The sequence below is a fragment of the Bidens hawaiensis genome, unplaced genomic scaffold (genome assembly GCF_021521415.1).
Source record: "Bidens hawaiensis isolate Kalapana, Puna unplaced genomic scaffold, B.hawaiensis_p1.1 tig00004007_1, whole genome shotgun sequence".
Classification (NCBI taxonomy): Eukaryota; Viridiplantae; Streptophyta; class Magnoliopsida; order Asterales; family Asteraceae; genus Bidens; species Bidens hawaiensis.
The window spans coordinates 1,601,638-1,673,726 of record NW_027491235.1 but is presented as its reverse complement, the minus strand read 5'-3'; positions in this window follow the sequence as shown (position 1 = coordinate 1,673,726).

The following is a 72,089-nucleotide window of genomic DNA, read 5'->3' as shown; positions in this document are numbered from 1 at the left end:
AATACAAATATAAGGATTCTCCATCCACAGGCTTCATCAGAGCTAGAGCAGAGGAGTAAGCACAGCCTCATGCTTTTCCGTCCACTCAAACTTCTTATTCTTTCTAAGTATGTCATAGAAGTCTTTGCACTTCTCTATGGATCGTGAGACGAACCTATTGAGAGCGGCTATTCTTCCTGTGAGCCTTTGGACATCCGTTGCATTTGCAGGAGACTTCAAATTGAGGATGGCTTCAATCTGCTCGGGGCTTGCTTCAATTCCTCCTTTAGTCTCCTTATATCCTAGAAACTTTCCAGACTTAATACCAAAATGGCATTTTGAAGGTTCTGCTTCATGTTATACTGGTCGAGGATATTGAATGCTTCTTCAAGATATCTGAGGTGATCCTCAGCTCTCATTGACTTCACCACCATAACATCTATGTAGACCTCCATAGTCTTGCCTAAATGATCCTTGAACATCATGTTGACTAGTCTTTGGTATGGTGCACCTGCATTTCTTAGTCCAAATGGCATAGCAATATAGCAGTATATGCCGGTAGGAGTCATGAATGTTGTATCCTCCTGATCAGATGGTTCTATTGGGCCTAGTTTTATGGTTTGAGCTTATTTTATACTTAGTTGGGCTTGGGTTTTATGGGTGCATATGTAAAACGAGAACACTCATGTGTTCTCGGTGGGCTTTTGGTGTTTGGGCCGGCCTATTGGTTGTTTTCCTATATATATAGATATAATGTATAGGGTAAAAGGTTGTTGATTTCAAGTAGTATTGTAAGTGCTTAAGCACCCGACGTATTCAATAATATACGTGTGTTTTGAAGCAATTCTGTGTTATTTCGCTTGTCATTGTTCTTGTTCTTGAATCACCGAGTGTTAGTATTCCGCACCAATACTCGTTTGGTTGATATCATATTGTATTGATCCAGATTCGGGACTTACAATTGGTATCTGAGCCTTTTGACGAATTCAGGCTCGTTATTGTGATATCAACGGATCCAAGATATCAAGTTTGGGTGGTTCCTATTGTTTCCAGTGAGTGTTTGATCGGAGAAGAAGAAAGAAACTATTTTTGTGAACTGATTGACCCAAGTTTGGAAACAAATCAAAACCCCACTTTCTCCGGAATTTGTTACAAGTTAGTTGAGATATTTTCTGGTTTTCGGCCATTGTTAGTTCTCGGCAACATTATTGGTGAATGTTCTCGGCTTATTGTTGTTCTCGGTGACTGTTTGTTTTCTGTGACTTAGTTTTCTCGGCCAGTAGTGGTTCTCGGTTAGCAAACTTGGTCAACAAGTTTGGTTTTCGGTAAACAGATTATCAACATATTGAGTTCTCGGTCAAGGGCAGTTTTCGGTCAAAGAATTGTTCAAAGAGAGTAGTTTTCGGTCAAAGAATTGGTCAACATTGTGTTCCCGGTCAACCTTTGTTATCACCTCAGTTCTCTGCCAAAATTATTTTGTTCTCTGCCCAGTCTGTTGGTTTGGGCTTGTCTTATTGGACTTAAATTTTAATTGGACCTAAAATAAATCAGTAACAGATTTGACATGGCCCAGATAACCAATAACAACAACTCCATCAACTCGTCACTTCACCAAGAACTTGACTCCATTGTGGGCACTGCTACTCGCATACCCTGTTTGTTATCCCACGAGGGTTTCAGTGAGTGGAAATTCCGTTTCGAACATTAAGCCAAAATGAAATATTCAAAGATTTGGAAAAGTATTGTAAGGGGACCTCAAAGGATTACTTATCAAAGGGCTGGTTCAACTGAGGTCCTTGTGAAACCGGTTGCTCAATATGATGATGATGACTTTGAAAAAGTTGAAGAAGATGAGAAAGCTTTATCAACTCTAACTATGGCACTTTCACCCGAGATTGCTCTCCAGTTTAGAGAGCTCCAATCAGCAAAGGAGTTGTGGGCCGCACTGATAGAAGTTTATGAGGGTAATGAGGATATGATGAGAAGTCGCCAGGATTTGTTGCGACAAAAGTTTAATATGTTTAATCATGTTCTGGGAGAGACATTGGAATCTCAACATCAGAGGTTTATATCCCTCATGACTGAAATGAGAACTGCTGGGATTTTTCTGCAAACCTCTGAAATTAACAACAATCTAGTGAACTCTCTGCCGAAAAATTGGGATATGAATATTGCAGTTATCAACCAAAGATCTCAATAGAATGAGCATGATTGAAATGATTGCCACCATTAAAGCATGCGATATGGATGATAAACAACGGGCAATAAATCATGCGAGTTCTTATAGTGCTGCTGGTTATAACGTTGCTTCTAATAGTGCCCTCATGTCTCAAGATAGCTTTTCATTGTTCAAACCTACTCAACAACCACCATAGGGAAACTTTCAGATGTTTTCGTCCATCCTTGGTCAATCATCATCATCAATTTCACCTAATCCAGCTCCAGTATTTTTCACCAAATCTGCTCAGTCTACAAATGATTTTGTCAAGAACACTTCTAGTCCAAACCCCAATCAGATTCCCTCTATAACTAAGGAAACTCAAGAGAATATCGCTATAATGGCGGGCTTTATGAATTGCTACCACGCCTTTCTGGCCGGAGACATGGTTCAACCGGTGGTTACTGCTGAACTAGATCAAATTCATCCCGATGATGTTGAAGAAATGGACATCTCGTGGCAAATGGCCATGGCAGTTTTCCGTGCAAAGAAGTTTACAAAGAGGACGGGTAGAAATAACTGGAACATGCCAAATAATGAAAAGGTGGGTTTTAACAAAGAAACTCTCAGGTGCTACAATTGTCATGAGCCGGGTCATTTTTCTCGTGAATGTACTAATCCAGCTAAGGATGGGAATACGGAAAGGGTTTTGGTTCCAGTTGGGAATACTTGGGGTGAAGGTGGAGGTAGTTCAGGAAATGGTGAAAGAGGTATGGTTGCTCAAACGTTCTCATGGGAAGGTCAGATGGCTGCGCTGAACATTGGAAATCAAGCTGCTAATTTCGCAACAGTTGAGGAATCTGAAGAGGAAAACACTGCTGAGGAGAAGGTTAAGGAGCTCCAATTTTCATACATGGCTTTCACTTATCCGGATTCATCTGAGGTACGTTTTCAACCATGTTCTTTAAATTGTGGTGAGAAAATTGAGATGTATCAACTTCATAATGACAGTCTAATTAGAGATATGGAAAGAATAAAATCAGAGAGTTTTAAACTTAAGAAAAATGAAAAAGAGTTTTTAGACAACATTGAATCTCTCAACAAAGACATTAAGAAACTTAAGTCTGATTTTAGTATTAAAAGTTGTCACTATCTTGATGCTAAACAAGAAATCGCCGAGTTGACTGCTAAACTAGAAACCGCCAAATCTGAAATACAGTCAAGTTCCCCCACCATACAACCACAACTATGTTCCTACTCCTGTTACCAAAAAACATGAAGAAAAGATAAAGCATTTGAAGTACGGTAAATAAGATAAACGTGAGGGGACTGGTTCTACTAATGCTGGTTCATCTACTTCAAGTATGAATGATTCTAACGTGTCTACTTCATGTGCAAAAAAATTAATTGCGAAGGAGTGGACTAATGAGGATGACGACCCTTGTTTTGATTTTGATAATAATTTTATTTCTAATGTTTCTTTAGAACCTCCTGTTTTGAATTCTGTTATTTTGAGTGTTTGTGTGGGCTCTATTTTAAAGAGCAAGGATACTTGTGTGACTGATTCGGTTGAAACCTTAAACTCTAATAATGTGATTTCTAATAAAACCAAAATCTCAAAAAATTCAAAAACATCTGAAAATTATGTTGCACCTAAGTTTGTCAAGGAGGGATGCTCTAATGACAAACAAGGTGTTAAGTTCAAAAAGGAAAATGTGAATTCTCTCAAATCTAAACAGACTGGTCCACACAACCAGTCCAGAAAAGGAGCTGCCCAGAGTGAATTTTTCATAAAACGTCAGAAATGTTTTAACTGTGGCACTCCTGGTCATATTGCTAGAAATTGTCCACATCGTCCGTACATTCCATACTACGGATTTTATCAAAGGAATATGCCATATGTGCCACATAATGCATATAGGCAAGGGTTTAGACATTATTCGGCTAGTTCCTTTGACGATGATTGGAATCAAAAAAAATCTGGCAGGTTTAGTCCTCATCAGACCAAACCCAACATGATCAAAAAATGGGTTAGTAAGGGTGTTTCAAGTTCAAAATCTCATATAAACACTAACACTAGACCTAAACAGGAGAAGAAAACGGTTTCATCTAATCATTCTACGTCTAAAGCACCGGAGATCATGACAACCATTCGTACTTATAATTCCAAATATTCCAGACATCCAATGGTTGCCTAAGACTCCGGCGAAAGCATCAAATTATTCAATTTTTGATGATCAAAAGGATATGTCATGGCATTCAGTGTCGACCATAGATAAGTCAGGGTCACCTAGTGTAAGCACGGACAGGGTACCAAAATCTAATTAATCCCGAGCTTCATGCAGGGACAGCTATGGAGGAATATCATCAGACCTTGGTATGTTGATAGTGGCCGTTCCAGGCACATGACCGGGGATATCACCCAGCTACACAACATTCATACATTTAATGATGGGTATGTGTCCTCTGCGGGAGGAGAGAAAGGAAAGATCACTCAAAAGGGTACTGTAAGTAACGGGGTGTTGTAGTTTGAAAATGTTAATTTTGTTCCAGAATTGAAGCACAGTCTTTTAAGCGTGTCCCAAATTTGTGACAAAGATTTTTCAACTCATTTCACCAAAAAAGGAGTGCTTGATTCTGAAACCTGGTATAATCATACCAGAAGAATGGATTCTTGTTCGATCACAACGAAAAGATAATGCTTATGTGATCGACATGAATAAAAATATTCCTGACGAAATTACCTATTTATTTTCAAAAGTGTCAGAACATAATGCGATGATTTGGCATTGCAGGCTTGGACATGCTAATACGAAAAATCTAAATCGTCTTGCTAAAAACAATTTCGTGCGTGGCTTACAAATCAAGGATTTTGTGATTGTTGAAAAATGTGTTGCTTGTGCTTTGGGTAAACATCATCGAAAATCTCACAAGCCTAAGTTAATTAATACCATCTCATCAGTTTTCTAGCTACTTCATATGGATCTCATTAGTTTGTCTCGCAGCTCTTACTGTCTTGTAATTACTGATGACTACTCACGCTTTACCTAGGTATTTTTCTTGTCAAATAAGAGTGAAACTGAATATCTGATCAAGAAGTTTGTGGTATTAATGGAGAATCAACTAAACTTAAAGCTGAAAGGTATCCGGTGTGATAATGGTACGGAATTCAAGAATGTGGTTCTGAATCATTACAGCTGAGAAAAGGGGGTACTTCGTCAGTATAGCGCTCCAAGGACACCGCAACAAAATGGTGTCGCCGAAAGAAGAAACCTAACTCTAATTGAGGCGGCATGAACGGTGTTATATGACTCCAAACTGCCACTGTTTTTCTTGGCTGAAGCCATCAATACGGCCTGTTATGTTCAGAATCGGCTGATAATCAATAAGTCCAAGATGAAGACTCCGTATGAGATTGTTTATGGTCATCAACCCACTGTCGCACACTTCAGAGCTTTCGGGTGTCCGTGCAAGCTGCTAAATTTAGAAACTACTCCAAAGTTTGGAGCAGCAGCAGATGAGTGTTACTTCATTGGATATGTGGGAAATACAGCTTACAGGGTTTACAACAAATCCACTAAACAGATTTTAGAATCTTATGAAGTTCGTTGGTTAGAAGAAAATGAGACTGACGCCCGTGTTGGTCCCGACTTGTTATTCGACTACAATGAATTCTTGTCATCAACACAGATTCTCAAGGTGGTTCCACAGTGAAGGTTACTGAAGACAACTCTCAATCACTGTCTCATATTTCTCCGTTACTGGATGATGAGATTTTTGAGCCGACTTGTGCCTCGACCACTTCAGATAATCAGCTTATATAAACTTCAGAGACCGATTATTCACCAATCTCGTCTGAGAATACTGCAAATGTTGAGGGGGAGAGTTCCGTTCGTCAGATATTCGGGAGCACATTGTTTCCCGACGCCATTCCAGATGAATACGTTGTCGGCACCTCGTACTCTCACAGTACAGCAACGTCTGGATGGAAAACCCCCTCTCTGATTCTAGGGAGAACGTAACAAATCTTCAACCTAACAGTGATGTTTCTGATAAGCTAATTCAGTCAAGAATACAAAAGAATCATCTGATTGAAATCATCATAGGTCCCATTGAACCAGGTGTGTCCACCAGAAGTCAGACCGGACATATAAACAGTTGTATGTTTTCCTATTTCATATCTCAAATCGAGCCAAAGAATGTTGAAATGGCACTTCAAGAACCTAATTGGGTTGATGCCATGCATGAATAACTAAATCAATTTGATAAGTTGAAAGTATGGAGATTTGTTAAACTGCCAGAAGGGAAGAAAGCTCTTGATACAAGATGGGTATTTAGACACAAGCAAGATGACACCGGGGTTATTATTCGTAATAAGGCTCGACTGGTAGTTCACGAGTTTCAATAGGTAGAAGGGTTAGATTACACAGAAGTCTATGCTCCAGTGGCTAGACTTGAGGCAATTAGAATTTTTCTGGCATATGCGTCATATATGGGTTTCACAGTATATCAGATGGATGTTAAAATCGCATTTTTGTACGGGGAGGTCAAAGAAGAAATTTATGTTGATCAGCCACCGGGTTTCGTTGACTCTATGAAGCCAAATCATGTTTACAAGTTAGACAAGTCTCTGTACGGGTTACATCAGGCTCCACGGGCGTGGTATGCTACACTGACTGCGCACCTACTTGACCACGGCTACAAGCGGGGAATGATTGATCAAACCTTGTTCCGGAACAGTCAGAAAAAATTTGACTCTGGTCCACATTTATGTTGATGACATCATCTTCAGTTCCACCAGTGCTGACTTGTGCAAAGAATTTTAAGGCGTTATGAAGAAAAGATTTGAGATGAGCTCGTTGGGTGAAATGACAACATTTCTGGGGCTACCGGTTCGGCAAAGTCCAACGGGGATTCTGTTACATCAAGGAAAGTATGTTGAAGATATACTGGCTAAGTTTGAACTTCAAGATTCAAGGAGTGCTAATACTACAATGGCAGAAAGACCACTATTGTCGTCTGATCCTGAAGGGAGTCCCGTAGATCAAACATACTATCGATCGATGATCGGGTCTCTGATGTATCTCATAGCCAGCCGTCCTGACATAATGTTCGCAGTCTGCCAATGTGCTCGCTTCCAGGCTAATCCTAAACTCTCTCATTTAATTGTTGTTAAACGTATTTTTAGATATCTGAAGGGACAACGGTAGTTAGGTCTTTGGTATCCCAAACAATAAGAATTTGATCTTTATGCTTTTGCTGATAGCAATTATGGTGGAGATGACATTGACAGGAAATCCACGTCAGCTGGCTGCCAGTTTCTTAGAGATCGGCTCATTTCATGGCAGTGTAAGAAACAACAAAACAAAGTCTACTTCGACAGCCGAAGCAGAATATGTTGTTGCATCCTCTTGCTGCTTTCAGGTTATAGGATGCAAAATCAGTTGCTGGATTACAGTTTGGAATTTTTTGACACTCCCATTTTCTGTGATAATGATGCAGCCATTCCTATTGTGAAAAACCCAATCCAACATTCTAAAACCAAGCACATCGATATTAAAATTCATTTTATTCGTGACTGTTTCGATCGAAAATTAATTCATCTTGAACAGGTACACACAGATAATAACATGGCGGACCTATTTACAAAACCGGTCGGAACATCAAAATTTAATGTGCTTGTGAGTTTTCTAAAAATGCTACGTTTCGAGGATTGAGTCTTTTTGGGAGTAAATGTGTACATATATTGTTTAATTTTGCACAAATTTAGGGGGAGAAAAATCAAAAAGAGAAAAATAGTGTGTGTGCGTTGCCTTTATTAAAAAAAAATAAGATTCATTTTTGCTTAAAATTATGTCGGTTGCTCAAGTTTGAAGGACATATACTTGTATATGGTTGGTCCGGTGTTCTATCTGTAGTTTCACAGGATAGCCATTTACCTAACGACTGAAAGCACTCGGGGTGATTATGATATGTTATTGTGTTTCGTGTTCTTTTACTTAAAATTATGCCAGTAACTCTGAGTCGGAAGGACATGTATTTTCATGCATGTTTGTTCCGGTTAACCACTTGTGGTTACATTGGACAACCATTAACCTGAAGGCTTAAAGTGACCGGGGTGACTTAATGCTTAACACGTGTGTCTTACTTAACTCTCTGAGAAGTGATATTACTATTTAGTTAACAGCTTTTTAGAAGCTTTAAAATATTTTCAAATGGAAATTGACCCAACCTTTGGAAAGTGATAGATAAATTGCCTCTGTAGGCCTAACGGGTAAAGTTATTAAGCTTAAAAGGCTCTAGAACAGTCATTTATGTGTAAGGTACTTTCCACGATGCGTAAAAGTTAAAGTGATATAAACTAAATTTGCTAAACTTAATGTGGAGAGTCATTTTGAAGAAAGGTGCATGTCTCCAGATACATCTCTCCGAATGATAGGCAGAAAAGCAATTACCCAGTCATCCACAAGCCCGTTAGTGTCTTGATCACCAAAAATATTGTATAGTCAAGCTATTGCTACTATTATTATTATAAAAAAATATTGTGATTGAAGTAATTTATGTCTATTAAAGTTATCTCATTATCAAGGCTTAAAGGGTTCAAACTAGAACTACAGAGATTGGGGCACATAAGTAAGTCCTGTCATTTCTCGAATGAAAGGCCTGTTAGTTTACTGGCACTAAGTCCAACGTTCAACCTTAAATCGAAGCCATGCGTTGTATAATATATATATATATATATATATATATATATATATATATATATATATTATTTTTGATCAAGCACTAGGGGGTTGGAGTCAAATTGGGGTGATCTGGGGAAAGCCAAATACGCTTTGAGAAGTGACAGGAGGCATCACAGGTCCATTAGTGATGGCCATCTAAGCTTTATGCCTAACTGAACCTTAAACATATCACTGCTGCGATGAAAGATTATGCTAAGTATGGGATACACGCTATCAATCTGTCTCTTAAAGTCATAATAATGCTGAACATGAATCCTTGTGACAGCCTCTTAAACGATATGATTCCATGTTCGAATCTTTTCATAAAAGGCGGCAGCTTTACGAAGAACTGAAATTTGATCCCGATGTTAAAATAAAGGGAGTTGTCTTACTTGTGTGTGAAATTTTATTTCTGTTTTACTTGATTTTATCTTATTTTATTTTATCCTGTCTTGGCTAATTTTATCTTTCTTCGAAATTACTCTCCATGAAACGTTTGTGTTAATGGTTATTTCTTAAACTTTGTTCATTTTTGAAAGTTGGGCTGACCATTGGTGTTCGGCTGGTTTTGGTGTTCGGCTTACTTTGAGCCCACAAAGGGTTTTCGGCCCGCTGGGTTTGGCATATGTGTATTTTAAGGGTCTCCTTATTCATTTTTATTACTCCACAAATTACAAACCCTCTAATCCTCTTCTTTAACATTCTCTGCCGAGATCAAAATCCTTTCACTAATCAAAGATTCAAGTTTATTTTGTGACTAGTAGGTACCGGATTAGGCTACATGAAATTTACATGTCACTTAGGCTTACAGTTGTGTTGTCATAGACTATTCTTATGGACGGTTTGATGGTCTGACCATTGGTGTTATGAGTAATTGGGTTTTTGATGGACATATTACCTTCGATTTGAGATTTCGATTGAGTTTAATATATATGTTGCAGGTTTTATGAAGGTTTGTTTTGGGGATCTCAGTAGGTTGAGGATGATTACACAAATCCCAAGGTGGAACCCAAGGGGTTCTCTGCCCCAGCTGGCAAGGAGCTATCGGTTTGACTTTCGTTGACCAAGAACTCCCATATATTGTCATAAATTTGTTCTCGTTCATTCTTTGACGGAGAACTCCCATGTTCTCGGTTAAATATGGTGACCGAAAACCTCTGTTCTTGGTTGATTATGCTGACCGAGAACCCTTGTTCTCGGTTATTTTTCGTTGATTTCAGTTGACCGAGAACTCTCTTACTTGACCGAGACCCCCCCCCCCCCTGCCAGGCTCAATTTTCACTGTTTGGGCCCAGATCCTCTTTGTGGTATAATTTTGGGCCACTCCACGTTAGCCTGGACTGACATAATTTCATTTGAGCCCATCCATACTTAATAATCCAAGTGTTAATTAATTTATGGTTCAAATTTCCATTACTACTATCTAACTTGTTAAGTTTGGTGCATATATGGCTGATCAAAATCCATTAAAGTTTGTAGATACTCATAATATAGCTGGTCACCTGTATGATCCACCACTGGCTCACAGGAGTTCAAGTCGATGATTGTTGGACTAAATACTTGCTGAATCTCTCATGCTCTTCGTGAGAATCCTGTCATTTGTAAGAAGATGGTTACTGATTTATGGAAGAATGCAAAGATTAATTTTCAAGGGGCAAATGGAGTGATTTCAATCGACTCCAAAATACAGATGAAGCTTGTTACTGTTACTGAAGCCATTATCAGAGAGGTACTTCTGTTTGGGGATCAGCACGACTACCCAACAGAATATTCTACAGCCGAGGTTACTGAAGTAATTACAAGAATGGGGTATGAAGGCACTTATCCGCCGGCAATCAATAAACAATTTCACCCTTACTGGAGATACCTATTGCACACGTATTTCACATGCATCTCGGGAAGAAAGGGGGGCTTAGATGAGATCATTCACATCCAAATGTCTGTCGTTGTTGCTTTAATCATGGGTTGGAATTAGAACTATTCCAAGTTCGTCTTCAATGAAATTGTTTTGGACAAAAATCTACTAAGGATAATGTATCCAAATCTGTTATGTGAGGTTTACTGCTAAAATGATAACAACGATTATTTGAACGAAATAGAGATGAACACCGTGATTTGATCATGAGGGAAAAAACCCTTAATTACGATAATCTTACTTCGGTCAAAACTTAACAAGGAAATCTTTGATAAAATGACTTCGGTCAAGGATTAACAAGATAATCTTTGGTCGAATCACTTTGGTCAATGATCAACGAGGTAACCTTTGGTCGGATAGTATGTGATTATAGTAATATCCGGCACAAAAAACCCCCGGACGGTGAAAACTATCACCGTCAAGTATATTGATAAAAAGGTATTACAAGGATTGGAGATTATGATCAGAAATACAATATTTGCTATGTGTGTGTGTGTATGCTGTTGGAGAGAATTATGAGAGCTGCTAAAGTATGTGAGTTGATAAGTGTGTAACCCTAGCTAATCACAATCTCGTTATATACAAAAAAATAACAATAGCTAATGTCCTATTTTTAAGGAACTACTCCACTAGCTACTCCCATAACTTTGACCACGCGTATAAAGGAGTCATGTAAGGAAATTTTAGGTAGACTAAGTTTAGGAGTCTTGCAATTATTAAACATCAGTCTTCATGTGACAATCATCCATTAACAGCAATGTTGACTATGGATCCTGGATCCAGATTCAGCTAGAGAATTCTTCAGAACGATAATTGATCCAAGCACGTCTTCAAGAATAACATATCCTTAGTACTCAGTTGTTGGTGACTCAACAAGAAGTCCTATAAATCCGCCGCTTCTCCCACTAAACGTGTTACAGCCATTTGACCACGTGTTTGACAAGTCCAATAGCGAGATATCCGGTGGAATAAGTCTTGGGGCCATTATACTTATTAAATAACAACCTACACACAAGAAACAATTGTTAATAATACCAAGTACTGAGGACCACTGATCCTGACAGGATCTGTCTAAGGATAACTGATCCAAGAACATATGTCAGGATAACGTATCCACAGTGTCAAATTTTCATGCCCTAACAATTGCCCCCAAAATCGCGGTTGTGATAAGATCACATTTGTCATTTTACCTTTGAATTCAAACTTCCTACAAAATTAGATGAGATTTGACAAACTAGATATAATTATCAAATATCTATAGAGTTTCCTTGGGAACTTCCTTTCAAGCTATATATCCAAAACCTCTTATTCTTCCTGCAAATCATGAACAACTAGTAATACTTGTTTAACCCGGGTAGATGATCCGTCTTTCGAATGGTGAAATCCGGGTTAATGATTTTTGGTAATTGCAAGTAAGTTTAATAAATAGTACCTTTTAACTATCTGTTGATTGTCTGTTATTTTGAAAGTTTGTCTGATATAGCTTTAGACTTGTTGAAAGTTTTGAGAAATTTTCTTTTAGTAAAAAGTTTTTAGGATAAAATATCCTTGCAAAATTAAACCAGGATCTTAAATCCTTATAAAATTAGATTCATAATAATGAATCCTTATATCCATGAAGATATAAACTGAAATCAAATAAGTGTAAACCGATAAACAGAAATCATACTGTAAGGTCTGGTTAGACCTATGTTACCATAAGTATTGATCCTTTTGCAATCCTTATAAAACTGAATTAAAGGATTTTGAATCCATAAGTATTGATCCTTCGGTGATCCTAAGAATCTAATTTATGATACCTGATGCAAATAACTTATGATATTCCCTGGGATTAAACCCAATAAACCGGGGACAAGCCCATAAAATAAACTGGGGACAAGCCCAACAAACTGGGGATAAGCCCATAAAATAAACTGGGGACAAGCCCAACAAACTGGGGACAAGCCCATAAAATAAACTGGGGACAAGCCCAACAAACTGGGGACAAACCGATAATATAAACTGGGGACAAGCCCGTGCAACTGGGGACAAGCCCGTGAACTGGTGTTAAACTGGGGACAAGCCCAAATACTGGGGACAAGCCCAAACTGGGGACTGGCCTAAAGATACAGATGTCAACTGGGGACTCGCCCAAACCGGGATTTAGCTCAAACGTGAGATAACGTGAAAACGTTATAAACCGGTGGTATGGTACGTCTACCATAAATCGTAGGATCCTTCATATAGCCGAAGACAACGAAATTGTAAGCAACTAAGCGTGTACGGGTCCCGCTGCCCCGGACTATACGTTGGATAGCGTGCGCAACTGGAGATCGTGAGAAAGGTGAAAACCTTTAAACCGTAGGGGATATGACCATCGGGGGTCATATCCAATCGTGGGCAAGGCCAAGGGAAATAGTAATGTACCTTAAGCGTGAAGGAGAGGTGACCAACCTCTTAGACATTGAACCTTTTATTGAAATCTGTATTGTTACTTAAGACAATTTTTTGGAAAAAATAAAACGTTAAGAATATATTATCTTCGAATTAATAATAAGAATTTGAAGAGATCAAGTGATCATATAGATATTACCAATTTCAGGATCCTTGATGCTATATGGATAATCGATCCTCAGAGGATACTTGATCCTGATCAGAAAAAGTACTTCTTGAGGTGGATAGCATTCCATACTCTTGGTAATCTGTTTCCTTCCATTGTGAGCAAATGATATGCCCCCTTTCCTGCTTCCGACTCAATCTGATAAGGTCCTTCCCATTTGGGCGCTAGCTTCCCATCAGGCGGATTTGTTGTGTTTTGGAAGCTTTCCTCAATACTAGATCTCCTTCATGAAATCTTCTGATTCTATATTTTTGTTATATGCCCCAGCTACCCTATGTTGATAGGCTGCCATCCTGATCTTGGCCAGGTCTCTGAGTTCTTCTACAGTGTCCAAGTCTTCAAGAAGGATTTCTTCGTTGGCTTCAGGATCACGGATGCTCATTCTTGCCGTAGGAACCACCATTTCTATGGGAATTACTGCTTCTGATCCAAACACCAATGAGAAGGATGTTTAGCCTGTTGCATTTTCAAGCGTAGTCCTGTCTGCCCAAAGAACATAAGGAAGTTCTTCAGCCCATTTTCCTTTCTTGGATCCTAGCTTCTTCTTTAGATTGTTGATGATGATCTTGTTGCTAGACTCTGCTTGACCATTGGCTTGAGGATAAACCGGAGTTGAAGTAATCATTTTGATGCCCCAACTGTCACAAAAGTTAGTGGTTCTATTCCTGATAAAATGGGAGCCATTGTCACAAACAACTTCAGCGGGAATACCAAATCTAGTTATAATATTTTAATTAATAAAAGATATTACTTCCCTTTCTCGGACATGTACAAATTCTTCTGTCTCAATCCATTTGGAGAATTAGTCAGTCATAGCAAGCATAAAGACTTTTCTACCTGGTGCTTTTGGTAGCTTGCCTACAATATCTATACCCCATTTCATGAAAGGCCATGAGGAGGATATAGGATATAGAGGCTCCGCTGGCTGATGAAGGATGTTCACGTGTCTTTGGCAAGAATCACATTTCTTTGAATACTCCACTGCATCCTTCTTAATTGTTGGCTAGAAGTATCCAGTTCTGAGTATTCTGGAAAATAACGCTCTTCCACCTGTGTGATTGTCGCAATCTACTTCGTGAAAATCCTTGAGTACTTCTTGGATCTCAGGATCTTCGATGCATCTCAGATATGAACCTGCAAGAGATTTTCTATATACCATATCATCTAATAAAATATATTGGGATACCTTGAGTTTGAAAGACTTGGGATTTTCTATGGCTGGAATTTCTCCAGTATGAATGTAGTTCTTGATAGGGTGGATCCATGATCCTTTGTTATTTGAGGATAAAGGATCCCAGAGCACAATTTGTCATCTATTATCTCTCCAATTTCCTGTTCTCCTATTGCTGGTGAGAGAATGTGGATTATTGGGATTTTCAAATCCTCAGGAATCTTCAAAGATGAGGTTAAGTTTGCCAAGGCGTCTGCCCCAGCGTTTTCTTCCCTCGGTACCTGTGTAATACTAAATATTTCGAAGGATTTCGATAACTACTTCACAACATCTAAATATTTCATTAGTTTCTCACATTTAACAGCATACTAGCCATTAAAGTGGTTAGTTATCAATAAAGAATATACATAAACTTGAAGATACCTGATCCTCATGCTTTTGGCTAATTGCAAACCTGCGATTAAAGCTTCGAACTCTGCTTCATTGTTTGTTTCTTGGAACTCACAAGCTATGGACTAGGGTAATATGTCCCCCTATGGCGATTTCAGTAGGATCCCTAATCATGTTCCTCTCATGTTGGATGCTTCATCTGTGAAGAGTATCCAAGGATCCTTGGTCTTTTCCAGTTGTTGGACATCCAAGTCAGCTTCTTTTTATAGATCACTAGTGAAATCAGCCACAAAGTCCGCTAGTGCTTGAGACTTGATTGCTGTTCTTGGCTCGTATTGGATATCATATGCAATTAACTTTACAGCCCACTTAGCCATTCTACCTGATAACTCTATCTTTCTAAGCACATCCTTAACAGAATATTTAGTTCTCAAAACAATAGTATGATGTTTAAAAATAATGTCTCAACTTGGTTGAGGCAATAATCAAAGCAAGCATTAATTTCTCAATGTGAGAATACATGACCTCTGCGTCAAAGAGGTTTTTACTTACATAATATACCGGATGCTGTGGACCTTCATGATCCTTGGCTAGAACAGCATTGACTGCATTACCTGAAACGTCTAAGTATAGAGACAACGGCTCACCATAAATTGGCTTCATCAAGGCTGATGCTGAGGATAGATAATCCTTAAGAGCCTTCAACGAATCCTCATGCTTTTGAGTCCATTCAAACTTCTATGGTCTTGCCTAACTGGTCTTTGAACATCATATTGACCAGTCTTTGATATGTTGCCCCTGTCATGTCTGATTGCTTAAAGGCAAAGGTAGATTTTCTTCGCCCTAAGAAGGATACCAAATCCTCCTCAATCTTGCTGGGGATACTGGATCTTAGGAACACCTTTATGTCTGGATCCTCGGGATCAAAGGATACTTCTTTAACGTCTTTCTCCCGAGCTTCCAGAACGTCCCTAGGATGTTGCTGTGGTTGCTATGCCACTGTCTGCTTGGCTGTAGGCTTCATTGACGAAGAATAGTAGTTCTTGGTTTCCACCTGATCACCGTCTATCCTTACTACTTCCCAAGGGGTAGGAAGCTTGATGCACTGATTGTATGTAGAAGCCACTGCTTTCATTCCATGTAGCCAAGGCCTGCCTAAAATACATTGCAACAAGAAAGGTTATCAATTACACAAAATCTTTGATAAGGATTTAACCCTTCGATGTATATTGGGAGGTTGATTTCCCCCAATATTTTCTTGGTTTCTCCACTAAAACCAACTAGCACCGATGTTCTCGGGATGGTGTCTGGATCTGGTATGTTCATCTTCTGAAGTACATCATGTTGGATGATATTGACCGAGCTACCACCATCAACTAGGATCCTGCGAACATAATGGTTAGCTATAAATAAGGTAATAATCAAACTGTCGCGGTGAGGATCCTGGATGCTTGATTTGTCTTCTTCATCAAAAAAGATTCTTTTGTCAGTGGTCAGAGTGGTGAATATAACCAGTCGGTCCCCGCCATCCAATTTTATTTCCTTGGCTTGATTTGTCTTCTTCATCGAAAAAAGTGCCGCATATTTCTGACCCTCCGGAAATGAAATTGATCATGCGAGCATCTCGATGAGGATCATGGATCCTTATACTATCTTCTTGTTCAAAGAAGATTCTTTTATCAGCTATTGATGTAGTGTGGATAAGAGGTCTTTCCCCATTATTCAATTCGGTCTTCTCAACGAGGGTCTCTGCTGTCGGAGAGGAACTTCGAAATATATCTGCGCCTGTGGAGACGAAGTTGATCACGTATGTTTTTGGTGGTGGTGCTGCTGCTTTCTAAGGGGCTTCTTCAGGATCCTGGATCCTTGATTTCTTACCGGGTGACTCCTATTTTGTTGAAGTACCCAATCTTTCCTAGATCCTTTTATCATCCTCTAGTCTTATGAATCTGAGTGCCTTGTTTCTGACTTCATCTAGAGACCTGCAAGGAGTCATCATAAGATCATCATAAAAGGGGAAGCCCCTATTTAGTCCCATCTTGAAGGCTTCTACAGCCGTGGCCATATCAAGATTAGGGATTTCTAGGGCCTCCCTGCCAAACCTCGAGATAAAATCCCTAAGGGATTCATCATTGTGTTGGACAACTCTATATAAGTCACTAGTTAACTTCTCAAATTTCCTACTAAAAGAAAATTGGCTGTTGAACAAGTTAACTAAATGTGAGAAAGAAATAAGATAAAAGGGAGGAAGACTTAGCAGCCATTTTAATGAAGATCCTGTTAGTGTGGATCCGAAACCCTTGCACAGACAAGCCTCCTTGAGTCTCTCGGGAACTGGATTGATCTCCATTCTTTCCCAGTATTGGGCTACATGCTCTTCAGGATCCGTGGTACCATCGTACACTTTCATGTTGGGAGTTCGAAAGCATTTTGGGATCTCCGCGTCACAGGTTGGTGGAGCAAATCTGGACAGTTTGTGGCTTCCTTCTGGTATCTCAGGAATTGGACGGATCACCCCTTGTACGCTGGTTATCATATACTTGAGTTTCTGTAGTTCCTTAGCCAGAGCTTGGTTGATACTTGCATCCTGCATGGAACCACGGTTAGCATCTAAGGATATAGGATCATACCAGTTACCTCTTTGTTGCGTGAACGTCGGCATTCCAAAAGAGTGGCTGATGTAAGAAGCGTCTGCTACAGGCGTTGGTCCAGCAGAAGCTGTGGTCTGCATGGGGATTATATCTCCTTCATGGATTTCAGAAGATCGTTGGTGTTGAACTCCTAAGGATCCTAGGCCCTGGTAGAAGGATCCATGAGGATGAGAGTTGCAGGATCCTTGGTGATACACTCTAGAGGACCCTTGTTGAAGGATTGATGACCCTCTCTGGAACATGGAGGATCCTTGAACCAACTAACGCATCGATCCTGGAATAAGGACTGAAGGTCCTTGCTGAAAGATCGAGGATCCTTAAATCTGCTGACCCATGGACCTCGGATCTAGGATACATGATACTGGGTGGAAGATCGAGTGTTCTTGAGTCTTTTGACCCATGGATCCATGCTAAAGGATAGAGGATCCTTGCAGGAAGAATGAGGATCCCTGAGCTTGCTAACCCTGAACCCTTGTTAGAGGATAGATGATCCTGGCTGAACCAACGAGAATCCTTGAGTCTGTTGACCCATGGACCTTTGTTGAAGGATAGATGATCCTTGCTGAAAAGTTGAGGGTCCTTGAGCTGGTTGACCCACGGACCCCTGGTGAAGGATGGATGATCCTTGCTGGAAGGTTGAGGATCCTTGAGTCTGAGGACCCATGGATCCCTGTTGAAGGATGGATGATCCTTTTGAGAACTGAGCCATGGATCCCGAACTAGTGAAATCCAACATCCTGGGCATCAGAGGAGTGTGATCCTCTGCTAGCGTCTTAGTCTTCTTGATATCTTTAATCTCATGAAGGATCCTCTTGTTAGTCTTGTTATGCTGCTCCATGTATGCTTTAACCTGCAAAAACATAGATGAAACATCACTGTCAGTATTAACCACCGGCGTAGCAACAGCGATTTTTAAGTTCTGAAAGACTGGTAGTTGCGTCTTGCTTCCAGCAGCAGCAGGCCGTTGTGCTCTCGTGATTGGCGGAGGTATCGGTGACAAATTCCTTGATGAGAGAGAAACCGATGACAGAATGGTTGATGAAGCAGACGTTGATTGAGAGGCCATTGATAGTGATATGGGTATGAAAGGTTGAAAATTGATATAAAATAATCTGGATTATAGCACCAATTGCCCCACGGTGGGCGCCAAATTGTTTTGGACAAAAATCTGCTAAGGATAATGTATCCAAATCTGTTATGTGAGGTTTAGTGCTAAAATTATAACATCGATTATATGAACGAAATAGAGATGAACACCGTGATTTTATCACGAGGGAAAAAGCCCTTAATTACGATAATCTTACTTCGGTCAAAACTTAACAAGGCAATCTTTGATAAAATGACTTTGGTCAAGGATTATCAAGATAATCTTTGGTCGAATCACTTTGGTCAAGGTTCAACGAGGTAACCTTTGGTCGGATAGTATGTGATTATTGTAATCTCCGACACAAAAAACCCCGGACGCTGAAAACTATCACCGTCAAGTATATTGATAAAAAGGTATTAAAAGGATTGGAGATTATGATCAGAAATACAATAGTTACTATGTGTGTGTGTGTGTGTATGCTGCTGGAGAATATTATGAGAGCTGCTAAAGTATGTGTGGTGATAAGTGTGTAACCCTAGCTGATCACAATCTCGTTATATACAAAAAAATAACAATAACTAATGTCATATTTTTAAGGAACTACTCCACTAGCTACTCCCATAACTTTGACCACGTGCATAAAGGAGTCATGTAACGAAATTTTAGGTAGACTAAGTCTAGGATTCGTTGCAGTTATTAAACATCAGTCTTCATGTTACAATCATCCATCAACAACAATGTTGATTTAGGATCCTGGATCCAGATTCAGCTAGAGAATTCTTCAGAAGGATAATTGATCTAAGCACGTCTTCAAGTATAGCATATCCTTAGTACTCAGTTATTGGTGACACAACAAGAAGTCCTATAAATCCGCCACTTCTCCCACTAAGCGTGTTACAGCCATTTGACAACGTGTTTGACAAGTCCAATAGCGAGATATCCGGTGGAATAAGTCTTGGGGCCGTTATACTTATTAAATAACAACCTGCACACGAGAAACAATTGTTAATAATACCAAGTACTAAGGACCACTGATCCTAACGGGATCTGTCTAAGGGTAACTGATCCAAGAACATATGTCCGGATAACGTATCCACAGTGTCAAATTTCCGTGCCCTGACAGAAATGATGAGCAATCTCAGGGCAAAGAAGAAGGAGATATTTTTGATGTACCCAAGGTTTTTGCATATGATCTTTGATTCTCATTACATCGACTTGGTTAAAACTGTTGAGACCTTGTATATATGAAGTCCATGGGACCCAATTCCTTTTGGTTGATGAAGCAGTCAAGAAAGGGAGCCAAAGTGGTCTACCAGGGATTGAAACCACTTGAAAAATTCGGTCATTTCGCTGAGACCGAAGCTGAGCCTGTCATAGCTCAGGTTGCTGACGAACATGTGGTACCGGCTCAACCACGTGTTGCTACATTTGAGATCTCCGACGATGAAGAAGATGAAGAAGAGCACCGTCAGCCAAGTACTCTTACAAATGATGAAAGATTAAAAGCCCTCGAAGATGCTAAAGTCCTATTTCAGTCAACTCCTCAGAAACCTCCTCCGACAGTTACTGAAGATGCTGAGGAAGACTATGTTGAAGAGCCAACTACTGATCTCATTCATCGTAAACGAAATAGGGATTATTTGAAATCAAGCGAGTTGGCTAGTGAAGTCGAAACAACAAAAGTTACACCAACACCAACAATCACACGAGCACCAGAATTAACCTCCATCCCTCAACAAATCACCGATCAACCAGAATCACATGTCCCAGAATCACAAACTGAACCAGTTGCATCAACTACTTAGCCAACATTTATGGAGCTGTTGTCCAGTGATTTCGGTGATGATATTGATTTTGAAGCAGAGATTCCGCACACTGATACTGATGATATTCCCTCTGGTTCAGTCTGCCAATTTGATCAAGGCCAGTCAAGTTCTGTTGTTTCTGAAAAGGTTGCTCAAATTCTGGCTATGCAGGCAACCTATCTTCAGAACAAGGGAAAAGGAGTGGTTATCGAGAATGCTCCTGTGGATGTCCAGGCGCTACAACGTCGAGTCTTTGAACTCGAACAGGATTCAGTGATTAAAGACGTTCATATCCAGGAACTTGAGGCTAGCAACTCGGATAAAGAGTCCAAGATTAAAGAGTTGCAGTCTGGCATGGGAGGTTTGACAGCTATGTATCTCTATTTCCAACAAAAGCTATTTCAGAAGTTTGGAGATGAGTTCAAAAGTAATGAAGATATGGTATATCAAACTCCCACAACTGATCAAGACAAAGATTCTAATGCTCATCTAGATGATAACATTGGTGTCAGTCGACAAGAAGAATCATATTCTCTTAAACGTTACTTGGATGCACCATTTGTTACAAAAGAAAAGTGTGACAGAATTAAGAAGAAACTGCTTGAGAAGGGAAATAAGAAGCTGCTGGTAATGAGGAACTCAGATCAGAATGTTGTGTCTTCATATCACCCAGAGAGATATGTTGTTACACTTCAAAAGGGGTTCTCTGACAAATACGGTGATCGATTTGGAATTTTATCCAGGGTTTCGATGCAGGTAAGAATATGCGGTGGGTTAAGAGAATTTCAGGAACAATGGAGTACTATTAAAGGATGAAAGACTTTGGCTTTTGGACTAAAGTTGATTTGAGTGACTTAATAAATGCTCCATTTTCAAATCCATCACACGACAAACGGGGCACAGATTTCTGGAACTTTCTCAAGCGTCAAGTTGACAAAGGCTTTCCAAATATGCCAACTGCTGAATCTTTCCTGAAGAAAGCCAAAGGAGTCTTGGATCTATAAACTGGGAAAACTATGGTAAATGTGATGTGGCCTCCCACAAAGAAAGCTACTTACATTCCAGTACTAGGTGTCATTCCCTATGGTACGTTGGACAACATGAGATTCTGGTTCTTTGATCCCTTTACTGCCACAGCTGTTGTCAAGCTACAAAAAGGGAAAGGTCAATATCGCTTTGTTGACCCTAAGGATCTGTTGAAATTTCATGAGAATGATATCAAGACACTAAGTACGAATCAGATTGTTGCTGATGGTATTTTTAAAACAGCCGCCAAAGAATACACAAGCATGGTGGCATCTATCATCAATAACAAGTTTTGGCATGGAGGATTGAAGAATGCGGATCTTGATTACATGGAGGAAGAGTAAAGATAAAGCTACAAACCAAGGGGGAGATTGTCGGGCCTAGTTTTATGGTTTGAGCTTATTTTATACTTAGTTGGGCTTGGGTTTTATGGGTGCTTATGTAAACCGAGAACACTCATGTGTTCTCGGTGGGCTTTTGGTGTTTGGGCCGGCCTATTGGATGTTTTCCTATATATATATAGATATAATGTATAGGGTTAAAGGTTGTTGATTTCAAGTATTATTGTAAGTGCTTAAGCACCCGACATATTCAATAATATACGTGTGTTTTGAAGCAATTCTGTGTTATTTCACTTGTTATTATTCTTATTCTCGAATCACCGAGTGTTGGTATTCCGCACCAATACTCGTTGGTTGATATCATATTGTAGTGATCCAGATTCGGGACTTACAGGTTCCCTTTGAATTTGTTGGAATCCAAAGGAAGCATCCATAAAGGTAAGCATTTCATGTCCTGCCGTTGCATCCACCATTGAATCTATATGTGGTAATGGGAAAGGATCCTTGGGGCATGCCTTGTTTAAATCGGTAAAATCGACACACACCCTCCACTTTCCATTATTTTTTGAAACAAGAACCACATTAGCTAGCCATCGAGGATACTGAACCTCTCTGATCATACCGGCCTTAAAAAGTTTTTCAACTTCTTCTTGAATGATCTTGTTCCTTTCAAGAGCAAATTTTCTTCGCTTCTGATGGAAGGGTTTAACTGATAAATTAAGTCCTAATTTATGAGTAATTACCTCTCTTGAAATACCTGTCATGTCTGAGTGCTTGAAGGAAAATGTAGATCTTCTTTGCCTCAAGAAGGATATTAAATCCTCCTCAATTTTACTGGGGATACTGGATCCTAGGAACACTTTTACCTCTGGATCCTCGGGGTCCAATGATGCTTTTTTAAGGTCTTTCTCCCGAACTTCCAGCACGTCCCTAGGATGTTGTTGTGGTTGCTATGCTATAGTTTGCTTGGCTGTTGGCTTCATTGATGAAGAATAATAGTTCTTGGCTTCTGCTTGGTCACCCAAGGAGTAGGTAGCTTGATGCATTGGTGACAAGTTTAGGCTACTGCCTTCATTCCAGGGAGCCTGGGCCTACCTAAAATAACATTGCAACTAGAAAGGTTATCAATAACACAAAATTTCTGGTATGAATTTAACCCTTCAATATAAATTGGGAGGTTGATGTCCCCCAATGTCTTCTTGGTTTCGCCACTGAAACCGACTACCCCTGATGTTCTAGGAATGATCTCTGAATCCAGTATGTTCATCTTTTTGAGGACATCATGCTGGATAAAGTTAACCGAGCTCCCACCGTCTACTAGGATCATGATGAGGATCCTGGATGCTTAGTTTATCTTCTTCATCAAAGAAGATCCTTTTGTTCATTGTTAGAGTGGTGGATACTATTGGTCGGTCTCCGTTATCCATATTGATTTCTTTGGCAAGTCTTCTTGCTACATAGAAAGAAGTTCCATAAGTGTCTGAACCTCCAGAGATGAAATTGACCATTCGGACATCCAGCTTATCCTGATAAGGATCCTGGATCCATGAGTCGAAGAAGATTCTCTGATTAGTCACTCGAGTAGTGGGGATGAGCGGTCTTTTTTCATCGTCCAACTCGAATTCTTCTGCGGGACAAGAAGTTTGAATAACACCGTATTCTCTGGAGATGAAGTTGATCACGTGAGCGTCTGGTGGTGGTGTTGCTTTTTACGGAAGATCTTCAGGATACTGGATCTTGGGTTTCTTCCTTCCCAAGAGTTCTTTAAAGTGACTTTTGCTCAGGAGGTATCCAATTTCCCTCCTTAAGCCAATGCATTCATCTGTCATATGGCCAAAATCTTCGTGGAAGGCACAACATTTAGATTTGTCTTTGAAGGTGGTCGTCTTATCATTCTTTCAGGGCCACCTTGCTTTTTTTCTCTAGATACTTCATGGCACAAATCAAGACATGGGTATCTACGGAGAAACAATACTCGGAGATGAAAGGATAGTCTTCATCATCATTTACTTCTTCGATTGCTGGCACGTATTGACTGTTGAACTTGTTGTACGGCTTTGTGTTGTTGTTCCTGTACGAGGATCCTTTATTCTTGTCAGGGGAATCTTGCTTTGTTTGATCCCCCAATCTTTCTTGGATCCTTTTATCATCTTCCAGCCATATAAACCTTAATGCTCTGTTCCTTACTTCATCTAGAGAACTGCAAAGGGGTCATCACAAGATCATCATTAAAAGGGGGAGCCCCTCTGAAGTCCCATCTTGAAGGCCTCAACAGTAGTAGCCATGTCAAGATTAGGAGTTTCCAGGGCTTCCCTGCCGAACCTCGTAACAAAATTCCTAAGGGATTCGTTACTTGGTTGGACAACTCGGTAAAGATCACTAGTTAACTTCTCAAATTTCCTGCTACAGGAAAATTGATTGCTGAAGAAGTTAACTAAGTGCGAAAAGAAGTAATTGAAAAGGGAGGAAGACTTTGCAGCCATATCAATGTTGATCCTGCCAGTGTGGATCCAAAGCCTTTGCACAGGCATGCTTCTTTGAGAGTCTCAGGAATGGGGTTGATCTCCATCCTTTCTCTGTATTGTGCCACGTGCTCTTCGGGATCAGTGGTTCCATCGTAAGTCTTCATGTTGGGGGTTTGGAATCGCTTCGGGATTTCAGCATCACAGATAGGTGGAGCAAATCTGGATAACCTGTGGCTTCCCTTAGGTATATCGGGGATTGGTCGTATGACCCCAGGAACACTGGACATCATATCCTTGAGCTTCTATAGCTCCTTGGCCATTGCTTGGTTAATACATGCATCCTGTATGGAACCACGGTTAGCGTCTAAGGATAAAGGATCATACAAACTACCTCTTTGCTGGGTGAAAGTTGGCATCTCGGATGAGTATCTGGGATAAGAAGAGTTAGCAATAGGGGTAGGACCACCCAACGCGATAGTCTGCATGGGCATGAAGTCTCCATCATGGACTTCGGAGGATCGTTGATGTTGGACTCCCAAGGATCCTTGATTCTGGAGGAAAGATCCTGGAGGTTGGGAATTATAGGATCCTTGGCAACATAACCCGGAGGATCCTGGTGGAAGGATGGATGATCCCTGGTGGAACAACAAGGATCTTTGAACCTGTTGACCCATGGACCCCTGTTGAAGGATTGACGATCCTGGCTGAAACAGTGAGGATCCTTGAGCCTGTTGATCCATGGACCCCTGTTGAAGGATAAATGATCCTTGCGAGAACTGAGGCACGGATCCTGGACTGGTGAAATCCAGCATCTTGGGCATCAGAGGAGTGTAATCCTCCGCTGGCCTCTTAGTCTTCTTGAGATCTTCTATCTCACGAAGGATCCTCTGGTTGGTCTTGTTCTGCTGCTCCATATATGCTTTAACCTGTGAAAACATAGATGAAACACCATTGTTAGTATTAACCACCGGCGCAGCAGCAGCGGTTTTAGAGCTCTGGAAGACTGGTAGTTGCGTCTTGCTTCCAGCAGCAGCAGTCCGTTGTGCTCCCGTGATTGGTGGAGGCGTCGGTGGCAAAGTCCTTGATGAGAGAGGAACCGAAGATGGCATAGTTATTGAAGCAGAGGATGATTGAAAGGCCATTGATAGTGATATGGGTATGAATAAATCGAAATTTGATAGGAGTAATATGGATTATACCAATTGCCCCACGGTGGGCGCCAAATTGTTTTGGATAAAAATCAGCTAAGGATAACGTATCCAAATATGTCAAGTGAGGTATAGTGCTAACACGTTAAAAGAGAATGTATAATCGAAATCTTGGTAAACACATTGATTTAATCACGAGGGAAAAAACCCTTGATTATGATAATCTTACTTCGGTCAAAAACTAGCAAGGTAATCTTTGGTCGAAATGCTTCGGTCAAAGATTAACAAGTTAATATTTGGTCGGATGGTACGTGATTATAATAATCTCCGGCACAAAAAACCCTCAGACGGTGAAAACTATCACCGTCAAGTTTATTAATGGTAAAAGGTGGTTACAAGTGTTGTGGAGTTTATGATCAATGTTACAAAGTAATCTAGTGTGTAGAGAGAGTATATGGTTCTTCTCTAGTGTGTGAATGAATAAAAAAGTTAAGTCCTAATCGATCATAACTTGATACTTATAAAGAAAATACGTATAATAATAACTCCTAATAATCCGCAAGTCCTCCACTAGCCACTCCCATCACTTTGACCACGTGCCATAAAAGTCCAGTAGCTAAATAAGTGGAAGAATAAGTTTAAGAGCCGTTGTTGATATTTAAACATCAATCTTCACACGAAATCGTCCATTAATAGCTATATTGAATAAGGATCCTGGATCCATACTCCAGCTAGAGAATACTCCATGAGGATAATTGATGCAAGCATGTCTTCAAGAATAACATATCTTGTATTTAGCTTAGTCTTCAATCTTGACCATGTGTTGTAGGCGTCTTGTTGTGGATATACAGTAGACTGGATCTTAAAGTTGCTATACCTGTCTAACACATCACCATACTAAACGCAATCATTAGTAAACAAATAACACCGAGGATCGTTGATCCTTTATTACCTGATAAATATCTCAAGGATAATCTATCCATAAGACAGTTAAGGATTAAAGATCCTCAGCATAAAATTCATTCCCTAACACAAACACCAATGAGAAAGGTGTTTGGTCTGTTGCATTTTTGGCTGTTGTCCTATCGGCCAAAGAACACATGGTAGTTCTTCAGCCCATTTACCCTTCTTGTCTCCTAACTTCTTCATCAGATTGTTGATGATGATTTTATTACTTGACCATGCCTGGCCATTAGCTTGAAGATGCACAGGAGTTGAGGTAATTATCTTGATGCCCCAGCTGTCACAAAAGTTAGTGGTTCTTTTCCCAATAAACTGGGAACCATTTTCACAAATAATTTCTGAAGGAATACCAAATCTAGTAATAATATTTCTTTTAATGAAAGATATCACCTCTTTTTTGCATACTTGAACAAAATCTTCTGCTTCTATCCACTTTGAAAAGTAATCAGTCATTGCAAGCATGAATACTTTTCTTCCTGGTGGCTTAGGTAGTTTACCCACAATATCCATGCCCCACTTCATGAAAGTCCATGACGAGGATATAGGATACATCGGTTCTGCTGGCTGATATAGGATGTTTGCATGCCTTTGACAAGCATCACATTTCTTTGAGTATTCCATGGCATCTCTCTTCATTGTTGGCCAGAAGGATTCTGTTCTTAGAATCCCAGAAAACAGGGCTCTACCTCTGGTGTGATTACCACAATTACCTTCGTGAAAGTCTTTGAGCACCTCTCGGATTTCCGGATCCTCGATGCACCTCAAGTATGGACCTGCAAGAGATTTCCTGTATATCATATCATCTAATAAAATATATTGTGATACCTTGAGTTTGAAGAATTTGGGATTCTCGGTGGTTGGAATCTCACCAGTTTGAATGTATTTCTTGATTGGGTGGATCCATGATTTTCGATTATTCAAGGATAATGGATCCCAAAGTACAATTTCTTTGTCATTTGTTATTTCTCCAACTTCTTGTTCTCCTATTGCTGGCGAGAGAACATGAATGATTGGAATTTTCGTGTCTTCAGGGATTTTCAAAGATGAGGCTAAATTTTCCAAAGCATCTACCCCCGCATTCTCTTCCCTTGGTATATGTACATTGCTAAACAATTCGAAGGATTTTGTTAATTCCTTCAAAACATATAGATATTTGATTAGTTTTTCTCCTTTAATAGCATTTGAGCCATTAAAGTGGTTAGCAATCAATAATGAATCTATATATACTTGAAGATACCTGAATCTCATGCACTTAGCCAACTACAAACCTGCGATTAGAGCTTCATACTCTGCTTCATTGTTCGTTGCTTGAAACTCACATGCTATAGACTGGGTAATATGTCCCCTCATGGTGATTTTAGTAGGATACCTAATCTTGTTCCTCTTACATTGGAAGCTCCATCTGTGAAGAGTATCCATGGATCCTTGGTCTCTTTTAGTTGTTGGACCTCCAAGTCGTCTTCTTCCTGCATGTCGCTACTGAAATCAGCCACAAAGTCTACGAGTGCTTGTGAGTTGATGGCTGTTTTTGGCTTGTACTGAATATCATATGCACTCAGTTTTACGGCCCACTTGGCCATTCTTTCTGATAACTCTAGATTTCTATGAGCATTCTTAACAAGATAATTAGTTCTCAAAATAATATTATGAGTCTCAAAGTAATATCTTAATTTAGTAGAAGCCATAATAAGTGCAAAATTTACTTTTCTAAATGAGAATACCTGGCTTCTGCATGTAGAAGACTTTTACTGACGTAATAAACGGGATGTTGTTCACCTTCATGATCCTTTACAAGGACAACACTTACAACATTTCCAGAAACAGCTAGGTACAGATATAAGGATTCTCCATCAACAGGCTTCATCAGAGCTGGAGCTGAGGATAAGTAAACCTTCAAGGCTTTGAGCGCAACCTCATGCCTTTCCGTCCACTTAAACTTCTTATTCTTTCTAAGAATGTAATAGAAATCTTTGCACTTTTCGGATGATCTTGAGATTAATCTGTTGTGAGCGGCTATTCTTCCCGTGAGCCTTTGGACATCCTTGGCATTTGAAGGCGACTTCAGGTTGATAATGGCTTCAATCTACTCTAGGCTTGCTTCAATTCCTCTTTTAGTCACTATATATCCTAGAAACTTTCCAGCCTTAACACCAAAATGGCATTTTGACGGATTCAGTTTCATGTTATACTGGTCAAGGATATTGAATGCTTCTTAAAGATCCCTGAGGTGATCCTTAGCCTTCTTTGACTTCACCACCATGTCGTCTATATAGACTTCCATGGTTTTTCCTATCTGATCCTTGAACATCATGTTGACCAGTCTTTGATATGTTGCCCTGCATTTCTTAGTCCAAATGACATAGCGATATAACAGTATATGCCGGTAGGAGTCATGAATGCCGTATCCTCTTAATCAGATGGTTCCATCTGAATTTGTTGAAATCCAGAGGAAGCATCCATAAAGGTAAGCATCTCACCCCTGCCATTGCATCCACCATGGAGTCTATATGTGGTAACGGGAAAGGATCCTTGGGGCATGCCTTGTTTAGATCTGTTAAATGGACACACACCCTCAAATTTCCATTCTTTTTTGAAACAACAAGCACATTAGCCAACCATCGAGGATATTTAACCTCTCTGATCATACCGGCCTTAAGAAGTTTTTCAACTTCTTCTTGTATGATCTTGTTCCTCTCAGGAGCGAATTTTCTTCGCTTAAGATGGACGGCATTAAAGATAAATCAAGGCCTAATTTATGAGTGATTACCTCCTTTGAAATACCTGTCATGTCTGAATGTTTAAAGGCAAAGGTAGATTTTCTTCACCCTAAGAAGGATACTAAAACCTCCTCGATCTTGCTGGGGATACTGGATCCTAGGAACACCTTTACATATGGATCTTCGGGGTCCAAGGATACTTCTTTAATGTCTTTCTCCCGAGCTTCCAGAACGTCCCTAGGATATTGATGTGTAGTGAAACACACTTACTTTCCTTATGATTTTATTATGGTTTTTATGTTTATTTGTTTATTTTATGAAAGTATTGGGGGCTAAGTGCAATAATTTACAAAGTTTAAATGTTATTTGATAGTTTATGAAAGATGGTGAAAAAAGAGTCAATTTGGAAGATTCTAGAGGACTTGTTGGTCAAGTTTTGAAGATATAACTCAAGGCCCAACACAAGCCCACAAGTTAGAAGCCTTAAGTGATATTATATGAAGATAATTAAAAGAGTTATCAGCCATTATTCCAGCCCTAATCCCGAAATTAAAACAAATCCTAACTCCATTCCAAGTTCTGATCGGAACTTCAGCAGCCAAAAGAAGAAGAAAAAAGAGAAGAAGGCGGCGGATGAGGTGTTTGTGATGGCTGGAGAGGAAGAGGAACATAAAGGAGGAACTTGTGCAGCTACTAGGAGTCTTATACATCCATTAATTTAGCCATAAACCCTAAGTAATCATCTCTAATCTTTGGTTATTGTTCAAGAACCCTAACTTTGTTGAATTGGTCTTTTATTTTGGATTGTTTTGCAAGTGATTGATAGTTTGACTTGTGATTGATTGTGTTTGAATCTTGAATGAGTTTGATTATGTTTATTATGATGTTTGTGATGTTTTTCTTAAGTATGCATGGCTGTCCAAAATCAATGTTAGGCTAAACTTGCTTGTTCTACCTAGGATAGATGATTGTTGAGTAGTTTAGACTTGTATTATGGGTTGTTAATGTTCAAGACTTAAATTATTGATGTATAGTTTAAATAAACAATAAATTAGATTGTGTGTTATGGCTGTGTTTTATTTGTTATTACTAATAATCCTCTTACATTAATTAATTGAATTAGTTTTGATTAATTGATTGCTTGTTAGACTCTTGACTTGGTGTTTAGGGTTTATTTGCGGGGTGTACAACCGTAGGGATAAGTGGGTAATATACATCATATAAAATCAGTTAAAATACACCATCTTTGAGACCGAGAGGTGATAAGAAGTAATATTGTCTCATTGCTTTTACTTGTTAGAATTAAGACCGCGCGAGAGCGGGTTTTTGTCTTGCCAAGTTTGAGTGTTTATGTGCAATTAGTTGGTTTAATTTGGGTTAAGTTAAATTGTTCATCTATCCTTGGTGACATAGTATTTGTCTCCATTAGGATAGTGTGTCGATGAGACCGAGAGGTGAGTCGACAATTGAACACGTTAATAATTGTTTTTCCGGTTTATTCTTTAAAATCAACTAAAACAAGTTAGAGTTTGTTAGAGAGACTGTGAGGTAATTTGACTTTCTTAAACAAGTTTTAGTTGTGTCATCTTTTATAATCGGTGTCGTGAATATTTTCAATCCGTTGTCTTGTTATTTCAATCAACATGATTCATTCCTAGGTAGACGTCTTTATATTATGAATTTAAACCAAAGTTTTCAAAGTTTTGTCAAAAGTTTTCATTCAGTTATGTTAAGTAGTTAAATAAATTCTAAAATAAATTAATTAAATATTTTGGTGAGTCTTGGTTAGAGTTTAGTGATTATAAACATTTTCACGTGTCTTCGAGTTCGATATCCAGACTTTCTTCATCTGTGCTATACGCGATCGGTACACTTGCCGTTTGTGTGAACTAGGATAGATTTGGTTTTTAAAGCTTAGTTGCGACTTGTGTTTTATTTATATGTATATTTTCGCACATTAAGTTTTTGGCGCCGTTGCCGGGGACACGGTTTGAGGCGTATTAAGAACGGCTCGAGTTAGGACTTGCCTTGTTTACTACTTGTCTTTCTTATTTGTTTTGTTTATTAGTTTAAAATAGTTTAGCTAATTATAATTTCTTTTATTTATTTTAATAGTTATATGCGACATACTGGATCTCTAGGACCACCAGAAGTTGAAGGATTTCCCGAACCAGAGAGAGAGCTTCTTGAGAGACGTCGTACAAAACCGTCTTCCAGTTCATCTACATCCGTCGGTAATACGTTCTCTTCTCCTACTTTTTTTGAACCCGTCATTAGGGATAGGACTATGGGCGACGCGAATCCACCACCGAGGAGGACAGTTGCAGACCGGGCCCGTCCGGTCGATGCTGGCGCGAGATCCAGCATTGCTCCACCAGCTATAGGAGTTCAAACGACTTGGCAGATTCCATCTAATGTTCTGAACACGATTGCTCATTCTGCTCAATTTCACGGGTTGCTCCACAAGAACCCGCATTCTCATCTCACTCGTATTACACGAATCTGCTACACGTTTCATCTTGCCGGCGTATCCGAAGACGCCATAAAACTCCGAATTTTTCCGTTCTCACTCGTTGATCATGCGAGTATGTGGCTTGAGTCCCTCCCACAGGGATCCATTGCTACTTGGGCTGCCATGCAGACCCAATTTCTTGAAAAATACGATCCTCCGGCTAAGGCCGCTCGTTTGCGTAACCAAATTCATTCTTTCCAGATGGAGGACACCGAGAGCTTCTACGAGGCGTGGGAAAGGTTCAAAAATCTACTTGATTTATGTCCGAACCACGGCCTACAAGACTGGGCGGTTGTTGAGAACTTCTACAACGGAGTGACATACGCAACTCAGAGTATGCTCGACACAGCTGCAGGAGTTAACCTACTGACAACAAAAGTTACGGATGAGTGCATTGCCTTGTTTAACGGTTTAGCCATGAGTGGATAACAGCGACCACCAGTTAAGATTACCAAAACCGTTGATTCCCTATCACGCGGCATGCATTCAGTCGACACGAGCACCGCACTTGCGGCACAAGTTGAAGCGTTAGCAAAGATCGTGAAGGACTTGCAAGTGAAAAGTAAGTTATGCGAGATCTGTAGAGGGGGACACGATACCGTTCAATGCCCCGTAGGTTTCCAGGAGGAGGCAGTCAACTTCGTTAATAATCCAAACCGAAATAAACATTCTTTCAATTCTTATAATTCGGGGTGGAGAGGTAACCAAAATTCCGACTGGAGGAACGGAAATCAGTCCGGCTTCCAGCAACGTCAGAGCCTATTCCAGGATTCCGGTGAGGGACCGAGTAGTGGGAAGAAGAAGCCCACATTAGAGGAGATGATGGCACAACAGACACAGATGTTGTCGCAACTCATGACTTGAGAGGACTCCCGTCACAAAGAAACTCAAGAGAAATTCCGGGAGCACGAGTCATTCAGGAGAAATCAAGGAGCGTCAATTCAAAATCTTGAGCGTCAGATGGGAGAGATAGCAAGTTGTCTAAATGAGAGGTCGCCAGGTACACTTTCAAGTAACACTGAACAAAATCCGAAGGCGTTTGCGAAGGCTGTGACGACAAGGAGCGGTGCGGGGGCACGTAGCAAGCCCGTGATTCAAGAGGCGACGAGAGGAGTCGTTAACGAGCCTGCGGTAGATGTAGAGGAGCAGGTAGACGAGGAGATTCAGTTGGAGTCTCCACCGGCCAAGGTGAATCAGAGGCACATTCCCGGAAGTTCAGCACAGGCCGAGAACCAACCATTACCCAGCACACCACCGAGAGTCTACAAACCTAGACTCCCATTTCCCGGGAGAGTCCGTAGGGATAGAGACGAGGAGCATAACTCCAAATTTCTTGATCTTCTGAAGCAACTTCATATTAATATTCCTTTCCTTATGGCACTTACGCAAATGCCCAAATACACAAAGTTTCTTAAGGATATACTTTCAAACAAAGAGAAGTTAGCCGAAGTCTCTTCCATTCCTCTGAGTGCTGGTTACTCTGCAGTCTTGCAGAGAATGTTACCAGAAAAGATGTCCGATCCTGGGAGTTTCACAGTTCCCTGCATCTTGACTGATAATACGGTCGTCCATGCGCTGGCAGATCTTGGTGCCAGTATTAATATCATGCCGTATTCCGTGTATCGCAAGTTGGGTCTAGGCGAACCGAGGCCTACCCGTATAAGTATCCAGCTTGATGATCGTTCTATGAAATACCCCCGAGGGGTGGTCGAGAACATGCTTGTTGGTGTCGACAAGTTCATCTTCCCGGTGGACTTTGTCATCCTGGACATGAACGATGACGATAGTTTCCCACTCATCTTGGGCCGACCATTCCTTTCCACTGCACAGGCATTGATCGATGTTTGCGAGGGTAAATTAATCTTAAGATTTGGGGATGAGAACGTCACCTTTGACGTTCGACAGTCACTGAAACACCCCAAGTCTGCTGATGACTCCTTAAGTGATATTATATGAAGATAATTAAAAGAGTTATCAGCCATTATTCCAGCCCTAATCCGAAATTAAAACAAACCCTAACTCCATTCCAAGTTCCGATCGGAACTTCAGCAGCCAAAAGAAGAAGAAAAAGAGAAGAAGGCGACGGCTGAGTTGTTTGTGACGGCTGGAGAGGAAGAGGAACATCAAGGAGGGTCTTTTGCAACTACTAGGAGTCTTATACATCCATTAATTCAGCCATAAACCCTAAGTAATCATCTCTAATCTTTGGTTATTGTTCAAGAACCCTAACTTTGTTGAATTGGTCTTTTATTTTGGATTGTTTTGCAAGTGATTGATAGTTTGACTTGTGATTGATTGTGTTTGAATCTTGAATGAGTTTGATTATGTTTATGATGATGTTTGTGATGTTTTTCTTAAGTATGCATGGCTGTCCAAAATCAATGTTAGGCTAAACTTGCTTGTTCTACCTAGGATAGATGATTGTTGAGTAGTTTAGACTTGTATAATAGTGTGTCGATGAGACCGAGAGGTGAGTCGACAATTGAACACGTTAATAATTGTTTTTCTGGTTTATTCTTTAAAATCAACTAAAACAAGTTAGAGTTTGTTAGAGAGACTGAGAGGTATTTTGACTTTCTTAAACAAGTTTTAGTTGTGTCATCTTTTATAATCGGTCTCGTGAATATTTTCAATCCGTTGTCTTGTTATTTCTATCAACATGATTCATTCCTAGGTAGACGTCTTTATATATTGAATTTAAACCAAAGTTTTCAAAGTTTTGTCAAAAGTTTTCATTCAGTTAAGTTAAGTAGTTAAATAAGTTCTAAAATAAATTAATTAAATATCTTGGTGAGTCTTGGTTAGAGTTTAGTGATTATAAACGTTTTCACGTGTCTTCGAGTTCGATATCCGGACTTTCTTCATCTGTGCTATACGCGATCGGTACACTTGCCGTTTATGTGAACTAGGATAGATTTGGTTTGATTTCCTTTTATCAGTGGTCAAGGTGGTGGATATAACCGGTCGGTCCCTGCCATCCAATTTGATTTCCTTGGCGAGCCTCTAAGCTGTAGAGAAAGAAGTGCCGCATATGTCTGACCCTCCGGAGATGAAATTGACCATGCGCAAGTCTCGATAAGGATCATGGATCCTTGTACTACCCTCTTCTTCAAAGAAGATCCTCTTGTCAGTTATTGAAGTAGTGGGGATAAGGGGTCTTCTTTCATCATCAAAGTCGGCCTCTTTGGTGAGCTTCCTTCGGTGAGACGAAGTTGATCACGTGCACATCTGGTGGTGGTGGTGTTGCTTTTTGTGTAAGATCTTTAGGATCCTGGATCTTGGATTTTTTCCTTCCCAAGAGCTCTTTAAAGTGGCCCTTGCTCAGGAGTTATCCAATTTCCCTCCTTAAGCCAATGCAATCGTCCGGCATATGGCCAAAATCTTCATGGAAGGCACACCACATAGATTTGTCTCTGAAGCCAGTCGTCTTCTCGTTCTTTCGGGGCCATCATGCTTTCTCCCCTAGATCCTTCATGGCACAAATCAAGCCATGGGTATCTACGGAGAAGCAATACTCAGAGATGCAGGGATAATCTTCTTCATCATCTCCTTCTTCAACTGCTCGAACGTTCTGCTTGTTGAACTTGGAGTACGGCTTCGAGTTGTTGTTCCTGTATGAGGATCTTTTATTTTTGTCAGGGGATTCTTGCTTTATCTGAGCCCCCAATCGTTCTTGGATCCTTTTGTCTTCTTCCAGCCGTATAAACCTTAGCGCTCTGTTCATTACCTCATCTAGAGACATGCAAGGAGTAATCACAAGATCATTATAAAAGGGGGAGCCCCTTTGAAGTCGCATCTTGAAGGCTTCAACAGCAGTAGCCATGTCAAGATTATGGATTTCTAGAGCTTCCCTGCCAACCTCATCACTTGGTTGGATAACTTGGTATAAATCACTAGTTAACTAAGTGTGAAAAAGAAGTAACTAAAAAGGGAGGAAGACTTAGCAGCTATTTTAATGCTAATCCTGTCAGTGTGGATCCGAAGCCTTTGCATAGGCAGGCTTCCATTAGTCTCTCAGGAATAGGACTGATCTCCATCCTTTCTCTGTATTATGCCACATGCTCCTCAGGATCAGTGGTCCTAGCGTAAGTTTTCAGGATTTCAGCATCACAGGTGGGTGGAGCAAATCTGGATAACCTGTGGCTTCCCTCAGGTATCTCGGGGATCGGTCGTATCACCACGGGAACACTGGATATCATATCCTTGAGCTTCTGTAGCTCCTTGGCCATAGCCTGCTTGATGTCTACATCCTGAACGAAACCACGGTTAGCATCTAAGGATAAAGGGTAATACAAGTTAACTCTTTGTTGAGCGAAGTTCGGCATCCCGGATAGGTAGCTGAGATAAGAAGAGTCTGCTACAGACTTGGTCCTCCAGAAGCTATGGTCTGCATGGGGATTATATCTCCTTCATGGTCTTCGGAGGATCGTTGATGTTGAACTCTTGTGGATCCTAGATCCTGAAAGAAGGATCCTTGAGATTAGGGATTATAGGATCCTTGGTGATATAACCCAGAGGATCCTGGTTGAAGGATGTGTGATCCTGGCTGAGACAACAAGAATTCTTGAGTTTGTTGACCCATGGACCCCTGTTGAAGGAAAGATGATCCTGGTTGAGACAACGAGAATCCTTAAGCCTGTTGACCCATGGACCCCTGTTGAAGGATAGATGATCCTTGTGTGAACTGAGCCATGGACCCTAGACTGGTGAAATCCAGCATCCTGGGCATCAGGGGAGTGTGATCCTTAGCTAGCCTCTTAGTCTTCTTGAGATCTTCTATCTCACTAAGGATCCTCTAGTTGGTCTTGTTCTGCTGCTCAATGTATGCTTTAACCTGCAAAAACATAGATGAAACATCACTGTTAGTATTAACCACCGGCGCAACAGTAGCGGTTTTCGAGCTCTGGAAGACTGGTAGTTGCGTCTTGCTTCCAGCAACAGCAGGTCGTTCTACTCCCGTGATTGGCGGATGTATTGGTGGCAAAGTCCTTGATGAGAGGGGAACCGATGATGGCATGGTTGATGAAGCAGAGGTTGATTGAGAGGCCATTGATAGTGATATGGGTATGAAAAATCGAAAGTTCATAGGAATGATATGGATAGCACCAATTTCCCCATGGTGGGCACCAACAATGATTTTATAGTGCTATGCTCATAACAATGATTGTATGAACGAAAATGGAATGAACATCGTGATTTGTTGCGAGGAAAAACCCTTTTGATCTTGTTCAGATCAAATGAAAAAAAAACCCCGGGTCATGACAACTCGTCGATCACCAATTTATTAATCACAAAAAAAGGGTTACAAGTGTTTGGAGATTGTGATAGATATTAGAAAAGTAAGTTAGTGTGTAGAGAGAGTTATTGATTCTGCTCTAGTGTGTGTGGTAATACAAGTGAGTTCCTAATCGATTATATCTCGATGTTTATAAAAAAAATTTCAAATAACAAGTCCTAATTATCTGCCACTCTTCCACAACTTCTCCAGCGTTCCTTGACCACGTGCTAGAAGCTTCCAGTAGCGATTTTTAAGGTAGACTTAGCATAGAGTCGTTACTTCTGTTGAATAATAACCTACACACGTGAAACAATTGTTAATAATACCAACCTCTAAGGATCCTTGATCTTCGACATGATTCTGGAACCCTTTAGGAGGATAACTGATCTAGGCATATCTTCAAGGAACATATCCTTGGTAGAGAAAATATCAGTCCTAACAGTTTTGCCGTGGAGAATGAGGTTCCAAAGATGTCCGAACCCCCAGGTATAAAATTGATAATCTGTGTATCATGTGGTGGTGGAGCCGCTTTCTATGGGATTTCATCTGGATCCTGGACCCTTGATTTCTTTCTTCCCATCAGCTCCTTGAAGTGACCCTTACTTAGAAGATACCCAATTTATCTTCTTAGACCAATACAATCATCGGTCATGTGGTCGAAGTCTTCGTGGAATGCACACCATTTGGACTTATCCTTGAATGATGTTGACTGGTCATTCTTCTGAGGCCATGTGACATTCATGATAAAACGAGGTATACTATATTCTTTACGTAACAAGTAAATGATAAATCGGTTAATTCGTAGTGCTTAAACGAGTAACCGACCGATACTAATTATGACCCGTATACATACTGAGGGGTCATATACGAGTTATATATATGTTATAGAGGCTAACATATTGATATTTAGGCTCCAGTACGTTTAAAACCCTTTAAACGAAAAAGGTTTCGTTTATCGATACGCTATAAGCTTAAACGCGATCGTTAATGTCAAAACAAGCATTGTAGCATCCGTTAAGCCGAAAAAGATTTATAAAACACTTATATGACATGTTCTAAGCAATCCGTGAAAATATTTTGGAATTTTACAACGAATCAGTACGTTTTTCTTATTTTACAAAAATAAGCTGAAAAACACTCGTTTTTACGCTATTTCTTACACCCGAATTAATTTTCTTGCGAAAAACCGGACCCGAACTAAATTTGAAATGGGCTTTTCATGTTTGGGCTTGTGTGTATAGTTTAATGGGCCAAAACAGCCCATTAAGGGCCTCCCAAGAGTCCGATCGGCAGCCCCCCTTTCCTAAACATCACACCTTTTAATACAAAGCTTACATCCTAAGTTTGTTTCATTCAATACAACATACAACACATTTTCAAGTCCAGCAGCTCTAAACCTCTGTGCTCTCAACTTCCTTTCAAACCCTAAGGTGAGATCAAATTCTATAAAGTTTTAACAAAGTTTGATGTATATGATTAATATATAAACATGTTTTAATTAGTTTTAAACATGTTTAACCATCCAAAAACCCTAAAAATCAAGTAAAATTATGTTTTGATGTTAAACATGTTTACAAACCAGGAACATATATTTTTTTGATCAAAAACGCGGATTAGAACATGAATACAACATTTTTACGGTTAGAAAGTTCGGTTTGAACCCAAAACCGAAACCCTAATTATCAAGGCTGTTACATGGATGATTTATGCTTGGTTTGATGTTATATGATATGTAGATATACTGAGTTTGCAACCCGAGACCCGGAGAGTCGTTTAAGCTAGCAAAATTCATCGAAAACCGACAAGGTAAACCCGTAATACTCGTTTAGGGGCTGTTTAGTATTAGGTTGTGACGTGCTTGTTGTTAGCTTGTGAAAATTTGCAGGGACATTAGGGATCAAATAAATGAGTCCCTTTTCAAATTTGGTAATTTTTCGATAAATGGAGAATATTTGGTGAATTTATTCCCGTTTATGAGCGTTTATTTGGGAAAAATAGCTAAACATATTGAAAAATTATGAAACTTGGTTTTGAAGTTTAATATGTGATGGTAAGATCACTGGTAAAGTTTGGGAATCATTGGAAATGTCTAATTATGGTTTGTGCGATCATGGCTTAACCGAATTTTAACAGCCGAAAAACGCATAAAAAGGCATTTTGTCAAAAGAGTTAGGTTCTGGAAATTTTTCAGGGGCTATGTAATGACATTGAGGCCATTGGTAAAAATTATGGGATTTTTCGGAGGTCGTTTGATATAAACGGGCCATTTATTACATGATTATAACCTATTAAATGAATTTCTATAAATAAATAAATAATCATAAAATTTCTGGAAATATTTTTATTAAATTCTCCATGTCTTAATGTATTTTTACAAAAATTTACATAATTTATATATAATTACATATTTAGTTATGATTTATCAAAGATTTAAATTATAATTGTTTTAACGAAACCGGCAGTTTTGTGTTTAACGGACTGACTGGTATGTCAAAATGTCAAAAGTGGTCAAATATCACATTTTTGAATGATATTGATAAAAACGAACTTTTTACGAGAATTCCGGACAAATCGGGTGGATTGTGCGCGTTTTGTATAATCAAACCCGTGTAAAGACGGAAACGAACCCTGCAATCAAACCAGACACCGAAACTTTAAAATTCTTTCATAAATCAAATTATTTTATCAATCAATATATTTACTTAAGTTTTATGTGACCTTACCTAATCCCGAAACGTATAAACGATCAACTGAGCTAGGCTCGGAAAACGGTGAAACTGAGCCAAATCCAGTTTTAAACATTTCATAGCATACAACGTCACAATCTAAGACTATGGTCATGTTCTGGGCCTAACAGCTATACCCAGATTATCTATACAGCCCGACTTAGCTTGAACACTCTACTAGTATTAACGATACGATACCGTTTATAGGAATCAGGCTATAAACGAGACATCTGACTATTTGATACGTGATTTCTGTGCGAACTACGATAAGGTGAGTTTCACGACCCCCACTTTCTAAACTGTGTTACGAACTTTTGGGGTGAAAAGCATGTTTACATAAACTGTTATACTTGAAAACGTGTGATGATGTGGATTATCTAAGTACTAACACTTGACAAGTCCCCGCAAACACAAGTGATTAACTTCGTGCCGGTGGCGTGTGGATAGTACTATCGGTTTGACAAACCCAACTGTGACAGAGCCGGTGGGGTAAGCCGGAACATATGTAAAAACCAGTTGCACATTGTCATTATATATTTACATACTGCTATGTGGTGTTAGACATAGTACATACATGGGGCAAATTGGCTGTTAAATGCCAACAGGAGTGCATGGGCAGGAGAGGCCATGCAGTATAGCTCGTTTCGGTTTCACTTGTGGCTTAGTATAATGCATCATACACAGACATATATACATACACACTGTAAACTTTACGAACTCGTGAACTGATTTCATTGATACTCGTGAAACTTGAAACTCACCAACTAGACGTAGTTGACCCGTTTTAACATGCTTTTCAGGTAAAGCAAAAGTGGAATGATTTGCTTACATGCTTGGTGTTAGAAAGAAAGTTGAATAGCTGTGAATAGACGCTGATATAATACTGTATAAGAAGCTCGTAAACCGGTTATGTGTTTTTCTCATCTAGTTTGTAAACTTAGTACCAACCCATGTATTATGATGTAAATTAGTTTATGAATTTTCTTTATAAACAATGTTGTTGATACCAGTATTATCTGTTACATTCCCGTATTACGCTTCCGCAACTTCCTAGTCGGGGTGTGACAGGCCACCTTGCTTTTTCTCCTAGATATCTCATGTCACATATTAAGCCATGAGTATCAACAGAAAAGCAATATTCGGAAATTCTTGGATAATCCTCATATTCGTCTTCTTTAACCGCACGGATATTTTGGTTGTTGAACTTTGAATATAGCTTGGGATTGTTGTTCCTCCATTTTGGTTGTTGAACTTTGAATACAGCTTGGGATTGTTGTTCCTATAGCAGGATCCTTGATTCTTTTCGGGTGACTTCTGTTTTGTTGGAGTACCCAACCTTTCGTGGATCCTTTCATCATTCTCCAGTCCTATGAACCTGATTGCCCTGTTCCTAACTTCATCTAATGGCCTGCATGGGGTCATAACAAGATTATCATAAAATAGGGAGTCCTTTTGTAACCCCATCTTGAATGCCTCAACAGCCATAACCATGTCAATATTTGGGATTTCTAAGTCCTCTCTTCCAAACTTGGTGACGAAATCCTTTAAAGATTCATCTCGAGGTTGGACAACATGATATTAATCGCTAGTTAATTTCTCAAATTTTCTACTACAAGAAAATTGGCTATTGAACAAGTTAACTAAGTGTGAAAATGAAGTAACATAATAGGGAAGAAGACTTAGCAGCCATTTGAGAGCAGATCAAGTTAACGTGGATCCAAAACCTTTGCACAGGCAGTCCTCTTTAAGTATTTCCATAATGGTATTGATTTCCATTCTTTCCTTGTATCGAGTCACATGTTCCTCTGGATTTACTGAGCCATCATACACATTCATGTTAGGGGTTTGAAAGCGCTTCGGGATCTTAACATCACATATCGGTGGAATAAACCTTATAGCTTATGACTTCCTTCTGGAATCTCAAGAACAGCTCGAACCACTCTTGGGACACTAGATATCATGTCCTTAAGTTTTTGTAGTTCCTTGGCCATAGCTAGATTGATACATGTATCCTGCGTAGAACCAAGGTTAGTGTCTAAAGATGTATGATTATAAAGGTTACCTCTTTGTTGATTAAATGTTGGTATCCCAGAAGAGGTATCCAGGATAAGAAGGGTCAACTATAATAGTTGGTCCACCAGAGGCAATAGTCTGCATAGGGATAAAATCTCCCTCATGGACTTCCGACGACCTTTGATGTTCAAGTCCCGAGGATCCTTGACTTTGCATATAGGATCCTTGAGGCTGAAAGTTGAAGGATCCTTGATGAAACAATCTAGAGGATCCTGGTTGAAGGATAGAGGATCCTGGATGAAGAATGAATGATCCTTGAGTGTGCTGACACATGGATACTGTTGAAAGATGGATGATACTTGTTGGAGGATCGAGGATCCTTGAGTGTACTGACCCATGGATCCTGGTTGAAGGATGGATGATCCTTGCTGGAGGATCGAGGATCCTTGAGTGTACTGACCCATGGATCCTGGTTGAAGGATAGAGAATCCTGGTTAGAAGATTGATGATCCTTGTTGAAGAATGGAGGATCCTTGAGCATCTTGAGCCACAAATCCTGGAGTGGTAAAATCCAGTATCCTAGCATCAAGGGAGTCTGATCCTCCACTGTCCTCTTTGTCTTCTTAAGATCTTCAATTTCGCGTACGATCTTCTGGTTGGCTCTGTTTAGCTGTTCCATGTATGCCTTAACCTGTGAAAACATAGCAGAAACATCATTGTTAGAATTTATCATAGAAGTGGCAGCAGTGGTCTTTGAGCCTTGGAAGACTGGAGTTTGCATCTTGCTCCCAGTAGTGTTGGTTCTCTGTACTCCCGCGGGTGGAGGAGGCATTGGCAATGAAGCTTCTAATGAGGGAGCAACTGATGAAGACATGGTGGTTGAAGTAGAAATTTTTTAAGAGGCCATTGGTACCAGTATAGGTTGAAAAGGTTGAAAATTGATGAGAAATCTTCTGGATTAAAGCACCACTTCCCCCACGGTGGGCGCCAAATTGTTTTGCTAAAACATCGGTTAAAGATAATGTAACGAAATTTGTTTTATGAGGTAGAGTGCTAGTATATCAATGATAATTATATAGACAAATTAAGGATGAAAACATAGATTTTTTACGAGGAAAAACCCTTGCTCGTAATAGCATCGCCGCCACAAAAACCCCGGGTGATGACAATTGTCGATCACCACTATACTAATCATGAAAAAAGTGTTACAATGGTGGAGCTTATGACCAGTTATTACAATAAAGCTAAGTGTGAGTAAGTGTAGCTAGAATAATCTCTGCGAGTATGTTGTGAAAGTTGTGTGTGTATCCAAAAACTGATATAGCTCAATATAAATACAAAAAATAAGCTAACTAACATCCCTACAAATCCGCCACTGCTCCATAGAAACATCGCATCCACTTTGACCACGTGCTATTTCCATTGAGCTGCGAATTAGTGGGTAGACTTGGTCTCTTAGCCGTTATACCCGCTAAATACAACACCATTAAAAGAGTACAACCGTTAGCGAACAATAAGTATTGAGGATCCTTGATCCTGCGTAACCTGGAACTCATATCTTAAGGATATCTAATCCATAAGTCACATAAAGATAATATATCCTGAGCACAAAAATATGTGACGTAACAAGCAACATCTTCAAATACGTCTACAACATTAGCTAGTTGAACATAGTTGTTCCAGTTGAATCCCTCATCCACATGAGCAGCATGGTATGCTTTAGAATTTGATCCTTCAGCTTCAGTCGGTTTATTTCCATCATCAGAAGACTTGTTAGTTGAATTTGATGGTAAATAGCTTGCCGATTGTAATCTCATCCAAGAGGATTGGCACTACAATCACCAACTTCTTTGTTTGCACACTCCCTTCTTGAAATGCCACTTTTCTTTGCATCGGACGCATCTCACTTTGGATTTAGCAAAGCCCAACTTTGAAGATGTTCCATCAAGACAGTTTTTCTCGGTTATTTCTTTGAACCTTTGAGCTCTTCTAATAACACTTACCATACACCATTTATTGTCAAGCATCTCCATTTCCTCAAGTTAAATTTGTTGGGTTTTAGAAAGATTATCAAAGTCCAAAATAACCATTTATTAATAAAAACACAGAGGGAATTAAGTTTAAAATCTTGTTAACCATTACACATAAAACCGGATTTATGTTAAACCCAATCAAGGATCTATATACGATGATCAAACTATTAAAACACAACCATAGGTTCTTAACATACATACCTTATCTGTTACATTCCCGTATTACGCTTCCGCAACTTCCTAGTCAGGGTGTGACAGAAGTTGGTATCAGAGCCATTGGTTATAAAGAATTAGGATGTCCCTTAGGATACCCTAAGATAACCGTAGGCTCGATTAACTCTGGGAATAAAATAATATTAAATAATATACACGAATGATTCTCGTGATGAACGCGAATGGACAAGTGGGTTATTATGGTCCGGAACGTAATAACGGACTTGTTTGTACGAGGAAATTCGAGAAGAAGTCGATAAACAATCGAATAGGTAAAAACAGCAACATATGTGTATAAAATATAATAATAGATAAATATTTGTGTATATAAACGATTATTTGTGCTTATGTGTATAAATACCTGCACGTATCTTACTATGATTAGTATAGAAGGATATTATTCTTAACACTAACCATTGTGCAGGAACATGTCAAGATCTACTGATCGTTTACCTAATACCCTACCAACAAGGCCTGAGGAGGAGGAGGAGGATCCGGAAGAAGAAACTGAGGAGGAGCCAGAGGAAATAGAAGAAGGTGCAGATGCGGTAATTCCACGCGAGGTACCCGCAGATCAACCCGACTTATCGGGTTATCGTTGTGACACCTATCCCCCTAGGGAATCCCCTAGGAATGTAGTAGAACAGGGAGCTACTAGTGCTTATCGTTCACCTGTTAGAGCACCCAGATCCCCTACTCCACCTGTACAGCATACACCAGTACCCCCACCCATTATTAGAAACCGTCAGACCGCTCGTATTTCAGTGCGTCCACCTGAGCACACCTCTTTCCCACCTCGATCTACGTACCATAGGGGAGAAACATCGCGTGTCCGGGTAACAGAGATACCTATTCCTACTTGGGGTTTACCCGCCCCGGTACCCGAGCCACCTCGTCATTCTGATTCAGCATGGTTTGGTTTAGCAACTGATCAGCTCTTAGAACACTCACATACGATAAATAGCCTAAACCAGCATAGACATGATATGTATGATCACATGAGGTATATGCAACAGGAAATCAGAATTGTACAAAGATCCAGTGCTCACAGCCACGGGCGTCAGGATCGAGCGATGATACTACTGGGGGCGTGTTTAGCGGTTAATGCGGCCCTAGTGGCTGCTGTTGTTTGGTTGTGGTTTCATGTTGCAAAGAATGGATAGGACATCGTAGTCTGATCTTATGTATATAGTCTTTTGATATCCCAAGCAGCATTTTGTTACAGCATGTTGGGCTGACTTGAGAGTTGTTTGTGGTTTAGTACTATTTCAAGCACTGGCCCTTATCGGGTTAAGTCTACATGTCACTTGGTGACAACTTTTGATACGCATATACAAGCGCTGGCCTATACCAGGTTAAGCTTATGCGCTAATTTTGGATGCATATGTACAGTAATGATTATAATTAATACAAACGTGTTTTCTTTGGCATAGTTATGTGTTGTGAAATTGAAATATTGTAAAGTTGTGTTGATCATAGTGAAACGATATTGATTATTATAATTGATTATTCTATAGAATGGCCCCGAAGAAAACAAACACTTTGTCTGAGGCGGAAGTGGCCGCAATGATTGCTCGTCAACTACAAGCAGTGATACCAACAATTGTAGCCCAAGTCACTGCAGGCATACGTGCTAACAATACTGTTAATCAACCTACGAGCACCACCACGGCCACTGTTAATACACCTCCGCCGGACACTAATGTAGCCCCGGGTGTTACTATCCCGGTGAATACTGATAATGTCATAAATAATAATAACACTCTCCCAACTATGAATGTCACTGGGAACCCAGAACCTGTTGTGCACCCTGATAATATCCCGAACCCTGTACCGGTTGTTAACACAACTAATAATGATAATACTCGGACCAATACCGATAATAACAATAATAATAACCGAGAACCCCCGCGTCAGAAGTACTCATACAAACAATTTACATCATGTAAATCGATTGAGTTTAAGGGTATTGAAGGACCTGGCGGACTGGTCGAATGGATAGAAAAGACCAAATTAGTAATTAATATCAGTAAGTGTCCACCGAACCGCGTGGTCAGATTTGCTACCAGTATGTTTCTAGACCAAGCGCTGATGTGGTGGAACACGGTAGTCCAAATAAGGGGATAAGATGCCATTAATCGTATGTCATGGACTGAATTAAAAACCCTCATGTTAGAACAATTTAGCCCAAGAGATGAGATCCTGAAATTAGAACACGAACTTTGGAATTTGGAAATGAGAGGCACTGATCATCGAAGTTACACAAATCGTTTCATTGAATTGACTCGTTTGGTACCATGGTCAATTATTCCGGAATTCAAGCGCATTGAGCGTTATATTTGGGGACTGACCCCAGCTGTGAGAAGTATAGTCTATTCCGCAGCCCACCCAACTTTAGAGAGTGCCGTGTTACAAGCCAGCGTCGTTACTTTTGACCTTACAAGAAATGGTGTATTAAGAGTTCCAGGAGAACCATCCAGTTTGAAACGAACTAGTTATACCCCTAGAACACAAGTGAAATCTCAGAATAAACGAATATGCCCTACAACTCAGGACTATGCTATGACCAGTTTCGACATGAAACATGATACATACAAGGGGTCATTTCCGAAGTGTGGAAAGTGTAATTTTCATCATACTGGAAATTGTCGAACGATCATATGTCAGAGAAGCGGAAATATTGGGCATAATGCCCCAAGTGGTAGAACAATAATGAATACTTCAAACCGACAGTTTCAAACAACCCAACCTCGTCGTTCACAAACACCTAGTCACCAACCAATCCGATAACAATCTAATCAGCAAACTCCATCTACAATGAACCCTCATACATGTTATAAATGTGGCAGTACGGAACATTTTCGGAGATACTGCCCTAATTTGAACCCGAGTGCAGTGAGAAGGCAGAACCAAGCACAAACATCAACCTCCAATGCAGCTAAGGGACGCGCGTTTGTATTAGGACCTGGTGAAGCGCGTCATGATCCAAATGTGGTGACAGGTACATTCTTAGTTTCGTGTCAGTATGCTTCAGTTTTGTTTGATACGGGTGCCGATAGAAGTTTCATATCTGTTAATTTCTTACCTTTAGAAAATATGCCGGTTAGTGAACTAACAAAACCATATACTATAGAACTCGCTAACGGTAAGTCTATACTTGTTAACCGAATAGTCCGAGACTGTTCCCTTATCCTAAACGACCACCCATTCCTTATTGATTTACTCCCAGTGGAATTGGGAAGTTTCGATGTTATAATCGGTATGGACTGGCTATCTAAGTATAAAGCTGAAATTGTCTGTAAGGATAAGACCGTTAGAATACCTCTTTCGAATGATGAAGCTATAATTGTTCAAGGTGAGAAATCTGGAACGGTACTGCCTCTCATATCTCAACTTAAGGCATTGAGATATTTACGCCAAGGTTGTACATTATACTTGGCGAGTGTAACAGTTAAGGAACCCGAGGAAAAACGATTGGAAGACATCCCAGTGGTACACGAGTATTCAGACGTATTCCCCGATGAGTTGCCTGGTTTACCACCGACCCGACAAGTTGAATTCCGTATTGACTTGATACCGGGAGCAGCACCTATTGCTAAGGCACCTTATCGACTTGCACCTTCTGAAATGCAAGAACTGTCCAACCAGTTACAAGAGTTACTGGACAGGGGTTTTATTCGCCCTAGTTACTCACCGTGGGGAGCACCAGTGTTGTTTGTAAAGAAGAAGGATGGGAGTTTTCGAATGTGAATTGATTACCGGGAATTGAATAAAGTGACTGTAAAGAATAGATACCCCTTACCTCGAATTGATGACTTGTTTGATCAGCTCCAAGGTGCGAAGTATTTTTCAAAAATTGATCTTAAATCTGGTTATCATCAAGTGAGAATTCAGGAAGAAGACGTACCAAAAACAGCCTTCCGAACTCGGTATGGTCACTATGAATTTTTGGTTATGCCGTTTGGGTTGACAAATGCACCTGCAGTGTTTATGGACCTCATGAACCGTGTTTGCAAACCTTACCTTGACAAGTTTGTGATAGTGTTTATCGATGATATTTTGATATATTCGAGAAGTAAGGAGGAACATGAACAACATTTACGGGAAATCTTAAAATTATTGAGGCAAGAGAAGTTATACGCAAAGTTGTCCAAATGTGAGTTTTGGCTACAAGAAGTACAGTTTTTGGGACACATTGTGAACCATCAAGGGATCCAAGTAGACCCAAGTAAAATTGAGGCCATTAAGAATTGGCAAGTGCCTAAGTCACCAAGAGAAATTCGTCAATTCTTAGGACTAGCTGGGTATTATAGAAGATTCATTGAAAACTTTTCAAGTATTGCACAACCTTTAACCCTCCTAACTCAAAAAGATCGAGCATATGAATGGGGAGAAGAACAAGAAATGGTCTTCCAAGTGTTAAAAAAGAAGTTATGTGAGGCTCCAATATTAAGCCTTCCAGATGGAACTGATGAATTGGTGGTATATTGTGACGCATCTCGTAAAGGTTTAGGATGCGTACTGATGCAAAGAAAGAAAGTAATAGCATATGCTTCCCGACAATTAAAAGTGCATGAAAAGAATTATACGACCCATGATTTGGAATTAGGAGCAGTTATCTTTGCATTGAAGATTTGGAGACATTACTTGTATGGCACTAAATGTACCATCTATACTGATCACAAAAGCCTACAACACATATTCGATCAGAAAGAGCTAAACATGAGACAAAGGAGATGGGTAGAACTGTTAAATGATTATGATTGTGAGATTAAATACCATCCTGGTAAAGCCAACGTAGTAGCTGATGCTTTAAGCCGAAAAGACAGAATCAGACCATTAAGGGTACGAGCACTCGGAATGATTGTTCAAAGTAGCCTAACCGAACAGGTTCGCGTTGCACAAGATGAGGCCTTGAAGGCAGATCAGCTAGAAAAAGAAGAACTACATGGAAATGAAAAGAATTTTGAGAAGAGAACCGATGAAGTATATTATTACAAAAACCGGGTCTGGATTCCAACACTTCATAAACTCCGAAAGTTGATTCTTGATGAAGCACACAAATCCAAATATTCTATTCATCCAGGTACTGATAAGATGTATAAGGATGTTAAAGAATTTTACTGGTGGGCTGGTATGAAAAAGGATATAGCCGTGTATGTAAGTAAATGTGCAACATGTGCAAGGGTAAAGGCGGAATACCAAAAACCTTCGGGAATGTTACAACAACCCGAAATCCCACAATGGAAATGGGAACAAATTACCATGGACTTTGTGACACACCTTCCTAAAACCTCTAGAGGACACAACGCAATTTGGGTAATTGTAGACCGGTTAACCAAATCCGCACACTTTATTCCCATCCGTAACAACTACACCACCGAAAAACTCGCTCAAATTTACATCGATGAAATAGTATCTCGACACGGAGTACCTCTTTCGATTATTTCCGATCGAGACAGTCACTTTACTTCACATTTCTGGCAAGCAGTACAAGAAGCCTTAGGAACCCGAATCGACTTAAGTACGGCTTACCACCCCCAAACCGATGGTCAATCTGAACGAACTATCCAAACCTTAGAAGATTTACTTCGTGCTTGTGTACTGGACTTCAAAGGGAATTGGGATCAACACCTCCCACTCATTGAATTCTCTTACAATAACAGTTATCACAGTAGTATACAAGCAGCACCTTATGAAGCTCTATACGGGCGAAAATGTAGATCACCACTATGTTGGACAGAAGTGGGTGACACTCAAATTTCAAGATCCGATTTAATTCAGGAAACCACCGATAAGATCCACCAGGTTAAACAAAAATTGAAAGCTGCCCGTGACCGACAAAAGAGTTATGCCGATATTCGCAGAAAACCGTTATCTTTTGAAATAGGTGATAAGGTATTCTTAAAAGTATCGCCATGGAAGGGTGTTATAAGATTTGGAAAGACTGGGAAACTAGCCCCGAGATACATCGGACCTTTTGAGATTGTCGCAAAAATTGGTCCCGTAGCTTACCGATTAAAACTACCCTTAGAACTGAGTACTATTCACGACGTGTTTCATGTATCGAATCTGAAAAAGTGTTTGACTGATGAAACGACAATAGTACCACTGGAAGATGTTCAGATCAACGAAAAACTCAACTTCGTAGAGGAACCGGTAGAAATTGTAGACGGGAAAACCAAACAGTTACGACACAACAAAATTTCATTGGTAAAAGTTCGGTGGAATTCAAAACAAGGACCCGAATATACTTGGGAACGAAAGGACGAATTCCGAAAGAAATACCCACACCTGTTCCCTAGAAAACCGATGACACATTAAATTTCGGGGACGAAATTTCTTAACGGGGGGAGAATGTGACATTCATGATAAAACGAGGTATACTATATTCTTTACGTAACAAGTAAACGATAAATCGGTTAATTCGTAGTGCTTAAACGAGTAACCGACCGATACTAATTATGACCCGTATACATACTGAGGGGTCATATACGAGTTATATATATGTTATAGAGGCTAACATATTGATATTTAGGCTCCAGTACGTTTAAAACCCTTTAAACGAAAAAGGTTTCGTTTATCGATACGCTATAAGCTTAAACGCAATCGTTAATGTCAAAACAAGCATTGTAGCATCCGTTAAGCCGAAAAAGATTTATAAAACACTTATATGACATGTTCTAAGCAATCCATGAAAATATTTTGGAATTTTACAACGAATCAGTACGTTTTTCTTATTTTACAAAAATAAGCTGAAAAACACTCGTTGTTACGCTATTTCTTACACCCGAATTAATTTTCTTGCGAAAAACCGGACCCGAACTAAATTTGAAATGGGCTTTTCATGTTTGGGCTTGTGTGTATAGTTTAATGGGCCAAAACAGCCCATTAAGGGCCTCCCAAGAGTCCGATCGGCAGCCCCCCTTTCCTAAACATCACACCTTTTAATACAAAGCTTACATCCTAAGTTTGTTTCATTCAATACAACATACAACACATTTTCAAGTCCAGCAGCTCTAAACCTCTGTGCTCTCAACTTCCTTTCAAACCCTAAGGTGAGATCAAATTCTATAAAGTTTTAACAAAGTTTGATGTATATGATTAATATATAAACATGTTTTAATTAGTTTTAAACATGTTTAACCATCCAAAAACCCTAAAAATCAAGTAAAATTATGTTTTGATGTTAAACATGTTTACAAACCAGAAACATATATTTTTTTGATCAAAAACGCGGATTAGAACATGAATACAACATTTTTACGGTTAGAAAGTTCGGTTTGAACCCAAAACCGAAACCCTAATTATCAAGGCTGTTACATGGATGATTTATGCTTGGTTTGATGTTATATGATATGTAGATATACTGAGTTTGCAACCCGAGACCCGGAGAGTCGTTTAAGCTAGCAAAATTCATCGAAAACCGACAAGGTAAACCCGTAATACTCGTTTAGGGGCTGTTTAGTATTAGGTTGTGACGTGCTTGTTGTTAGCTTGTGAAAATTTTCAGGGACATTAGGGATCAAATAAATGAGTCCCTTTTCAAATTTGGTAATTTTTCGATAAACGGAGAATATTTGGTGAATTTATTCCCGTTTATGAGCGTTTATTTGGGAAAAATAGCTAAACATATTGAAAAATTATGAAACTTGGTTTTGAAGTTTAATATGTGATGGTAAGATCACTGGTAAAGTTTGGGAATCATTGGAAATGTCTAATTATGGTTTGTGCGATCATGGCTTAACCGAATTTTAACAGCCGAAAAATGCACAAAAAGGCATTTTGTCAAAAGAGTTAGGTTCTGGAAATTTTTCAGGGGCTATGTAATGACATTGAGGCCATTGGTAAAAATTATGGGATTTTTCGGAGGTCGTTTGATATAAACGGGCCATTTATTACATGATTATAACCTATTAAATGAATTTCTATAAATAAATAAATAATCATAAAATTTCTGGAAATATTTTTATTAAATTCTCCATGTCTTAATGTATTTTTACAAAAATTTACATAATTTATATATAATTACATATTTAGTTATGATTTATCAAAGATTTAAATTATAATTGTTTTAACGAAACCGGCAGTTTTGTGTTTAACGGACTGACTGGTATGTCAAAATGTCAAAAGTGGTCAAATATCACATTTTTGAATGATATTGATAAAAACGAACTTTTTACGAGAATTCCGGACAAATCGGGTGGATTGTGCGCGTTTTGTATAATCAAACCCGTGTAAAGACGGAAACGAACCCTGCAATCAAACCAGACACCGAAACTTTAAAATTCTTTCATAAATCAAATTATTTTATCAATCAATATATTTACTTAAGTTTTATGTGACCTTACCTAATCCCGAAACGTATAAACGATCAACTGAGCTAGGCTCGGAAAACGGTGAAACTGAGCCAAATCCAGTTTTAAACATTTCATAGCATACAACGTCACAATCTAAGACTATGGTCATGTTCTGGGCCTAACAGCTATACCCAGATTATCTATACAGCCCGACTTAGCTTGAACACTCTACTAGTATTAACGATACGATACCGTTTATAGGAATCAGGCTATAAACGAGACATCTGACTATTTGATACGTGATTTCTGTGCGAACTACGATAAGGTGAGTTTCACGACCCCCACTTTCTAAACTGTGTTACGAACTTTTGGGGTGAAAAGCATGTTTACATAAACTGTTATAATTGAAAACGTGTGATGATGTGGATTATCTAAGTACTAACACTTGACAAGTCCCCGCAAACACAAGTGATTAACTTCGTGCCGGTGGCGTGTGGATAGTACTATCGGTTTGACAAACCCAACTGTGACAGAGCCGGTGGGGTAAGCCGGAACATATGTAAAAACCAGTTGCACATTGTCATTATATATTTACATACTGCTATGTGGTGTTAGACATAGTACATACATGGGGCAAATTGGCTGTTAAATGCCAACAGGAGTGCATGGGCAGGAGAGGCCATGCAGTATAGCTCGTTTCGGTTTCACTTGTGGCTTAGTATAATGCATCATACACAGACATATATACATACACACTGTAAACTTTACGAACTCGTGAACTGATTTCATTGATACTCGTGAAACTTGAAACTCACCAACTAGACGTAGTTGACCCGTTTTAACATGCTTTTCAGGTAAAGCAAAAGTGGAATGATTTGCTTACATGCTTGGTGTTAGAAAGAAAGTTGAATAGCTGTGAATAGACGCTGATATAATACTGTATAAGAAGCTCGTAAACCGGTTATGTGTTTTTCTCATCTAGTTTGTAAACTTAGTACCAACCCATGTATTATGATGTAAATTAGTTTATGAATTTTCTTTATAAACAATGTTGTTGATACCAGTATTATCTGTTACATTCCCGTATTACGCTTCCGCAACTTCCTAGTCGGGGTGTGACAGGCCACCTTGCTTTTTCTCCTAGATATCTCATGTCACATATTAAGCCATGAGTATCAACAGAAAAGCAATATTCGGAAATTCTTGGATAATCCTCATATTCGTCTTCTTTAACCGCACGGATATTTTGGTTGTTGAACTTTGAATATAGCTTGGGATTGTTGTTCCTCCATTTTGGTTGTTGAACTTTGAATACAGCTTGGGATTGTTGTTCCTATAGCAGGATCCTTGATTCTTTTCGGGTGACATCTGTTTTGTTGGAGTACCCAACCTTTCGTGGATCCTTTCATCATTCTCCAGTCCTATGAACCTGATTGCCCTGTTCCTAACTTCATCTAATGGCCTGTATGGGGTCATAACAAGATTATCATAAAATAGGGAGTCCTTTTGTAACCCCATCTTGAATGCCTCAACAGCCATAACCATGTCAATATTTGGGATTTCTAAGTCCTCTCTTCCAAACTTGGTGACGAAATCCTTTAAAGATTCATCTCGAGGTTGGACAACATGATATTAATCGCTAGTTAATTTCTCAAATTTTCTACTACAAGAAAATTGGCTATTGAACAAGTTAACTAAGTGTGAAAATGAAGTAACATAATAGGGAAGAAGACTTAGCAGCCATTTGAGAGCAGATCAAGTTAACGTGGATCCAAAACCTTTGCACAGGCAGTCCTCTTTAAGTATTTCCATAATGGTATTGATTTCCATTCTTTCCTTGTATTGAGTCACATGTTCCTCTGGATTTACTGAGCCATCATACACATTCATGTTAGGGGTTTGAAAGCGCTTCGGGATCTTAACATCACATATCGGTGGAACAAACCTTATAGCTTATGACTTCCTTCTGGAATCTCAAGAACAGCTCGAACCACTCTTGGGACACTAGATATCATGTCCTTAAGTTTTTGTAGTTCCTTGGCCATAGCTAGATTGATACATGTATCCTGCGTAGAACCAAGGTTAGTGTCTAAAGATGTATGATTATAAAGGTTACCTCTTTGTTGATTAAATGTTGGTATCCCAGAAGAGGTATCCAGGATAAGAAGGGTCAACTATAATAGTTGGTCCACCAGAGGCAATAGTCTGCATAGGGATAAAATCTCCCTCATGGACTTCCGACGACCTTTGATGTTCAAGTCCCGAGGATCCTTGACTTTGCATATAGGATCCTTGAGGCTGAAAGTTGAAGGATCCTTGATGAAACAATCTAAAGGATCCTGGTTGAAGGATAGAGGATCCTGGATGAAGAATGAATGATCCTTGAGTGTGCTGACACATGGATACTGTTGAAAGATGGATGATACTTGTTGGAGGATCGAGGATCCTTGAGTGTACTGACCCATGGATCCTGGTTGAAGGATGGATGATCCTTGCTGGAGGATCGAGGATCCTTGAGTGTACTGACCCATGGATCCTGGTTGAAGGATAGAGAATCCTGGTTAGAAGATTGATGATCCTTGTTGAAGAATGGAGGATCCTTGAGCATCTTGAGCCATAAATCCTGGAGTGGTAAAATCCAGTATCCTAGGCATCAAGGGAGTCTGATCCTCCACTGTCCTCTTTGTCTTCTTAAGATCTTCAATTTCGCGTACGATCTTCTGGTTGGCTCTGTTTAGCTGTTCCATGTATGCCTTAACCTGTGAAAACATAGCAGAAACATCATTGTTAGAATTTATCATAGAAGTGGCAGCAGTGGTCTTTGAGCCTTGGAAGACTGGAGTTTGCATCTTGCTCCCAGTAGTGTTGGTTCTCTGTACTCCCGCGGGTGGAGGAGGCATTGGCAATGAAGCTTCTAATGAGGGAGCAACTGATGAAGACATGGTGGTTGAAGTAGAAATTTTTTAAGAGGCCATTGGTACCAGTATAGGTTGAAAAGGTTGAAAATTGATGAGAAATCTTCTGGATTAAAGCACCACTTCCCCCACGGTGGGCGCCAAATTGTTTTGCTAAAACATCGGTTAAAGATAATGTAACGAAATTTGTTTTATGAGGTAGAGTGCTAGTATATCAATGATAATTATATAGACAAATTAAGGATGAAAACATAGATTTTTTACGAGGAAAAACCCTTGCTCGTAATAGCATCGCCGCCACAAAAACCCCGGGTGATGACAATTGTCGATCACCACTATACTAATCATGAAAAAAGTGTTACAATGGTGGAGCTTATGACCAGTTATTACAATAAAGCTAAGTGTGAGTAAGTGTAGCTAGAATAATCTCTGCGAGTATGTTGTGAAAGTTGTGTGTGTATCCAAAAACTGATATAGCTCAATATAAATACAAAAAATAAGCTAACTAACATCCCTACAAATCCGCCACTGCTCCATAGAAACATCGCATCCACTTTGACCACGTGCTATTTCCATTGAGCTGCGAATTAGTGGGTAGACTTGGTCTCTTAGCCGTTATACCCGCTAAATACAACACCATTAAAAGAGTACAACCGTTAGCGAACAATAAGTATTGAGGATCCTTGATCCTGCGTAACCTGGAACTCATATCTTAAGGATATCTAATCCATAAGTCACATAAAGATAATATATCCTGAGCACAAAAATATGTGACGTAACAAGCAACATCTTCAAATACGTCTACAACATTAGCTAGTTGAACATAGTTGTTCCAGTTGAATCCCTCATCCACATGAGCAGCATGGTATGCTTTAGAATTTGATCCTTCAGCTTCAGTCGGTTTATTTCCATCATCAGAAGACTTGTTAGTTGAATTTGATGGTAAATAGCTTGCCGATTGTAATCTCATCCAAGAGGATTGGCACTACAATCACCAACTTCTTTGTTTGCACACTCCCTTCTTGAAATGCCACTTTTCTTTGCATCGGACGCATCTCACTTTGGATTTAGCAAAGCCCAACTTTGAAGATGTTCCATCAAGACAGTTTTTCTCGGTTATTTCTTTGAACCTTTGAGCTCTTCTAATAACACTTACCATACACCATTTATTGTCAAGCATCTCCATTTCCTCAAGTTAAATTTGTTGGGTTTTAGAAAGATTATCAAAGTCCAAAATAACCATTTATTAATAAAAACACAGAGGGAATTAAGTTTAAAATCTTGTTAACCATTACACATAAAACCGGATTTATGTTAAACCCAATCAAGGATCTATATACGATGATCAAACTATTAAAACACAACCATAGGTTCTTAACATACATACCTTCTAGTCCAAACAACCGAAGGGGATGAATGAGAATTAATGGCAAGACTTCAAATGGAGAAATCCTCAAGCCTGTATACCCAACAAGCTCCAATAAACACCTTGGTTGCTAGGGTCCTTTACACTCTTGCAAGAACAAACCCCTTTGGTATTCCTCTTCTTGTTCTTGGCTGAGTTAGAGAGAAAACTAGAGAGGATGTGTGTGAGAGAGAAAATGTGGAGTGAGATAAAACCAAGAATTATCATCCACCACTCTTCTTTCTTGCATGTTGTGGAAAATAACAAAAGGGAAAAGAGGAGAGAGGGAGATCCAGCCCCATGGGGGCTTTTCCCCCAAAACCATTTTCAATTTTTTTTTATTTCCATATACATATTTTGTTATTTATCCAAATAAATAACATTTTTCTCAAACATAAATTATCCATATAATTTATTTAACACACGGATGCAATCATTTAGAAAACCCATTTTCAAATGTTATAAGTGTTGATTATTATTACTTAGATCATATCTAATAATAATTATCGTGGCGTTTATCTAGCTTGTTATTGGGTATGACCCGACTTGGATCATAACGTACTAGCCACATTAACTCTAATATGTGTCTTGGGTAGATCGATTCCAACAATCTCCCACTTGCACAAGATACATAGAAGATTGATGCAAATAACAAATACCGCCTAAATACGGTTTACTATCCCAATTTGCAAGATGAAGTGCCATTCAATAGCATCATCCCCTTTTAGTCCGTTAATTGAAATGATTTAGGTGAAACTATCATTTATCCTTTTATCACAAATGTCTTGTTAAACCCAGAGACACAGAGTGATCATTCTCTGTTGATTTAACTCATCAGGCCTTAGACATTTAACTCTCAACTAATAAGAGTGACAAATCCCCTATTAAGTACATACGTCTCTCACTATCACCTTGTACTACATTTGAGCTTAGCCTTATGTACTGACATATTTCAGAGCAGCGAAGAACTAAGTCAAAGTATAATAGTCGGTGAATATCAAGACCCAATATGTATCTCAGGTCGGAGGATACTATGATGTTCGCCTTTACTCAAATTTACTTATGATCACAAATCACAAGGATTCCATGCAGTAAAATTGAGGGCTGTTCAGTTAAATATTTATACCATAAATATCTATGAACCTTGGAAGCAAACCATTTGCTATATTTATACCTCATGAATACCTACCAATCCAAGTTCATAATAGTCTTACATTTATATTTGATCCCACAACTATGATCGACTACGGACATTTAGAATAAACAAATTATTCACGGATTTAAATATGCTAAAATGGAACATAACTCAAGAACATGACCATAACCAAAACTAAATGACTGAGTTAAAATAAAATTGTTCTGATAATTTTGATCAAATGCAATCACTAGAATATCGAAGTCCTAAGGCGCAAGTATGACCCTCATGCTTCGGCCTATCAAGGAGCTTCGTTAGTGGATCCACAATGTTTTGATCAGTGTGAACTTTGTGAATACATATCTTTCCTTTTTCAAATTCATCCCTTATGTAGCTGAATCTCCGCTCAATATGCCTCGTCTTTTGATGTGCACGGGGTTCCAGATTTGGGGTCCTGAATTGTACGGACTACCCCTAGATCGGCAATGAATTTTCTAATCCATGCAGCTTCTTGAGCTGCCAAGGAGGCGGCGATGTATTCTGATTCAGTGGTGGACAAGGCAACCACGTCTTGTTTTGCGCTCTTCCAAGAGACAGCACCACCTTTTAAAATGAAGACATATACCGATTGTGATCGAGAATCATCTCGGTCAGTTTGGAAACTCGCATCCGTGTAACCCTTTACAACGAGTTCCTCTTCACCAGAGCCATATATTAGAAACATATCCTTAGTCCTCCTAAGGTATTTCAATATGCTCTTAACTGCCATCCAATGGCTACTTCCTGGATTTTGTTGATATCTACTTGTCATTCTCAAAGCGTATGACACATCCGGTGTGGTGCATATCATGGCATACATGATGGATCCTATACCAGACGTATATGGGATTCCATTCGTTTTGTCTTGCTCAACCTTTGAGCTTGGACATTGAGAAGCACTCAATATTGTTTCTCTTTGAATAGGTACCAAACCTTTCTTAGAGTTTTCCATCTTGAACATTTTCAAGATTTTGTCAATGTATGAACTTTGATTTGAACCTATCAACCGCCTTGATTTATCCCTATATTTCCTTATTCCCAGAAAATAGGCATATTCACCAAGATCCTTGATGGAAAAGAAATTTCCAAGCCAGGCTTTTACACCCTCCAGGGTTGGAATGTCATTTCCAAATAGTAGTATGACATCGACATATAACACTAGAAAGGTAATGATGCTCCCACTAGCTTTCATATACACACAAGCTTCATCAGCATTTTTGATGAATCCAAATTTCTTAACTTCATCATCAAAACAGTGATTCCAACTTCTATATGGTTGCTTCAATCCATAGATTGATTTCTTCAACTTGCATACTTTGTTAGGATGTTGTGGATCGACAAAACCATCAGGATGAACCATATAGACATATTCCTCAAGATGCCCATTTAGAAAAACGGTTTCGACATCCATTTGCCATATCTCATAGTCATAATATGCGGCTATGGATAACAATATCCTTATAGACTTTAGCATCTCCACGGGTGAGAAAGTTTCATCATAATCAACCCCTTGATTTTGAGTGAAACCCTTTGCTACAAGTCTAGCTTTATAAGTATCCAAGTTTCCATGAATATTGGTTTTCTTCTTGAAAACCCACTTACTTCCAACCAATTTGGAATTTAGAGGTGGTACAACCAAGTCCCACACTTGATTATCATGCATGGATTGCATCTCTACCTTCATGACTTCCAGCCATTTATCACAATTTGATTGTGACATTGAATCCCGGTATGTGGTTGATTCATCCGAATCTACCATGTAGCATCCATCCATGAAAAAACCATATCTTTCTGGTGGGGTGCTAATTCTACCATATTTGCGAACGTTTTGCGTGTTTTGATCAACCATTTGATCATTATCAACAACCTCTTATTGATTGCTAGTGTCAACCAAACGTGTATCGGCTTGTGGTTCTCGATCCTCCTCGATTCCACAGTTCTATCAGTTCCTTCCATAAGGAACTTCTTTCCAAGAACTCAGCCTTTCGAGCTATAAACACTTTTTGCTCGTTTGGATTGTAGAAATAATATCCCATCGAATCTTTGGGATATCCTACAATGATACATTTAGTGGATCGGCTTTCAAGTTTGTTTTGGGTGTTGTTCTTGACATAAGCCTCACAACTCATTACCTTTAAATATGATAATGATGGAACCCTTCCATGCCATATTTCAAAAGGCGTTCTATCCACTTTCTTGGTTGGTGCCATATTTAAAATACGAGCTGCGGAGGTCATTGCGAAACCCCAAAATGATTTAGGTAATGTGCTTCTAGCCATCATGGATCGAACCATATACAATAGAGTTCGATTCCTCCTCTCGGAAACACCATTATGTTGCGGTGTTCCAGGTGGAGTAATTTGTGAGACAATCCCACAACTCCTAAGATGTTCTAGAAACGCATCATTGAGGTATTCAGCTCCTCTATCGGAATGTACTACTTTGATTGTTTTGTTGAGTTGATTTTGTACTTCATTTTGGATGTACAACTTTGAATGTACTACTTTGATTGGTATTCAGCTTCATCTTTGTGTCTTAACAAGAACACATACCCATATCAACTATAATCGTCGGTAAAGGTAATGAAGTATCTTTCACATTCCTTGTCATTGTGTTAAAAGGACCACATACATCCGAATGTATGATACCTAATAAGTCATTTGACCTTTCATTAGTTCCACTAAAGGGCTCCTTGGTCATCTTCCCCAATAAACAAGACTCACACTTATCAAATGATTCATCCTTCGCTTCCAAAAGACCATTCTTTTGAAGTGTATGAATGCGATCCTTGTTTATATGACATGTTCATAAAATACAATCACATGTTCATAACCATAGCCACCTAAAATCAACAACAATTGTTGACCAAAACAAGTGTGTCAAAAGGTCTCTCCTAAGGGACGAGCATGACACAAGGTATGAGATGGTGAACTCCCACTTGACTCCCCATCCTTATGCTTCAAGCGTTCACTTCTAGTTGTGATCCTTCTTCTTTAATTGGGCTTCCACTTGGGCTTCATCCAAAATGGTGTTGTAGTTGCATCTTCTTTTACAAAGTATATCCTAATACATTTTGTCTAATAAAAGAAATACAACAATTCTACTTATTATTACAAACCATTTGAAAGAAAAAATATATTACAAACCCGAATAAAGAATATTACATCCAAATGAATAAATCACAACACGTCTCTTCAATATACACAAGGTCACGGCTAAGTTATGAATATCCAACACAAGCAGGTCAACCTTTGACCAAACAGGTCAACCTTTGACAAGAATGGTTCCCCTTTACCCTTACTTCTTGGCCTAAAACAGAGAACAAATAGTTCTCGGCCAAAACCAAAGCTTCAGAGTTTTCGGTCCGAAATCTTTGGTTCAGCGAGAACCTATTGTTCTCGGTCAATACCGAGAACTAGTTTTCAGTCAAACTGAGAACTATGGTTCTCAATAATGAGTTCTCTGCCCAAACAAGAACGTGTTTTCGGTCAACCAAAATCTCATGGTTCCCAACCATGAGTTCTCGGCCAACCGAGAACAGGGTTTCGGGTGTCTTCGGCCAGATCGAGAACCATGGTTCCCAATCAATTTTGTTCTCGGCCAGAGCTGAAGAACACAATTTCAGCCCAGACAAAATTTGGCAACCAAATAACCAATTTTTCCAGCTTTTTCCACATGCATGTATGCAACAAACTTGAAAAACCAAGGGGCAACCAAAAGCCTAAAGTTCTCGGCCAAAATGGTAAAAAAAAATGTCATCAAACCCGAGCACTTTAAAACCCAATTTGAAGCATGTACTCATATAAGCGGCTCTTGATGCCATTGTTTGGTTTTATCAAGATTATCAAAGTCCAAAATAACCATTTATTAAGGAAAACGCAGTAGAAATTAAGTTTTAAATCTTGTTGACCATTATACATAAACCCGATTTTTGTTAAACCCAATCCAGGATCCTTATACGATTATCAAACTATCAAAACACAACCAAAGGGTGTTAACATACATACCTTCAACTCCAGACAACCGAAGGGGATGAATGAGAATTAATGGCAAGACTTCAAATGGAGAAATCCTCAAGCTTGTATACCCAACAAGCTCAAACAAACACCTTGGTTGCAAGGGTCTGTTACCCTCTTGCAAGAACAAACCCCTTTGTTGTTCCTCTTCTTGTTCTCGGATGAGTCAGAGAGTAAACTAGAGAGGATGTGTGTGTGAGAGAAAATGTGGAGTGAGATAAAACCAAGAATTATCATCCACCACTCTTCTTTCTTGCGTGTTGTGAAAATAATAAAAGGGAAAAGAGGATAGAGGGAGAGCCGGCCCCATGGGGCTTTTCCCCCAAAACCATTTTCAATTTTGTTTTATTTCCATATACATATTTTGTTATTTATCCAAATAAATAACATTTTTCTCAAGCATAAATTATCCATATAATTTATTTAACACACAGATGCAATCATTTAGAAAACCCATTTTCACATGTTATAATTGTTGATTATTATTACTTAGATCATATCTAATAATTTATCGTGGCGTTTGTCTAGCTTGTTATTGGGTATGACCCGACTTGGATCATAATGTACTAGCTACATCAACTCTAATATGTGTCTTGGGCAGATCGATTCCAATAAAATTTGATCATAATCCTCTTTCGTCATGTTATAGTTACCAAGTCTTCCAGCAATCAAACCTTTATATGATTCAAAGAAAAATCCAAGAAATGCCATATGCTCTTTGACATTATCAGCAGTTCAAACATTTGAAGAAGCGTTGATTTATGTGACACAAACATGTTGAAATAGTCCATATTTCTCGAAATAATCCAAAATGCCCGTATATGTTTAATTCCACGTATATGTCAAGTCAAAAGGATAATTTCAGTCAACTTAAACGTCTTATATGCCATACATGTCTTATACACTATATGAAACCAACTTATACAGCCGTATATTTCCTATATGATACAAGTTGACATATCCGCTACAGTAACCCAAAAGCATAATTTTGCAATTTTGATGATGCAAATGATCTTGTTTTGAACTGAAACTTGGTAGGATTGATCAAGAATTGTTGGCGACCATAATGTGTAAAATCAGAACTTTTTTACGGTGAAAAATTGTAGAATTGTGAAATCAAGTTGATATGAAGGACATTTTTTATCAAATCTTCAAATCTTGTGATCTTTTAAGTAGATATGAGCCAAAGCTCTGATACCACTTGAAAGTACGTATACGTATAAGGATCAAAACACTGAGTTTATAATCTACAATTTAATATAATGTGACGAAAACATAATGAGATAAAGAAAACAAAATGAAATCACTTTTAATATACTTTATATTCACTTGAACATCAACAACAGTACAATGATTATGACAGAATCAAGTTCAGTACCTTTGGATAACTCAATCACCTACTAGAATGGACGGATAAGTCTATACTTATATACTTAACGTATATGTCATATATGTCTTATTCGGCGTATATGTACATGTATGTCACATAAGTAGATATCCGATGGATATGTACATATACGCCCATTTTACATAATAAACCTATTTCCAATACAAAAAACATGATCCTAGCATTAGACATTATGTACTAACAACAAGATCTAAAATACATGCTAAGGATAACTGATCCAAAACATGTGCCAGGATAATATATCCACAAAATTAAATTTCCTATCCCTAACACCTATAAACCTCGGAACCCTAGCTGCCAAGATCAGTAAATGACTAAGCCTTCTTCCATGTGCTTTTCAGCTTGTATCTTCGATCTTTTAGGTTAAACGAATCTGTTATTCGTTGAAGATTTTTATTCCTTGCGTAACCTACAAGCACAACTCAAATAACAAATAAGTAAAGTCGGTTAGCACAAGATCCTGAAGTCAGCTGGGAATTCGAGCTATCAAGATATTCATCAGGATCATTTGTCCACAGATTTTTCCACAGCTATCAAAATGACCCCTAACAATTGTCCCCAAAAAATGTTACAATTGTTATCCACAGATTTACAGCTGTCAATTTTTTCACTTAATCACAATTTTGAATTTTGAATGCAGGATGTGACTTGATTAGAAGCGGTTCAAGTTCCAAGGTAGGTTAAACGCCCTTCTTTAAATCCCAAGGAGACCCCTATAATTATTCTCGGAGCATCTTATAATCCCATACTCTCTCGGTTACAGGTAACTTCCCTTCATTTTTCTTTCTAGGGTTCCCTTCATCTCTTCCCATATTTCTCTGATATTGACTAAGAAAAGATCATGGGCTTCCATCTTTAGTAGTGTAAATACTAATTCCTACTTCAAATTTCAGCAAATCCTCGCCGGCCCTGACCTCGATACCTGTACCTTTACCGACCTCGAGCTATCACACCTCCAATCTAGAAACGCCTTCCCTACCAAAACCAGGTTCCATCCTTTCGATAGGTTCATGTGTTCTGATTGTGCTTCCAAGAAGTGGGTTAACTTTTTGGCTTACCGATTAACCATTGGTCCGAGGTATTCGTTTCCCGATTTCATTGCTAATTTCTTTAAGGTTATTGGCATTAGATATATTCAGGCAATGCGAATGTTATTGAGAATCATGTATATGCTTGACAAGATTATCAACACTCACAACATCGATCTGCAAATCTCTGACTTTGTTTCTGTTTATAACCTCAGAACCCATGGGCCCAGCTTTTTCATTCTCTAGTTGATTTCCTGCCAATTTTCCTTTATCTTAGAAACAAAGAAAAATGATGGTCAGTGGTATAGGAGATTCTTCTTCGTCCAAAAGGATTTTATTCCCGGAGGCGAAGATCTCCCTTATCAATACTTAGGATTTCATTAAATAAACAAACAAAACTAATATTTATCTTTTTTTTTCTTGAAGACTTTCAGCGAAGTTTACTAACATCGTGACCCCTACATCGGCCGCTTTAAACAAGATTCAGGCGATCCAACAGATTCCTAAGCCGGAGTGTTCTTTTCAAGTCAAGGTCTTTCTTTCATCAGGTTTCGAGCACTCAGCTACCGCTGACATGTTAGGTGATATGACTCTTACTTTTCTTTGCATTTTAGAATTCCACTTATCAGGATATTGACTTATAGTGCAATAGGCCAAGGGATGGGGCTTGATGATCTTGAAAGAATCATTATAAAGAGAGAACCCGTTGTTGCTAAAGTCTCTAAGCCACTTCCTCCTTCCTCTCGAACCCGGGAATCCACTTCGCTGAAGAGGAAAACTAGCGGAGTTCCCGAGCCAACCTTCGAGGCAGTTACCTTTCAGAATGCCGAGTCACACCTCCTCCAGGTAGGAATCCTGCAATACTTTTTATAGGATAGTAGTTTTCATTGATGATACCTTCTTTGATGCAAGATCTTAGCCATTTAATCAAGATTCACTAGGTCGTCTTTTAAGAGAATGAAAGTCATAAGGAGACAATAGCCGGCATGTCTCGCCTTGCTGAAGCCAGATCTTGCGACATGAAGAAGCAGTCCCAGTAAGTTGAGCAGATGATGGAGGATCAAGAGAGGCTCAAGGCTTCAATTGCTGCTGACATGGAGAGCTTCAAGAAGAATCTCCAAATGAATGCTCCTTTGTCCATCTGTCAGTCAAGGATCAAGCTGATGAATCAAGCCCTTAATTCTACCTTTGACAAGGCATTCTGGGATCTCATCGAACAGGAGGCTAGGGAGGTGGAGCTGAGCGAGGAGATGGGCCAGGCTTCAACAAAGGATTATGTTAGGGCAACGGATGGAGACTGGGGTAAGGTGCAGGTGGAAGCTGTTGAGGATCCTGAGGCGAGGGCAATGAAGGATGGTAAAGACAAGGCCTGAGCCCCCTTGTTTTATGTTTGGGTTTTTCGATATAGTTGTAAAACAATTTACTTTTCTGTCATTTGTGGTGACGATTTAAAACAATTTGATATTTAGAACAACAGCTAATCAAGGTGGAGGGATCCTGAGTTTTAGGACGAAACCTTCGATTATCAGTTTAAGAAAACTTTTAGATATTCCTGATAGAGGGATCATGAGTTTAAGGACGAAATCAGGGATATCCTTTTGTTTAATATAATGATAAGCTGTGCCTTATCTATGTCTATTCCACTTTCGGATTCAGCTAGACTATTCCTGGTATGCTGAAGATTAATTCCTTCAGCTTTTGCAATTCCTTCTGAAAAGCCGGACTAATATCGGAATCTTACACAACATCATGGTTAATTATAGGTATAATATTATTGAAATTACCAGTATCGGGAATCCTAGCCGGGGATCCCGAGATAATTCCAAACTCTCGAGTGAGACTGATCCTGGTAAACTGGACGTGATGACTTGTGTAGGCCGCTGACTGCATGGGAAGGAAATCATTATAGCGATTCCATTGGGATTCTGACGCATCAAAGTTCAAGTTCCTTGGTAGCAATGGAGTGAGGGATTCCTCCACTGGCTTCTTCTCCTATGCCCAAATATCCCAGAGCTCCTTTAAGACAGAACTGTTGGTTCGCTTCTGAATCTCCATTTGCCCCTTCATCTGCACTAAAACATCAAAAATATCATCGTTAAACATAAAGACCGACCTTGTGTTGGGAGGCCAAGATCTTTGGAAGGACACATTCGCAGGAGGCATCGTTGAAGGAGGAAGCGTGTTGCTTGATTATCCATTTCCTGAGATGCCAACAACAGCAATGGTCGTTAGATGTAGGAGGAAGTGGTGGAGTGATATGGTCCAAAATATACATACAATTATATAAATATTTCATACAATTTAAGTACTTTTGAGCCGTGTTTTTATAAATATTATTATTAGTTGGTTCATATGTGGGTTCTCAAGGTTTTAAGAGATAATGAACTAAAATAGGGTACTTTTACTAAACTTCGGATAACGAGCTAAAATAAGACACTTAAACTAATTGTTCTCAATTGATTAAAATTTAATTTATTAGATTATTTTTTTTGATAATACATGAATTCAAATAAGTTGGTTTGTCATGTTAAGTAGTTTTTCTAATAATAAAATATATTAAAGATGCATACACGCCACACTAAATTAAGTTTCACATACTTGTGTCCTAAAGTTATCGTGATTTGTTGTAGGCCACAAGAACTAATTGGTTGGTCTATAAGGGCCCATGCAAAAAGAAAAGAACACAAATTGATGTTAATTAATTAGAAAGCAAGTCGGCCAAAGAAATAAGAAAACCTAATGCAAAAATAATAAAAAGAATCTCAGGTTGTTGTGAGGGTTGGACTTGAGGGGAAAAAACCCATATGAACGTAACATAAAAAAAAGGTTGGAAAGGCAAAAATCAAAATAAAAAACACAACCCTACGGACGAGAAAGGGAGTCGATTGATCGAAAAGGTTTTCTTATTGTAGGTTCCAGCGGGGCGTCGCCGATCGATACAAGATCCGCACGAGGTCAAGGAGTGCGGAATCCTCCTAGACTCGTTTAATGGTGTAGAAGTCGAAGAACACGATTACACACATACAAACACACGAACAAACACACGAATGGGATAAACACATCTGCAGATCTTTTATATAATAACCGAAACGCATTACATACCAAACATGAAAACAAATGACGGCCGACCAGAGGTGAGCTATACCTCGGGCCGTCCCACACGACTCTCCCTCCCGGTTTCTCTCTAGACAATTAAACTGATCACAAAACACTCTTACTTTCTGGATTCCCAACTCTAAACAAGACACACCTATATATAGATACACAACTTCGCGGGCTTGGGCTTGGGCCTGTAGGCGAAGTTGTTATAACTTCGCCTAAGGCGAAGTTGTTCTAACTTCGCATATAGCAGAAGTTGTTACAACTTCGCCTATGGCGAAGTTGCTAACTTCGTACTTCGTTTCCGCTGAACAGAATTGCATAGCGACGGTCACAAAATGCACCAACAGACTCCCCTTTGACCGTTGGCTCTCAATTCTAACAAACACAAAAGATCATCTGTTACAAAACATGCACCAACAGACTCCCTCTTAACTGATGATCTTATGTTTGCTCTTCAACCAGCCGTGTCTGAAACTGTCTTGTAGCTTCACAAATCTACCAATCACCCAGCGTCTTCCATATCAGATCTCCCATTCAGTGTAAGCTTCTCCGACTATATAGATTGAGGTCTTTGAAATGCATGCATCCCCGTGCCTAATTGATCATCTCAACCAATCACGTGAGTCCTTCTGACTTCACCAACACGTGAAGTTCTTCTAACTTCACCAACATGTGAAGTTGGGCTCCCTCCACAACTTCACCAACACGTCGGCATACGATAAGGTTTAATCTTCAACTACTCAACATCAAGTGATCAATTTCATCACAAAACCACCTTGACAGAATCTAACACACATGACCATTAATTAATCCGAACCATCTTCAATTACCAGGGATAACGATCAAGAACATAAACACTTTAATTCCCGATTAAATCCAACTTGTTCCAGAATTTTCACTTTCATAAATAAGCATCACGTTTCAGGATCCAATTCTCGAACGCCTTGAAAATAACATAAATAATATGCTCTGACCGCAATCAAGTAATGACAAAAACCTTCAGTTCAATTTGACTTTCTTCAGTTGGTCAACCTCGAACAACAACTATTTCATTGCCCACAAACACCCAAATATGTGTCAATATCCAGTTTCAATCAATATCCCATTCACAACCTCAACTCCATATCCAGAGTTGACACGTATTTGTTCACACGTAAGACCAAGAGATAACAAGTTTCACTCGTAATTGTGTACACCTGGCCATACAGACGAAAACTCCAAACAATATTTTTTTTTTTTTTTAACTTCGCCTAAAGTCAACTTCACCTAAAAGTCAACTTCGCCTAAAAGTCGACTTCTCCTAAAAGTCAACTTCGCCCCTCCTTAACTTCGCCTGTCCATAACTTCGCCTGACTGATAACTTTGCCTAAACCCTAAAATTTAGGCGACAACATCCCCTAAACCCCATAGCTTCGCCTGCGGCGGCTGTTCGGCCAAAAACGCATCAGAAACGTGCCAAAAACACCAAAACGCAGATCTCGAACCATAGCATAAGAGCCTAAGGCTCTGATACCACTTGTAGGTTCCCGCGGGGCGTCGCCGATCGATACAAGATCCGCACGAGGTCTAGGAGTGCGGAATCCTCCTAGACTCGTTTAATGGTGTAGAAGACGAAGAACACGATTACACACATACAAACACACAGAAAAACACACGAATGGGATAAACACATCTGCAGATCTTTTATATAATAACCGAAACACATTTCATACCAAACATGAAAACATATGACGACCGACCCGAGGTGAGCTCTACCTCGGGCCGTCCCACACGACTCACTCTCCCGGTTTCTCTCTAGACAATTAAACTGATCACAAAACACTCTTACTTTCTGGATTCCCAACTCTAAACAAGACACACCTATATATAGATACACAACTTCGCGGGCTTGGGCTTGGGCCTGTAGGCGAAGTTGTTATAACTTCGCCTAAGGCGAAGTTGTTCTAACTTCGCCTATGGCAGAAGTTGTTACAACTTCGCCTATGGTGAAGTTGCTAACTTCGTACTTCGTTTCCGCTGAACAGAATTGCATAGCGACGGTCACAAAATGCACCAACAGACTCCCCTTTGACCGTTGCTCTCAATTCTAACAAACACAAAAGATCATCTGTTACAAAACATGCACCAACACTTATATATTCTTGGAAGACTATTGTTATCAACAACAAAAGAAGGGGAGAGGGTTATTGGCGGCTAAGGACCCCCATGAAAGAAAGGAAGAGAGTTCGACCAAGAGAGAAGACAAAGGAAGAGATAGAAGAGCAAGGCATTGGTTCCAAGCATCATCACTATCTGGTGTGAATTTATAATTTATATGATGTGTTTGGTTGTTGAACTTAATTGTTTTGGTTTATTTATTCTAGTTTGCACTTGAGCCTGATGCTAGGCTAAACTTTATAGACTGCCATGGATTATGATAAACCAATGATTGATGTTTGATTTTAATTAGTTTTTGCTATCGTTATGGATTTTATGAATCAGAAAATTGATTGATATTACTTAATTGATGCATATGTGTGCTTGGTTTTATTTGATGATATATATTGTTTCACAGTTTTCTTGATTCGTTGTCTAGGATTCTGTTAGGTCACTTACTATTAGTGCACAGTTTTGGCGTCTCGTTTCTTTTTATTTATCATATTGTGATTTATTATTATAATGAAAAGATATTTATCTTTCATAGTTAGTTCGTTAATGTAAGGCTAATTCGTGAAGGATGTTTAACAAATTTGCCAGTTCTTTTAATGTAAGACCCATTCGTTAAGGATGTTTAACGAATGGATGATAGTTAGTTATGTATGTTCCCATTCGTCATGGAATATTGACGAATGGGGCATAACGAATCAAAGATTCTTTATGTTTTCTTTATTGAGTCTGTATGTTAACGAACTAGACACCAATTCGTTACGGGATGTGTAACGAATTAGGTCCATCGTCTATATATAGGGCTGTTAGTCCCCTGTTAATTTAAGTTTTGATTATAAAGTAACGAACCTCTGTCCAAGTGTTCTCTCGATCAATTCTTCATATAAGCTATTACTTAATACACATAATACAACTATTACATATATATATATATATATTAATACTGATTAAGAGTAAAACAATGAACTAGATCCTATTAAGGTATATTAGATCTACGACATATAATCAATATCGTCTAGATCTGAATCGTGTTTAGCAAGTGGTATCAGAGCTTTCGGTGTTCTGATTGCTCTTGATTAATTGTTATTAATCTCACTGCGTTTTTCGATTCTGATTATGGAGGATGAAAGATCAATTTCAAAGCGACTACAGCGGGTTGTCAATTTTTAGGAAGCCGGCTTGTTTCTTGGCAATGTAAGAAGCAGACAACGGCCTCAACTTCAACCGCTGAGGCAGAATACGTGGCAGCCTCGAGTTGCTGTTCACAGGTTTTATGGATATAACAATATATGCTCGACCACAGTTTGAAGTTTCTTACTACTCCAATTTTAATTGATAATTCTGCTGTTATAAGTATCACCAAAAATCATGTGCAGCATTCGAAAACAAAACATATTGAGATTCGATATCATTTCATTCGAGATTGTTTTGAAAAGAAATTAATTGATAATTGAAAAAGTGCACACGGATTTTAAACATGCTGACCTGTTTACCAAGGCATTTGACAAAACTCGTTTTAACTTTTCGCTTATACTAAACAGTCTTAAAACACTTGCGGAGGTCCTTAAACAAGGATAATTATCTTTTTTTTGTTTTGGTTTATTTTCTTTCATTTATTATTTTTTTTAAGTTTTGGTTTGTGGGGGTGAAAATCTAAAAAAGTCAAAAAGATTGTGATTTTTATTTGTATAGAGAAAACCAAAAACATTTGAAAAATGAAAAATACAAAAAGACTGTGATTTTTTCGTATGTATAGAAAAATCCGAAAAGACAAAAGGATTGTGAATTTTATTTATGTAAAGAGAAAATACAAAAAGATTTTTGCATACTTTCGTTGAAAATTACGTCAATTACTCATATGTGAAGGACATATATTTGTATATGTTTGGTCCTGATATTTACTTGTAAATGTTCGGGATAGCCATTTATCTGATAATGGAAAGTAGTTGTGGCGATTGTTATACTTATTATTTAAATCTTTCGCTAAAAGTTATTTCGGTTATTTAAGTATGTGGAACATGCTTGCATGTTTTGGTACTGTTATCTGCTTGTAGATTGATTGGATAGACATTAATCTTTAGACTGAAAGTGACTGGGGCGATTGAATATATTTTTATTATGCTCATAAAAAATGAGTTTTGAAGTAAAAAAGAGAAAATGATAGTACATTGATCATCTGGTCCCATATCCAGAAATAAATAAGCTTAAAATGTCGAATGCTTAATTGCATTGGTGCATTGATAGGTCTTAAACAAGCCGTTAGAGTAAAGTAGGTGATATAAACATAAAGAAATGCCAAATTGAAAGAGGTGTTGTTCTCTAACAAAAATCTCGGTGAGGATGGCAGAAATGTAATACCCTATCATACTCAAGCCTTATATTTGTCTGATCACCAAAAATAAAATAAAGCAAATAACAAGCGTTAGGTCTCTAGACACTATGAGTCTGATAGTTTCTGATATTCTGTGCTCTAATAGATCATTTAATCATATCACAAAAATGCTTTAAAGTTTGTTGTAAGATTTAAGGGGACAACAATATCAATGACCGACTTAACGCCACTCATAATATCGCTGAAATATAAAACTGTGATGGAAGGGCAATTTGGTCAACAAGATTCTTTGCTTAAACTCATCAAAAATACAAAAATGTGTACTGCTTTCGATAAAACATACAAAGTC